This window comes from Aquarana catesbeiana, linkage group LG05 (genome assembly GCF_042186555.1).
Source record: "Aquarana catesbeiana isolate 2022-GZ linkage group LG05, ASM4218655v1, whole genome shotgun sequence".
Lineage (NCBI taxonomy): Eukaryota > Metazoa > Chordata > Amphibia > Anura > Ranidae > Aquarana > Aquarana catesbeiana.
In genome coordinates, this window is record NC_133328.1 from 509,968,777 (window position 1) to 510,040,865 (window position 72,089).

Consider the following 72,089-nt stretch of genomic DNA (forward strand, 5'->3'; position numbering starts at 1 on the left):
GAATCACAAAAAACGACATTCCCACAATCCTCCATAGGCGACCTTTTAAAAGCCTTTACAGGTCATCAATTCAGTGTTATGCTGGCCATACACATTTAAAAAATTGTTAGAAAAAAATGATCAGATTTCTAAAAATCTGTTGAATGTGCATGTGATAACACCACCACCATTGTATCAATAGATGTCACCCAATTATCAGCATATTATCGATCGATAACAATATAAACTGTAGATTTTTCGTTGATTGATTACACAATCCGGGGTTACATTTATCACACACATGCGCTGTAGATTTGTTCAATTTGTGTTTGATCAATTCCACTACTAACGTTTCAAAAATCGTTAGTTTCGGCCCAAAAAAAAACAAAAACCAACATGTTGTTTCAATTTTTTTTGTCATAAAATTTGCATTTCAAGAATCAAAATTAGCCCACAAACATTTCAAAAGTCAAACAATCAAGCATATCGAATGCTTTTTCGTATATATATTGTATGGCCAGCATTAATCATGAATTATGGTCCTAGAATTATTGCTCCCACTCTGACATTTGTGACAATACCTCCTATGTAGGGGTGGCCCGTCCATTAAGGGCGCACGGGCACCCTCCCCCCCCTCCTCCCTGCCATACATCTGCCCCCCATGCAGGATGCATGAATTCCAATGGGGGAGGGTGTGATTTTAAAGCACGTGATTAGAACCACAGGCTCTAATAGGCTTCAAAAAAAGGATGGGCTCGGGACACAGAGCACTGCGCCCTGAGCCCACCCAGTTGTGTGACAATAGCCAATGAATATTCACTATTTTCACACTGATTCTCCTCACTGCCAATCAGGAAGCAGGGTGCTTTTAAGCAAAATTTTAATTATTTTTATATAGTTTATGCAGTTTTTTTTTTGTTTTTTTTTTTACACTTTTCAATATTTTTATTTTTACTTTATTGCTATCACAAGGGAGCTAACTCCTATGTGATAGCATGGGCAATTGAGAGGTACTCTTTATGGAGACATTGGGGTTCTCTTTGACCCCCAATGTCTTCTCTGCCCTCCAAAGAAGATATTAAACATAGATTGTGCTGGAATTGCTGCATCACCTGCATTAGCCAAGGAGTGACAGCTGTGACCCCGGAAGTGTAGTAATGCATGTTGCTTCTGGGAACATTAGTTGGTCATTCGGAGGGATAGAGCTCTAGAGCTGCCTAGATCACTTTAATCAGAAAGCTTTTCACTATCTCTAATGCCGTGTACACACGAGCGGAATGTCCGACAGAAAAAGTCAGACGGGAGCTTTTCATTGTATATTCCGATTGTGTGTATGCCCCATCGGACTTTTTACGTTGAAAATTCTAACGGACTTAGAAATAGAACATGTTCTATATTTTTCCGACGGGACCAGTTCCTATCGGGAAAACCGCTCATCTGTACGCTGTTCCGATATACCAAAAACGACGCATGCTCTGAAGCAAGTACGAGACGGAAACTATTGGCTACTGGCTATTGAACTCCCTTTTTCTAGTCCCGTCATACGTTTTGTAAATCACTGCGTTCTTGACGGTCAGAATTTGGTGTGATCGTGTGTACGCAAGACAGCTTCAGCGGAATTCCGTCAGAAAAACCTTCAAAGTTTATTCCGACGGGAAAACCGGTCGTGTGTACAGGGCATTAGGCTGGGTTCAGTGATGGAACTACCATGGTCGCAAAGGTTGCACTTGCGACCAGGCCCTTGCATTCGGCTACCATGGGGGGGGGGGGGGGGCCTGAGACTCAGTGTTGCCAAAGCAGGCACTTTTCTCCCATCAGTGCCCGTGACTCGCAACTCACGAGTGGCTGGCAGTGAAACACTTCAGAAAGGATAAAAACCTCTCTGCGACTTCGACTCTGAACTGGGTATGGGCAGTCCTAGAGCCAGCCGATTTGGGAACTACCAGGCTCAGCCTCGGATCAGGCAGTGGGGTGGGCAGTTTTCTAATTGGCTGGCTCTGGAACAGTCCATACGCAGTTCAAAGTCGCTGAGACAGATTTTTTTTTCTAAAGTGTTTTATTTTTACAGAGTGTCCCTTTACATCCTCCAGAATGCCCCCTTAGCACAGTATTACTAAGGGGCACTCTGGAGGATGTAGGGGCCACTCTGGAAGCACCAAGGGGGCACTCTGGAGGAGGATGTAAGCAGGCACTCTTTAATGGATGTAAGGGGGCACTCTGGAGGTAATGACAAATGCCTGCTTACATTCTCCAGAGAGCCTCCATACATCCTGCAAAGTGCCCCTTAGCAAAGTGGGTACAAGAACTGTGGTATATGTGTGCAGTGTATACTGCAGGCACAGATTCTGTTCAATCCCCCTTTAAGACCCTCCCACTGGCCATGCCCACTGTTTGCCATGGCAAACATATCCCAGAGTGCCCCAGGTCTTTCATAATCTTAGTCATGCTCACATTTTGTCATGCTGTCTTGACTGAAGGGGGGCCCTCCATGGTTTTTTGCTCCAGGGTCCTGAAGGTTCTAGTTCCGCCTCTGGCTAGGTTTTCACATATGCTGCTCTGCAAGCTGCGTTTTGCACAGGCAAGGCAGCCCATTCATTTGAATGGGCTTCCATGCCTGCTGAAATTCAGGGAAAAGGTCCGTGCAACATTTTAGAAATCGCAGCCCACGCGGGAACTGTAAGTGTATTGGGATTACGCATCCGGCATGTTTTTCTGAGCGGATGGTTGTGGCTGCGGGAACAGGTGCGGACCCGCATCGGGAACCACCCACAGATGCCAACCTAGCCTAAGGCTGTATTCAGATACAACAGACAGCTGGCAGAGCAGTCAACCACAAGGGTTTCCTCTCCAGCAGCTGTCCCTTCCGGCACGATGTGGTGCGCGATTGAGCACATCACACAGCATTTTTTTTTTTTTACCTCACTGAACTTTATTTGAAGTGTTCAAAAGTACATTTCAATCATATCACTGTACATCAGCGTGATGTGCAGTGACATGCAATCCTGTACAGTGCGCTGCGATAAAATGTAGCATGTCTGCATCTTAACGCAGCTTGCTGCAGCACAGCCCTGGGCTGCGACCTTGTGCGACCTTGCGATGACCAGTGTTTTACAATGCAGTAAAATGCCAGTTACTTCACATAATGTGAATACAGCCTTATGGTATGTTCACACTAGCTGTTGCATTACAATGCAGCAGCTAGTGTGCGGTGCGGCTCGGCCGGATCAGCGCAGTGTTGATCTACTGTTCCCAAAAGCATAGATGGGACCTTAAGGATTCTTTTCTTTTTAGAATTCATAGATATTAAAAAGCTGACAAATGAAAATCGTCAAAAATATGAAGCCTCAGCAGTTCTCGCTGTAGATTTTGGTACAAGAATAAAACCATATAAGGTTCATACCTGCAACCCATATAGGCTCTGATCATTGATTGGATTCATGTAATGGCAAACTTGATGTTTGAGGAGATAATCAGCAGATCACCGCAGCACTCTGGGGACAGCAGCGGATATGCCTGCTCATATCACCTGACCCCATCTGGGGGGGGGGGGCATTTACTGGAACTTGGCACTCTTCAACACTAATTCTCCATAGCTGCGTCACTGACACTCATTTATCCATTGAGGTCTTGGTCTTGATCTACCGGTTATCTCCTAAGCTTACAATGATATTATAAGAACATAATCATTATGAGGTCAGACTGCACAGGCATTATATTCATTAACTAGTTATCAGCCATTTGTAGTTTTCTAGACTCTTGTAGATCATAAAATTTTACAATTTAATATGAGTTTATTTCCTCCCATGGCAGAGATGAATTTGAACACTTCTTTTTATTTAGATATGAATTGCAAATGAACTTTCACTATAGGTCAGTACTTTGGGACTTCAAGCTACAGTATGTCTGTTAAGGTGCATCCAAAACGCCCCTATTAGAGCCAAATGCAATCATTAAAAATACATATAAGCTTTAGCATAATAATGTATATTCTGTAAAGTTATTGTGAATATTTCTTAGAGGAGCTCCAGGCTCCCCCTCAAAAAATGTAAAATCAGCAGCTACAAATACTGTAGCTATTGACTTTTAATATAAGGACACTTACCTGTCCAGGCATCCAGCGATGTCCTCGCACAAGCCGATTCTTCAATCAGCTTCGGATGTAGGCACTGGCATCTCACGTAAGAGAAACATGAAGTCAAGCCTTGCAGCTTAACAGCTGAAATCTTTTTTTTCCCATTTTTTTTACACACTGTGACAAAAAAGTGCACTGTTACCATAGTGACACTGTACTTCTTTTTTTTAATTACAGTATGATTGTTTATAACCGTGATGATCACTGTTATGCTCCGTACACACGGTCGGACTTTGTTGGGACATTCCGACAACAAAATCCATGGATTTTTTCCTACGGATGTTGGCTCAAACTTGTCTTGCATACACACGGTCACACAAAGTTGTCGGAAAATCCGATCGTTCTAAACGCGGTGACGTAAAACACGTACGTCGGGACTATAAACGGGGCAGTGGCCAATAGCTTTCATCTCTTTATTTATTCTGAGCATGCATGGCACTTTGTGCATCGGATTTGTGTACACACGATCGGAATTTCCGACAACGGATTTTGTTGTCGGAAAATTTTATATCCTGCTCTCAAACTTTGTGTGTCAGAAAATCCGATGGAAAATGTGTGATGGAGCCCACACACGGTCGGAATTTCCGACAACAAGGTCCTATCACACATTCTCCATCGGAACATCCGACCGTGTGTATGGGGCATTAGAAGAAATCATTTTTATGAAAGGCATCCATTTTTTTCAAAGTCTGTGATTGGTCATGGCTATCACATGGTAAAGATGCGCTGTGATTGGCCCTGTTTGTACCATGTGATCACTGTGACCAATCACAGAGATCATCACAACAGTACATGGCTATGAATGAAAGCCATTAATTGTGTAAAACTGTCATGTGATCTCTGTGAGTGGTCACAGCGATCACATGATACCGGGGCCTGGTATGATGACCAGTCATTCGTTCTGTCCAGTGGACACGACGGGTGAAATATGATGTCATATGTCATATGATGTCCACCCAGAACTGTAGTGCTCCCTCTTAGCCATCATTTGTCCATAGGTCAGGCAGGAAGCAGTTAAATTTATTTTTTCAAATGCAAGCATTGTAAATACCTTAATGTGATTTCGTATCAGTCTCTTGCAGTCCACTCAGTGTACAGAAGAGCTGAATGGGAAAGGAAGAAGGAGCTAGTTAGTTCATGTGCTGGCAAGGAGCATGCAGACAGGAGAAGAAGTGTGCAGTGACGTGCCTGGTGTAGTTGACATCCAGGGTGGATTATTTTTTAGCCCCCCCCACACACACTTCTATACATCAAATTTATTTTTAGTGGTAACAATTGTTCATGTAGTTAATACAGAGCTCCACCCAATAGGTGCCCATGATGCTATTAAGACGGATATATATGTATATGTATATATATATATATATATATATATATTTTTTTTTTTTTTTTTTTTTTAATGGAAACTCACAAATTACTTCTACATGCTTTTTCTCCTCTCTGCATGCTCCTTACAGAAGGCTCCTTTCCCTTTACTTCCATTTTTTGAGTATGGGCAGTGCACAAATTTGTGGTCATTTGCACTACTCTCCTTAAACTACTGTTCCCAGCAATCACTACTAATTGTAATGAGCATGCTTGGGTGTCAGCACATACTTGTGTAGTTCATTGGGAGCGCACAAGGGAGGATGGCTAGTGGCTACAGTAGTTTTCTATTGTGCATGCTGCAATAAGCTGGTACTTCTCTTCATACCTTATGTACATATCTTCAGAAAAGTGATACTATCTCTCAATGTGGGTATCATCTAATAAAAGTAAAAATGTCAATGTGGACACATCCAGAAAACCTTGTGAACTCGGTATGTACAGCTATTGAATACTTTCATTATACATTGACCTTCACCGGTCATTCTACACACGGATGATTAAAGGAATTAGAAGGCTAAAAAAATACCTTGTCAGGTAAACAATTAAGCCTCTGGTTGTCTGTAAATGTCTCTTATAATCCACACTGCGTTTGTAAAGAAGGTAGATTTTGACACACTGCCTCCGTCTGCTTTACATTATGAATTCTGATCAACCAGGCAATTTCACCACTTGCCCACTGGGCACTCAAACCCCCATACTAACCAGACCTATTTTAAGCTTTCGGTGCTCTCACACTTTGAATGACGATTACTCAGTCATGCAACACTGTACCCATGTGAAAAGTTTGTCTTTTTTTCACACAAATAGAGCTTTCTTTTGGTGGTATTTAATCACCACAGTTTTTGTTAGTTTTTTTGCGCTATAAATGAAAGAAAGACCGAAAATTTTGTAAAAAAAAAAAAAATTAATTTTTCTTTGTTTCTGTTATAAAATTTTGCAAATTATTAATTTTTCTTCATAAATTTTGGCCAAAATTTACAATGCTACATCTTTGGTAAAAATAACCAAAATCAGTGAATATTATTGGGTCTGTGTGAAAGTTATAGAGTCTACAAGCTATGGTGCCAATCACTGAAAATTGATCACACTTGATCACACCTGTTGTACTGATGGCCTATCTCATTTCTTGAGACACTAAGGCCGGGTTCACACTGGTGCGACATGACAGCCGTCCTACTTTGGATCCGACTTTGTCCTGCGACTTGAAGCCGACATGCGTCCGACTTTCAGTGAACGGGGATCCGACTTGGATCCCCGCCAATACCAGGCACTGTGTTTGGTATGAATCTTGAGGGGGAACTCCACGCCAAATTTTAAATAAAAAACCGGCATGGGTTCCCCCTCCAAGAGCACACCAGGCCCTTCAGTCTGGTATAGATTTTAAGAGGCACCCCCTAGGCAAAGAAAACGGCATGGGGGTCCCCCCAAATCCATACCAGACCCTTTTCCGCGCATGCAGCCCGGCTGGTCAGGAAAGGGGGTGGGGACGACAGAGCGCCCCCCCTCCTGAACCGTACCAGGCCGCATGTCCTCAACATGGGGGGTGGGTGCTTTGGGGCAGGGGGGCGCCCTGCGGCCCCCCCACCCCAAAGCCCCTTGTCCCCATGTTGATAAGGACAAGGGCCTCTTCCCGACAGCCCTGGCCGTTGGTTGTTGGGGTCTGCGGGCGAGGGGCTTATCGGAATCTGGGAGCCCCCTTTAATAAGGGTGCCCCCAGATCCTGGCCCCCCACCCTATGTGAATGAGTATGGGGTACAGCATACCCCTACCCATTCACCTAGGAAAAAAAGTGTCAATAAAGAAAAAAACACACTAGACAGGTTTTAAAAGTAATTTATTAGGCAGCTCCGGGGGTCTTCTTCCAACTTCGGGGGTCTCTTCCTTCTTCTCCACGCTCTCCGGTCTCTTCTCTGCGCGCTCTCCGGTTCTTCCCCCGCTCTCCGGCCTCTTCTCCCGCTCTCCAGTTCTTCTCCCGCTCTCTGGTTCTTCTGCCGGGCTCCTCCGCTATCTTCTGCTCTTTTGCCCGCTCTTTTGCTAGCGGTGGCCCGGTCTTCTCCGCCGTCTTCTTCCCTCTTCTCTTCTTCCGATGTTGACACGACGCTCTTTCCCACTGTAATGCCGTGTGCGCAGTCCGTAACGACTTATATAGAGATGGGGCATGATCACCGGGTGATGTCACCCGGTGACCCCGCCCCCTTATGACGTCACAGTCCCGGGGCATGATGGGCCACCGCTAGCAAAAGAGTGGGCAAAAGAGCAGAAGATAGCGGTGGGGCCTGGCAGAAGATACCGGAGAGCGGGAGAAGAACCGGAGAGCACAGAGAAGAAGGAAGAGACCCCCGAAGTCAGAAGAAAACCCCTGGAGCTGTCTAATAAATTACTTGAAAAACCTGTCGTGTGTTTTTTTTAATTGACACTTTTTTGCCCTAGGTGAATGGGTAGGGGTATGATGTACCCCATACTCATTCACATAGGGTGGGGGGCCGGGATCTAGGGGCCCCTTTATTAAAGGGGGCTCCCGGATTCCGATAAGCCCCCCGCCCACAGACCCCGACAACCAATGGCCAGGGTTGTCGGGAGGAGGCCCTCTTCAACATGGGTATAAGGTGCTTTGGGGTGGGGAGGCCGCAGGGCGCCCCCCTGCCCCAAAGCACCAACCCCCCCATGTTGAGGGCATGCGGCCTGGTACGGTTCAGGATGGGGGGCGCTCGCTTGTCCCCACCCCTTTTCCTGACCGGCCGGGCTGCGTGCTCGGATAAGGGTCTGGTATGGATTTGGGGGGACCCCCACGCCGTTTTTTCGGCGTAAGGGGTTCTCCTTAGAATCCATACCAGACCGAAGGGCCTGGTATGCTTTTGGAGGGGGAACCCATGCCGTTTTTTTATTTAAACTTTGGCGCAGAGTTCCCCCTCAAGATCATATGAGAACAAGTCGCATGCCAAAGTCGGATCATGCGAGACGGCGATCCGACTTTGATCCGATTTCAATGATAGTCAATGGGCTGAAGTAGGATCAAAGTCGGACCAAAGTAGTACAGGTAGCATTTTCAAAGTCAGACCGACTTGTGTCGGACCAGTTAGGACGGCTCCCATAGGGAAACATTGATTTTCACACGTCATGCGACATGACCTCCCAATGTCGGAGAGTTTGTCGCACTAGTGTGAACCCGGCCTAAGGCACCTTTCACATGGGCGCGGTGATCAGGTCCGTCTGTCAGTTTTTCAGGCGGCTTTGATCGGACACTCCATGCACCTCTATGGAGCGGCAGATGCCAGCGGTGACATGTCTGCTGACATCTGGCGGTATCTGATCCTGTCTGTGAAATCCAGACAGATGGAAACCCTATTTTCCATTCATCTGGAGGATCAGATGGGATAGGATGAAAACGGACAGGCGGTCCGTTTTCATCTGATCTCTCAATAGGGGAGAGCAGGGCTCTGACAGGTCCGTCTCTGCACAGTGAGCGGAGACTGACCCATTATCCGCCTGCTCAGCAGGGATGAACGGATCGATTGCCAGCTGAGCAAAACAGTCCGTTGGGCGGAAAGCCCCTGTGAAAAGACCCCTAACAAGCCAGGCCAAATTACCCCTTGTTGGGAAAGTAGCCATTTCAAGGTATTTAGTAATAGGCATGGTGAGTTTTTTGAAGTTGTAATTTTTCCCCACATCTCTTTGCAACTCTTGGCAAAATTAAGATTTTTTTCACAAAATTGTCATATTAACAGGTTATTTCTCACACGCAGCATATGCATACTTACAACTACACCCCAAAATACATTTTGTCATTCCTTCTGAGTATGGTGATACCACAATGTGTGAGACTTTTACACAGCTTGGCCACATAGAGAGGCCCAACATGCAGGGAGCACCATCAGGTGTTCTAGGGACATAAATTACACATTACATTTCTTGACTACCTCTTACACTCTTGAAGGCCCTGGAGCACCATGACAATGGAAACGCCCCAAAAATGACCCAATTTTGGAAAGTAAACACCCCAACGTATAATCATTGAGGGATAATGAGTCTTTTGAACATGTCATTTTTTTCCACAAGTTTTCGGAAAATGTGGAAAGAAAATTAAAACTAATTTTTGTTTACACAAAGTTGTCCATATATAAGATATTTCTAAGACATAGCATGTACATAGCAAAAATTACACCCTAAAATATATTCTGCTACTCCTTATCACGTACCTGGTAGCAGAGCCTGATTGGATGAGGAAGGCCTCTCTTACACCTCTGAATCTGGGCCCCTGATAGTGTAGACAGAAGGTGCAGGAGTGCAGAGTCGCACGTGTGCCAGAAAGTCTCGCTAGCAGCAGGGCAGATGTCCTTGCTGGGCAGGTGAAGTCGTTAGATGGCTTCAGCAGGTAGGCAGGTAGGCAGGCAGCTGGTGTTGGTGACAGCAGACAGGGTAGCAGGGTCAGGCAGGCTGGGTCATACACAGACTTGAAGAATCAGGTACAGGTCACAGACAGGAACGTAGTCAGGAAGCAAGCCGGGACTGAAACGGATCAGTGGAACTGGAGCCAAAGGAGCGGAGAGAAGAATGGTCACTGGACAAGCCGAGGTCAATGCAGGTGGAGTTCAGGGAATGGTCAAGACAAGCCGGGTTGATAACTGGAAGCAGGATACAGGTTCACAGGATGCCAGATACACAGGAGGCTGAAGACAAGGCATCACTGAATCTGAGCACTGGCTGGGTTTAAATAGTCTGTTTTGCGCCAGCGCCTGTCACAGGTGCACTCAAGCATTGTTTGCCCATTGGCATGTCTATTAGCCAATGTCCAATTCTTACGAGTATAAAAGGGAATCAGTTTTAGCTTGTGCCCAAGACTTCTTCCAGAGGAATTATTCTGTTTGCTGTCATGTGCATCCTGACACTCCTCCTGTGTATGGCAATACCACATATGCAAGACTTTTCCACAGCCCGGCCACATAGAGAGGCCCAACATGCAGGGAGCACCATCAGGTGTTCTAAGGGCATACATTTCAAATCTAATTTGACTACCTATTACACATTTGTGAGGCACTGATGGGCACTGTTGTGGCATGGATGTGGCACGGATGAGCATTGATGTGGCATGGATGTGGCACAGATGAGCACTGATGTGGCATGGATGTGGCACGGATGAGAACTAATATATGACATGGTTGAGCACTGATGTGGCATGGATGTGGCACAGATGAGCACTGATGTGGCATGTATGTGGCACGGATGAGAACTGATTTGGCATGGATGAACAATGATGTGGCATGGATGAACACTGATGTGGCACGGATGAGCACTGGTGGGGCATGAATGAGCACTGATGTGGCATGGATGAGCACTGATGTGGCATTGATGAGCACTAATGTGGCATGAATGTGACACGGATGATCACGATGTGACACGTATGAGCACTGATGTGGCACGGATGAGCACTGATGTGGCACGGATGAGCACAGATGTGGCATTGATGAGCACTGATGTGGCACGGATGAGCACAGATGTGGCATTGATGAGCACTGATGTGGCATGGATGGGCACTGACATGGCATGGATGGGCACTGATGTAGCATGGATGGGCACGGATGAGCACTGAATGTGGCATGGATGTGTCATGGATGAGCACTGATGTGGCATTGATGAGCACTAATGTGACATGGATGTGGCACGGATGATCACTGATGTGACACGTATGAGCACTGATGTGGCACAGATGAGCAGAGATGTGGCATGGATGAGCACTGATGTGACATGGATGGGCACTGATGTAGCATGGATGGGCACTGATGTAGCATGGATGGGCACTGATGTAGCATGGATGGGTATGGATGAGCACTGATGTGGCATGGATGAGCAGGAATGAGGCATGGGTAGGGACGGATGAGGCATGGATGAGCATGAATGAGTAATGGATAAGCATGAATGAGCCATGGATGGGCATAAATGCGTCATGGATGGGCATGGATGGGCATGGATGAACCGACGGTCATGGACATTCCCGGGTGCGTGCCCCAGGGGGCGCACGGGAATTAGCCGACCGCGCTGTCGCCGTCATTCGACTATGACCCGGTCGGCAAGTGGTTAAAACAGAAGTATGGCAACTTTACACAGGTATATTAGTCCAGTTTGGACCAATGTCAGTATGTATGTGCCATAACTGTGGGATCCCTGTGGGAGCTGGATATCACTGTACTAGGCACCAAAGCTACAGTCCTTGCAGCTAGCTTCTGGGTCACATGCCAAAGTGTTCTCTGATTGGATGAGGTGTTAATCGTTATGTCACCACTCTGCTTCTCCACTCATCCAATCAGAGAACGCTTTGCGTTCTTTGAGAAAATGCAAAGTGTTCTCTGAATGGTGCCGGTGCCAATGGTTCCAATGGTGGGTGTCACTGGGTGGAGGGGAAGGAGACCAGCGAACGTCCATTCACTGATCTCACCTAACTGCAAAGAACCTGGAAGTAATGTATATAACGCCACTTCCGTTGAATAGTGTCACTTTTCCTGGTCACTGTGGCACCAATATGCACTCCATTCGCTTCAATTGAGGGCAGGTGAGACATCAGGGGTCTAATAGACTGCTGATGTTTCTTTGAAGAGAACCTGTCACAACAACGTTATATAACATTGGTGACTTTTGGAGTGCGGAGGAGTGTGGAGGGTATGATAGAAGACATTATGTGCAGAAGAGGAGCGTGGAGGGTATGACAGTGGACCCAACAGTACAAACAAATGGCAACCACCCAGCCTGTAACTGGCCCTTACAGCAAGGAACACATAAAAGGGTGACCCATGTCAAAAAACAACAAAGAAAATTCCAAGCTCACTTACCAGCCAGCATGCAAAATACAAATTATCCTGTGTAATGCCCCGTACACACGGTCGGACTTTGTTCGGACATTCCGACAACAAAATCCTAGGATTTTTTCCGACGGATGTTGGCTCAAACTTGTTTTGCCTACACACGGTCGCACAAAGTTGTCGGAATTTCCGATCGACAACCACGCAGTCACGTACACCACGTACGACGAGACTAGAAAAGGCCAGTTCAGAACCAAGCGCAGCACCCTTTGGGCTCCTTTTGCTAATCTCGTGTTAGTAAAAGTTTGGTGAGAGACGATTCACGCTTTTTCAGACTCGTGGCTTTCAGATCGTTTTCTGCCGTTCAGTTTGTGCTTGTGGGTTTGTATCTGCTCTTCAGTGCGTGCAGTCAGTTCGTATCAGAGTTTTCTGTGTGATCTTGCCTGCTCGTTGCTGTTTTTCAGGTCGCTCTTCACAGGCCTTGCTGTTCTTCAGTGCGTTCTGTTACTTCGTTCTGAGCAGCCGACCGTTTTCTAGCCATGTTTCGTATACGTACTCCTCGTACAGTTCGTGCTGTGCGGGGGCTTGGTGTTGGGGTCCTGACCTTGACACAAGTCCAGTCCATGAACAGGGTGGGGAGGAGTTCATGAACCAAGAATTGGTTGCTTCAGCGTGACCAGTTCTGTCATATGCCTTTGCTCCGTGAGATCCGTGAGAATAATCCTGATGATTTCAGGAACTTTCTCAGGATGACGGACCCCGTATTTCACCGTTTGTTGGCTTCGCTGACCCCCTATATCAGCAGGCAGGATACCTGCATGAGGCAAGCCATCACTCCGGAGCAGAGGTTGGTCGCTACCCTGCGGTATTTGGCCACAGGGAGAAGTCTGCAGGACCTCAAGTTCTCGACAGGCATCTCCCCCCAGGCTCTTCTTTGTGGACATTTCCTGCTTGTGTTTGTTTTAGCTGACCCTGACAGAAATGTGTGGAGTGCAGAAAATGTCGTGATTGTGTAACCTTATACAAAGCACTGTTGGCTGTTATTTACTAAATGCAAAGACACTTTTCACTACAAGTGCACTTGCAACTGCACTGAAACTGCACTTGTAGTGCAAAGTGGATTTGCCCTTAGGAAATTACCCCCATTTTCTCATAAAACAACAATTACATCACCCCAAAAGTGTTGTAGTGTTGAGACAATAATCCACACATTCTTGATGAGCAATCTTTTTAATACCTGCACAATCACATGTGCATTTACCAAAGGTTTTTCTGACAAACCAACATGTTTGTTGTATAACAATTTTTGTGGTGTCATTATCCAAAATCAAAATGTCCATTTTATAGAAAACAGGCATGTGTAAAACCCACAAGAAAGACACAAATCTTGATCTTACAAAGTTCACATTTGGTAGAACTTGAAGGCAATATCAGACATTAATATTTAGGAACTGTGTTTCATATTGCGTTCAGATGGGGGGAAATCACCCCTGGAAAAGCCAAATTTGGAAGATGCACACAAATTTCACAATGTCAACATGTGCGACCTGCCATCACGGGGGATCAAGGGACGTGTTTTGGGGGAGAAAGCCCTTCCTCAACGCGACTTTATAATTGAGGAAGGGGTTGCACCCCCAAAACGCGTCCACTGATCTCCCGTAATGGCAGATAGCACATGTTGACACATTGTGTGCATCCTCCAAATTTGGCTTTGGGAAAAATCACAAAAACATTTCGCACATTGTAGCAGACAAAAGAAGAAAGTGATTTGGAGGGGCTTTAAACTCGCCCCAAAACATCAATGATGTTTTTATATTTTGGAATAACATCATTGATGTTTTGCTTGATGTTTTCCAATTGTAAATTACACCCCATGATCTCCCCGATCACGATCTGGGCACTTTCTGATGTGAAAGGATCTTCATCCACAACCTCACGATCACCTAGAAAGAGAGGAAACCCAAAATAAATTAGGTCGAAAAAAAATGCCGCCATCCATCTCTTATCGGAGCCTGTGGTCGCAGACACTCACCTGTTGTGGTGACTACTTCCACCACGTCTTCTTCCTCCTGCTCATCTTGTGTTGGGTGGATTTCCCCTTCTTCCAGAGGGGGGGGGGGGGCTCTGGTCTCCTCGGATGAGGGGTGTCCTCTGAGTCTTTTCTCCCCTATGTAAAACAAAAATGGTATAATTAGCACACAGATATTTGATGGCAGAACTAGAAAGATGAAACATTGCTTGGAGGTGGGGTACAATGATCTATTTTAGCAGAGTTCCAAGATGTAGCTTTTTTAGTGTCCTTTGTCAACCTGCAATACTTTACCTGTTTGGTACAAGCTTCACAGATGTAGCCCCCCCCTATAGTATACACTGGAGCACCTGTGTGGCCCCCCCCAATAAAAATGGTGTTCTGGGGTCCCACACTAGTGCTCCAGTGTCCAGATGTGAAAACAGCTGCTGAGTGTCCTCTCCTTACACACAATCTAGTTTGCATTTCATTCTAGTAACAAAGCCATCTACACAACCCAATTCTTTGAAGACAAGTATAGGGCCTCAAAATGGTGGCCAAATGCATATGGCCTAAACAATGGTATTTTATAGTCCGAAATAAAAATGTGTGATCCGAACGAATAATGTGCCCATGAACATGAAAGTTGCCATTTTAAACTGTACAACAGTTCCTAAAAGCACATGGAGCAGCACGAACGTAATAAACACAAGAACAATAGGAACACAGCACAACTACTTACTTTTTTGCAGCACTCTCCGGATCTTTCTGTACTGCTCATGTTCTCGTAATTTCAGGTCCGACCACCGCTTCCTGAGCTGATCTTCGATCGTCGTACCCTGAATTTCCGGTGCAGACTCCTGACCACTTTCGCCATGATCTTGGCCTTTCGGACATTGTGGTTGGGGTAAGGCCCATACTTTCCATCATAGTCGGCCTTCTTCAGGATGTCCACCATTTCCAACATCTCCCCAAAGGACATATTTGAGTCCTTTAATCTCCTTCTGGATTGGGACGTTTCAGGCTCCGGCCTTTCCTCCTTCTCCTCGTTGCTCCAATTATCAGGATCCTGCTGTCTCTCCGCCATGTGCTCTTCCTCCACTGTGCCGAATGAAAAGGGGCGGGGAATAGAATAGAAAGAACGTCAGGGGCGGGCGGAGTTATACGCATGCGCAGTGTGTATAAATCGTAACGCGCGCGTCTTACGTACGATCTGTGAGCGGAGGAAGGAACATCGGAGACGCCGATCGTGCTAACGAAGGTAGGATCTAAACTTGGGCCTATACTGCTTCGAAATGGAAGCCTATATTGTAACAAGATTAGGGGAGTTTGGCCTGACATTAGGGTTTGTCTTGTGTTGTGTCTTGCAGAGAAAATGGATGGGTTCAACGACCACAATTTCCTGCCCCTGTTCATAGACAAGTACAGGGAGCTGCCCTGTCTGTGGCAGGTGAGACACCCCCACTATAATCACAAACAGAAGAGGCAGGCAGCGCTGGAGAAACTGCTGGAGTTGGTGAAGCCGGTGGTCCCCACAGCAACCATCCCTTATTTAAAAGCCAAAATTGGTGGCCTGAGGAGCACTTATCTTAGGGAGCGCAAGAAGGTCACAGATTCCCAGAGATCCGGAGCTGCAGCAGATGACGTTTATGTCCCCAGGCTGTGGTACTACGAGAGACTGCGATTTCTGTCAGACCACACTGAAGTCAGGGAATCCCTCTCTACTCTTCCTTCCACTCTTCCTTCCACCCCAGCTGAGGCTTCCGATGTCCAACCTGGTCCTTCCAGCCAGGAAGAAGTGGAGGAGCCCAGCTGGAGTCAGGTATAGCATTCTTCTACAGATTTCTGGTCAATAAATAAATGATGTTTATTAGATGTTATTATTGATCATTAATTGCTGATTAAAAATAGTGTTTTACATATCAATAGACAGTAGTGGGCACCAAAAATTGGGACAAGAATGCAAAATGCTGGGCTCAGAAGGGTAGTCTGTTATATTTGTTAACATTGAATTTGCAGCAGTCAGGAGGTGAAAATTGTGTGTGATTGATGTAAAAAAAACTAAAACTATGTCCCTTTTTCATACACAGGAAGACCTCAGCCAGGAGGAGGCTGTGGAATGTGGCAGTCAGGAGGAGGCGGGGATTATTAGTGTCAGCCAGGAGGAGGCGGGGATTAGTGGCAGCCAGGAGGAGGCGGGGCTAAGTGTCAGCCAAGAGAAGCCTGGGACAAGTCGCAGCCTGACTGAGTCTCAGGTTCCTCCCCTCCGCCTTCCATACAAAAGGGCCAGGAAGGCCATTCCCAGTCCTGTGCAGGATTCAGCATACAGGCTGATCCAGGAGGCTTCTGCGTCCTTCAGAGCCTTCCCCAGTCCTGAAGAGGCCTTTGGCTGCATGGCTGCCACCAAATTGCTGGGCATGCAGGAGGGCCAACGCAAGATCTCTGAGGACCTGATTTATAAAGTCCTACGTAAGGGGGAGAGTGGGGAACTGACACACAAGACGGATGTCATTGAGATCGACGATCCTCCTCCTCCTCCTGCTGCCACAACTCCACCACCACAGCCAAAGGCTGGAAGGAAGCGTGGAAGGAAGACCTGAGAGTGATTGCCCTCGGTTCAGTCTTGTCTGACAGAAGATGCAGTCTCTCGTATGACCACAGCCTGGGGACACAGATGTCATCTGCTGCTTTCCGGATCTCTGGGACTTCTGGACCACACTGCCCTCCCTTAGATAAGGACTCCTCAGGCCACCAATTTTGCTTTTAAATAATTGATGGCTGCCCTGGGGGTCCAAGGCTTCGCCCACTTCTGCAGTTTCTCCAGCATTGCCTCCCTCTTTGTTTATAGTTGTGAGCCCTTAATAACATTTTTTAGGTAAATTCTACTCTCCTGTGTGTGTTTTCATCCAAAAAGGACAGTTTGTTGGTGACGATTCAGGTACATTTCTAAAGTACAATGTGAAATTAACAAGGGACAACAACACCAAACAATTTTCTACAGATTAAATAGAACAACATATCAATGGTGTTGTGGGAACTTGTCACAAAAAACACACAAACATTTTCGGGAGTATTAATCAAAATCACCAAAAAAAAAAATTAAAAAAGAGAAACACAAAAAAAGATTCTACATTAAAGTAACAAAAAAAAAATAAAATTATGTTGTCAGATGTGAGAAATCAAAATATATTGAGGGAATCCTGATAAATAGTAACGAAAGAAGTTTGTGAGAAGTGTGTGTGAATATGAGCATCAAAACGACTTAATTCTTGTCACATTATAAAAAAGAAGAGAGTGCGCTGTATTAAACCATTTTGAACATTGCAGCGTGACGAAAGTGCTGTATCCATTGCGAACGCTAAGTTTACCAGAACGAGCTGTCCCGTGTCGGAATTTCTTCTGAGCATGCGTGGCACTTTGTGCCTCGGAACAGGCCACACACGGTCGGAATTGACGCGATCGGATTTTGTTGTCGGAAAATTTTATCTCCTGCTGTCCAACTTTGTATGTCGGAAAATCCGATGGAAAATGTCCAATGGAGCCCACACACGGTCGGAATTTCCGACAACACGCTCCGATCGGACAATGTCCATCAGAAAATCCGACCGTGTGTACGGGGCATAACAGTTCACTTTAAACCAGGGGCTGCGTTTGCACACATTTGCAAATACAGTATATGTGTAAGGTGCAGGGCCACTTCATGGAACCCCAAGGTAGTGCAATCCTAACTCTAAAAGAAAGGTTGAGAGTCTCCAAAGTTGGAGCACATATATAATAATGGTAAAATTTTTTTAAAAATAATAATAATAATGGACAGATTGAGGGCATGATAGGTGGTGGGGAGACAAGTCTATGACAGCATACTTAATGTACAGACAGGGTGTGTAAAACAAAGGGGAAAAGCAGTATATGGTGGTATGGGATTATTATAATACAGGATTTATATAGTGCCAACAGTTTCCGTAGCGCCAGAGGCGTAGCTTGAAGCTTGTGGGCCCCAATGCAAAAGTTGACATTGGCCCCCCCCCCACTACTTCCAACGCGCGTGCAGATACATGCACCGCACGCCAAGATACTTAAAGTGGCTTAAGAGTTTTGAGTTCCCAGAGTTCCTCTTTACATCAGAGGACAGGGATTACCGCTGGAGAATCAGAGGACAGGGATCACTGCTGGAGAATCAGAGGACAGGGATCACTGCTGGAGAATCAGAGGACAGGGATCACTGCTGGAGAATCAGAGGACAGGGATCACTGCTGGAGAATCAGAGGACAGGTACCCCTGGCTGGTCACTACACTGCTGTTCCGACCAGAGAATTTCACAGGCCCCCCCCCCCCCCCCCCCCCACACACACACACACACACACAGACACTACACAGGGCTGAAATCATTCCTTTACACACGTATCTGGCTTTTATGTTGCCCTTCTGACCTGTGAAATTCTCTGGTCGGAACAGCAGTGTAGTTGCAGTAGGCAGATACACCCTGTGCAGATCATGGCTAACTGGCTGTGTTGTAAATGTGATTTTAGCCCTGCGGAGGAGGAAAGGTATAGAGTGCTGTAATGGGAAAGAAGCTCAGCAGCCGGGTATAGCATCCAGGGTGGAGGTGGTCAGGGGGATTGGGGGGGGGGGGGGGCGCAACTTAGATCTGGGAGGGCAAAGTCATGTGGCAAAATCTGGAGCCTGCAGCCCTTCAGGGGCCCCCCGAGGAGGTGTTAAGGGATTTGTTTTAGCAACTTCTGAAGGTTTCTCTGTCAGTGTTGGCAGGTGTTGGGGGAAGGTCACCTCCCGGAGGTGCGTGTCTTTTTCCCTAGTTGTCAAGGAAGTGGGGTAAGTAGACATCTCCTGGTGGGGGGGGGGGGGGATACAGAGAATCCCAGCTGGTGACCAGGAGACACTGAGCAGTGTCATACCTCACCAGTGACATCAGTCCCATCGTGGCTACAGGACGGCACTCTCCTCCTCGCTGAGCTTGGTTACCATTCCATGTTGCCAACACACAGCACAGACACTTCCCCATCTTGGGCTGTTCTTACCTCGTGCTCCTCTCCATTCAGGAAATGGCTCACAGCTTCTCCCCAGCCAATGGGAACAAAGGGGTGTGGACTGTGGAAGGCAAAGTAGAAGTCCAGTACTAGAGCGTGGCTGTGGGGCCCTAGGGCAGATCGGAGCTGGATTTTGTGGAGGATATGATAATATGACAGAGAGGCTGCAGGGGCCCCCTGGAGCTAGGGGCGGGGTTGCGATTGTGACCCTTGTAGCCCCTTATGCTACGCCCATGTGTAGCGCTTTACAACTTGAGGGTAGACAGTGGGCCCTGCTCCTTAGAGCTTACAATCTAAGAGGGAAGGTCAAAAGATACAAGAGATAATAACTGTGGGCGACGTGCTGATTGAGAAGATAAATGTACAGTTGTTAGGTGGGGGCCAGATAGGCTTCTCCAAAGAGATGAGTTTTCAGGGATCGTCGGAAAGTGGAGAAAGTCGGACAGATTGGGGTAGAGCATTCCAGAGGATGGGAGAGGCTCTGGAGAAGTCCTGAAGGCGAGCATGGGATGAGGTGACAAGGGAGTTTGAGAGCAGGAGGTCTTGGGAGAAGCGAAGAGAACAATTAGGTTGATATTTTGAGACTAGGTTAGTGATGTAGCTGGGGGCCAGGTTGTGGATGGCTTTGTAAGTTATAGTTAATATCTTGAATTTAATTTGTTGGCTGAGTAGCAGCCAATGGAGAGACTGGAAGAGGAATACATGTTTTTATTGCTTGGTAAAGGTTTTACTTTAATGACATGTTCTCTTTATATAGACATCCGTGGTCCACAGATTTTCAAAATGAAATCCAGGGGCACCACCAATAAAAGTGGGATATATATGTAGGCATCAGCATGTGAGAGCATCCATAACCCTGAACACAGTCGGGAGCAGACACACTTCTTCTCGCATTCCTAATGGTCCAGGCCAATCACAGAAATTTTGCTAAAACAGATTAGAGTGCAGCTGCCTGGGCCAGAGACTACATTATTAAATCTGGAAAGGATTAATGACAAATCTTTTTAACTGGGGACACAATCAGGGATACTTGGTTTTTAATGTAGAGTGAACAGATGTCACCAGTTTCTGGTGACAGTCCTTGATCTTAGGAGAGTGTCCCTAAAAACCGGGGACATCTGGTCACCCTACATTAGGCCACTAATGCCTCCTGTGTGTTTATCCGATACGGGCCAGGGACAGAGAATGTCACTCTTCAGTGACTGTGTGTGAGCTCTGCCTGTGTGCTAGGGCTATGCGGTCTGTCTCCTATGAATGGTTGTATGTATTCTGTGTCTGGTGTGTAATGTGTGTGGTATGCGTACACGAAAAAAGCAACAATGGCAGCTGCTCTGATATGTTTGAAACTAACACACAGATAGTTTACAGCTACAGACCACACTAAACCGAGGTGCCCTGAAGTAGCAGTGTGGATTCCACATGTATTTGCAAATGTATGCAAAAAAAGTGTGCTAAAATATATGCTAAAATATATATATTTTTTTTTTTTGCTGGCTACCTTCAAAGTGTTGTAGGGACCTATTGTATTGTTTTATACATTGCCTTGAATATCCCCCTGACCATTTTTTAAACAGATCTAGCAGCTGCTATCATTACTTTCTTTGGTTTGGCGCAGACACACATTTCAAGTCTTCAGCTGCTTTGTTAAGGCGATATCTGGGCTTCTAATGTGTTGCTGTAGCATTCAGAAGGAAAGGGCCTGCTCTCTGTGAACTGCAATATGGTGGGGAACTCAGATAGTTTAGAGTTAGCGCTCCTTCACACAGGGGCTATGGGGTTTTACTGTTCCCCAACCACCCACCTTAAGAAGGGCATTCAGCTGCTCATGGCTTACACTTCCTGTGGCTATAGTAAAAATGAAATCTCACGTTAGATTCGGCAGGCAGTACAGCCACTGAATGTGACCCATTTGAGTGTATGCGGTCACAGCATGGTGGTTCAGACTTTTAGGGCTAAAACAGGTGGTGAGTTTGGGGCATACTGTCTCCTCGCTGCCTGCGCAGAAAAGTGATGCACAACGGATCTTTTTTCGGAGGGATGACGAGGGTTGCCGCTTGTCTGAACAAGCCCATAGGGACCACACGTGTCTTGACGCAGCAGTGAGGCTTCCTTGTGTATTTGCAAATGTTGTAAGGCAAGCCATAGACAAATCAATTTTCTTTCCTTCCACCAAGGGTGGAATACCTCCCGCAGTGATATTGTGTTCTGCCAATGGGGGATATTGTGTTCTGCTGGCAGAATACAATGGTTACTGCTAGCAGCTATAGCCGCTGGCAGTAATTGCATGTAGAGAAATCCCACAGGCTGGTTGTACCCAAGTCGATAGATGGATCAACTTGGGTACAATCAGCCTGCCCATACATGGATCGAAATTCCTCCCTGCTGAACTGACTGAATTTGAATCCATGTATGGCCAGCTTAACAAAAACCTGTAACCTGATGAAACAGTTCAGTTAGGTTTTTGTTTGGTAGCATAAGGCTGGGTTCACACTGCCGCACAGAGCAGCTCACAGCAGGGGTCCGGTGCGTCACTGTTTACCGTTAATAAAATTGATAACTGAGCGTATTTAGACCTTCTGTTTAGAGGTCTCACAGATTTCAATGAATGCAGTGTTTGACTATACTGCGGTGGAAGAAAACACATGGACACTATGATTTGGAGATTTTTATTTGAGTTTTTGTAATACATTTGTTTTAATAGACTTGAAATTGATATATGTTTTGTTTTAATGTAACACTTTGATCATTTGATTGGTGACATTTCTTAAAAGAAGAAGGAGGGATCAAAGTGCTACTTTATAACTGCACACATGAGGTATTTATGTGAGATTTTGGTTCTTGGATCTTCACCAAAATACACTATACATTTTATGATTAAAGTAACACTTTGATCACTGGAATGGTGATGGAATTGTTACACACACCTCTCCTGGACCAGGTTTCCTCTACAGCACATGGCACTGCTCTCCTGATAGGTGCTGTGGCCAATCATCTCACTGGCATTGGCTTAATTGACAAGGCGAAGCTCAGTCTGCCTAACTTGAGTCCCTCTGCTGCAGTAATCCTACTGGTGTTCTCCATGCCTTCCACCTCTGTGTTGTCCATGCCTGCTTTCAGACCTCCATGTCTTCAGTGGCCCTCTTGTGCCTCAGTGTCTCTGTACCAAGTACCCCCAGTGTCTCCAGTGTGTTCCTGTGCGTCCCCATGTCTCCACGTGTGCCCTATGAACCCCTGTGTCCCCAGTGCATCTCTGTATCTCAAAGATTGTCCTTGTGTCTCCAAGAGTTCCCTGTACACTACTATATCTCAAAGTTTACTCTTGTGTCTCCAAGTAAGCCATGTGTGTGCTTGTGTCTCCAATGTTCCTCTGTGTTTCCAAGTGAGCTCTAAAAGCTCCTGTATCTTGATGTGTCCCCTGTGCCCCTGTGTCTGCAAGTGTGCCCCTGTACCTACAGTGCACCCCTGATTGCCTCCATGACACCTGTGTCTCCTCACAACTCTTGGTGTGCTCCTGTAATCTCTTAGACCAAGGGTCTCAAATTGGCGGCCCTCCAGCTGTTGTAAAACTACAAGTCCCATCATGCCTCTGCCTGTGGGAGTCATGCTTGTAACTGTCAGCCTTGCAATGCCTCATGGAACTTGTAGTTTCGCAACAGCTGGAGGGCTGCCAGTTTGAGACCCCTGTCTTAGACTGTCCATCCCTCAGTGGATACTCATGAACGCCAGCTGCATATCGATCCAAACTAGGGACTCTCTTTAGAGTCAATGCCCAGGAAGCTTGTGGGTGGGTGCAACATGGTGCAGCCGCAATAACACACACTCAGTCTGGATGCATTTGAAAGAGCTTGTATTGAAGTATTGTATTAAAGGAAAGCAGTTCACAACAAGCCCGGTAGATGGAAGTCAACTGGGAGCACTCACAAATGATAGCAGCATATAGCGGAGCAGGTCTCAGCCAAGCCTCTATCTTGAGGGGTGGAATGCAGCCTGGGGAATTTCCACAAAGAGTGGTGAGTCCTTATACTTTCTCTCCTTGTCCGGAACCTTTCCCTACCATAAGCACGGTCCCTGACAGATGGGTGACCTGTCCCTACACTATCCGCACACTAAATGTACACCAAACCCAGGAGCCAGGGTCTTAAATAAACTCTGCCTGACCCAAAATGTCCACCAGAGTCACATGGGCTGTCAGCATTCAACCAGATCGCTGCTCCAGTGACCCAGGAAACCATAGAGGAACCATGTTCCTCCTGACTTCCTTTGCCTCTGCACTGCTGTTGCGGTTGAGCACCACCTGCAGTGGAGAAATAGACCTAGCACCTACCTACAAGTTGTTCAAGTCCAGGTGATCAGACATCTCTATGCCCTCTAAACTCGTTTGGATCAACTGCAGGCCCCTGTCATTCCACCCCCAAACTTCTGGCCCCATCGCAATCCCTTCTAGCTCAGCCATCTGCTATGTCTGTGGCCTTCTTACGTCACTCACTGCCTCCTCCATGCTTCTCCAGGGATCCAAAGGGTTGCAGCAGATTTGTCAATCAGTGTAATATACACTTTTTGGACAGTGCTAAGTGGCCTATGTAATCTCTTTATTTTCTGGGGAAACTTTAGTCTTGGGGTCCCCGCTCTGGCGAAAAAGGCAACCCTGTGTCCGGGGTGGTACGTATGGCACAAGCACTTTCTGACTTGGCTGTAGGGAGGACAGCCGTGGAAGCACTGACATGTAAAAGGCTGTAATAGCAGTGATTATTAGCATGTACAGTGCCTTGATATAGTATTCATACCCCTTGAAATTTTTCACATTTTGCCATGTTACAACCAAAAATGTAAATGGATTTTATTGGGATTTTATGTGATAGACCAACACAACATGGCACATAATTGTGAAGTGGAAGGAAAATTATAAATGGTTTTCAAAATTTTTACAAATAAATATGTGAAAAGTGGGTGGCTGGCTGACACCCTGCTGTGGGTGGCTGGCTGGCACCCTGCTGTGGGTAGCTGGCACCCTGCTGTGGGTGGGTGGCTGGCTGGTACCCTGCTGTGGGTGGCTGGCTGGCATGCTGGCACCCTGCTGTGGGTGGGTGGCTGGCACCCTGCTGTGGGTAGCCGGCTGGCTGGCACCCTGCTGTGGGTGGCTGGCTGACACCCTGCTGTGTGTGGCTGGCACCCTGCTGTGGGTGGATGGCTGGCTGGCACCCTGCTGTTTGGTGGGTGGCAGCTGGCTGGCATGTCCTCTCTGGTCCAGCCTTTCCGTGGCGTGCACTGTCCGAGGCAAAAGAGGTTGAGGCCCAGTGTGCGGAGGTGCAACATATGTAATGATGTCACGTGCGTGTCCTGCGCGCCTTCATTGCATTGGGCATGCAGTGCAAAACCTTGCCTTGTCCTGGCTTCTTCTACTTGGGCTGATGACATAGTGGGTTCCCAAAAGATGGCCACCGTGGCAGGGGGAGACCTATATTGGTACGTTTGTGACTGATACGGATTCTTTAAAAAAGTGAATATGGGCCCCCAATAATCGGTCGAACCCTACTACCCAGAGATGAACGGAACACCTTTACATCCCCTCACACAGGTGTATGCTGTGGTATGTAATTGAGGCCTTAGACCGCTATAGGAGGAGAAAGACAGGGCACTACACCCCTGGGGAACAGGGCTAATTAAAAAAAATTGAAGAGTTTAACTGCTTGCGGACAGTATACTGTATATATACGGCGACAAAGTGGCTCTCCTGCGCAGGATCATGTACCTAGTATGTGATCCTGCACTTCCGGGTCATGCGCGCCATTGGCGACCCACTCCCACTGTGATTAGACACAGCGGGAGATGATCCGCAGGTACCCGATGATCATTCATTATAGAGCCAGAACAGCGATCTTTCTATGTAAACAAGGCAGATTGCCATTCTATCAGTAGGTAAGACATGGATCCTGTGTTCCTGCAAGGCAGGAACATGGATCCATGCCTTCTCACAGTTCAAGCCCCTCCCTAGCACTGGCTAGGCACACAGTTAACCCTTTGAAAAGCTTTGTTAACCCTTTTCATTAGTACAGTGACTGTGCATATTTTTAGCACTGATCACTACTAGTGTCACTGGTCCCCAAAAAGTGTCAGTTAGTGTCTGATTTGTCCACTGCAATATCGCAGTCCCACTATAAGTCGTGATCACTGCCATTACTAGTAGAAAATAAATAAAGATTCCATAAATATATACCGTAATTTGTAGATGCTAAAACTTTTGTGCAAACCAATCAATATACGCTTATTGGGATTTTTTTACCAAAAATATGTAGCAGAATACATATCGCCCTAAATTTATAAAGAATTTTTTTTTTTTTGGATGTGTTTTATACAGTTGTGCTGATAAGTTTACATACCCTGGCAGAATTTATGATCTTGGCCATTTTTCAGAGAATATGAATGATAACACAAAAACTTTTCTTTCACTCATGGTTAGTGTTTGGCTGAAGCCATTTATTATCAATCAACTGTGTTTACTCTTTTTAAATCACAACAGCAACAGAAACTACCAAATGACCCTGATCAAAAGTATACATACCCTGGTGATTTTGGCCTGATAACATGCATACAAGTTGACACAAAGGGGTTTGAATGGCTATTAAAGGTAACCATCGTCACCTGTGATCTGTTTGCTTGTAATTAGTGTGTGTGTATAAAAGGTCAATGAGTTTCTGGACTCCTGACAGACCCTTGCATCTTTCATCCAGTGCTGCACTGATGTTTTGGGATTCTGCGTCACGGGGAAAGCAAAAGAATTGTCAAAGTATCTGCAGGAAAAGGTAGTTGAACTGTATAAAACAGGAAAGGGATATAAAAAGATATCCAAGGAATTGAGAATGCCAATCAGCAGTGTTCAAACTCTAATCAAGAAGTGGAAAATGAGGGGTTCTGTTGAAACCAAACCACGGTCAGGTAGACCAACTAAAATTTCAGCCACAACTGAAAATTGTTCAGGATGCAAAGAAAAACCCACAAATAACTTCAGGTGAAATACAGGACTCTCTGAAAACGTGTGGTGTGGCTGTTTCAAGATGCACAATAAGGAGACACTTGAAGAAAGATGGGCTGCATGGTCGAGTCGCCAGAAGAAAGCCATTACTACGCAAATGCCACAAAGTATCCCGCTTACAATACGCCAAACAGCACAGAGACAAGCCTCAAACCTTCTGGCACAAAGTCATTTGGAGTGATGAGACCAAAATTGAGCTTTTTGGACACAACCAAAAACGTTACATTTGGAGAGGAGTCAACAAGGCCTATGATGAAAGGTACACCATTCCTACTATGAAACACGGAGGTGGATCACTGATGTTTTGGGGATGTGAGAACGACAAAGGCACAGGAAATTTGGTCAAAATTGATGGCAAGATGAATGCATTATGTTATCAAAAAATACTGGAGGAACATTTGCATTCAACAGCCAGGAAGCTGCGCATGGGACTTACTTGGACATTCCAACATGACAATAATCCAATACACAAGGCCAAGTTGACCTGTCATTGGCTACAGCAGAATAAAGTGAAGGTTCTGGAGTGGCCATCTCAGTTTCCTGACCTCAATATCATTGAGCCAATATGGGGAGATCTCAAATGTGCAGTTCATGCAAGACAGCCCATTATTTACAGGAACTGGAGGCTTTTTGCCAAGAGGAATGGGCAGATTTACAGTTGATTGATAAACGGCTTCAGCCAAACACTAACCATGAGTGAAAGAAAAGTTTTTGTTTTATCATTCATATTCTCTGAGAAATGTTTTTATTTGGGTATGATGTCGCACAACCACGCAATTGTCAGTTGAAGTCACGCAAAAAATGGATTGGTCGTGAAGGGGGGAGAGGTTTAATTTTCCAGAGCTGAAGTGCTTAGCACTTTTATTATACATATATATAATATAATATATATACACTTTTATAGTATTATACTTTTGTTATATATTATATGACATACTTTACAATAAAAAGGGGGGCAACTGGAGGAAGGACAGAGGGATTATTCCTAATAAAGGACGGTTGGTTGGGAGTCCCGATACTTCTTTGAATCTCAGTCCAGGGATGACCGAATATCTGATAATCACTCCTCTTTCTAGAATACAGAGAATGGGAAAGACTTGGCGCTACTCACACGTCTTCTATCTGTCCTCCACTAGCCTCTGCCCGAAACCAACATGGCGGAAGCTCTGAGGTTAGCGCCGTAAAGCAAAACGTTGGAGGCGGGGCTTAGTAGTAAATGGTGGTCACATGGTCTTTGCTGTCATTCTGCCCTTCAGAATGCGAACATGGCGGCCTCCGGGAGCAGCGGGAAGAAAGCCGGGGAGCTTCTGAAGACTTTGCCCCGGGTGTCCCTGGCCAACCTGAGACCCAACCCCGGAGCCAGGCATAGAGTAAGAACCGATCTGTGTCCGCACACCGCCATAGAAGGGGCTTGGCGAGTGTCACGTGGTCTCTGCCAGGACCCGATCACATTCACTATGACTGGCCAGCTCTAGTAGAACTACAAGTACCAGCAAGGCCGGGATCTGTAGGGGCCCCTCCTCCGGAGAGCACACGTGTGCTGTGACCGGAAAGCTGTTCTTTACCACTTCTACACTACAGAAAGCTTTTCATTATTTGCACACATGTAAAATCTGGATTGTTCGCTTTATAATCATCTAAACCCCCTAGAACACAATATATTTTCTGCAAGCAGAGGCCCTGGGGAATAAAAAAGATAGTAGTTTACATTTTTATGTTGCATGGTATATGTGCAACTGTCTCATACATATTTTCAGGAACAAATATAATAAAATACATTTCTCGTGCGTAAAACCACAATGTAATTCAACATTTTTGGTAAAATATAAAAGATGAGGTTGTGCCAAGTAAATAGATACCCAACATGCCAAGTGTTAGATTTAAAGTGGTTGTAAACCCCCCAATCCGGAAGTTGTACCTATAATAAGGCTTACCTATAGGTACAGTCAATATCTCCTAAATGTGCGCCAGTTAGGAGAGATTTACCTTGTAATGCGCCGATGATGTCATCTGTGCATGCGCAGTGAAGATATGAGGATTTTTAAGTACTGAAGTTTGGCACCATTCCACGAGCGTGTGCAATTTTGAAGTGTGACATGTTGCGTAACTTCATCTTTCACATAATGCAAAAAAATTGGGCTGACTTTACTTTTTTTTTTTTTTTTTTTTTTTTTAGCACAAAACATTTTTTTTTCCAAAAAAAAAACACATTCGAAAAATTGCTGATTGCTGCTCGAATACCGTGCGAGATAAAAAGTTGCAACGACTGCCATTGTATTCTCTACGGTCTTTGCTAAAAAATCCGTATATAATGTTTGGGGGTTCTATGTAATTTTCGAGCAAAAAAAAAAAAGGAATTTTAAATGTAAGAGAGAAATGTCATAATTGGCCTGGGTGGCAAGTGGTTAAAGTAACGCAGTGCTGTATCACAAAAAATGGCCTGGTCATTAAGGGGGTAAAACCTTATGGGGCCAAAGTGGTTAACTTAAACACTTCCCAATCAGGCCATAGTAAAATGATATCCTCAGTTGAAAGTGGCATACCGGGGGTTATGGATGCAGCAATATGCCATAACCCCGGTATTGGGTTTTTTCAGCTGGCGATTCTTTAATTGCTAAAAGTGATCCGAGAGGCTGATTAGCCACTGGATGACTTTTAGAAGCGGTGGGAGAGGTTGCAACCCCACCGGCCACTTTCCAGTGCATACCTGGATGATCAATGGCCTCGGGAACTGCTCTGGCAGTTGCGGCAGAAGGAAAGATGGCCTCGGCTAAACTCTATGGTTTAGGAGGACCAGAGTGACATCACTTGTTCTGGTCCAAAGTAAACGATGCCTTTTTTTTTTTTTTTTTTTTTTAAAGCATTAGATCATTTAAAAAAAAAAAAATTTTCCATCTAAATCTAATGCTTTCCATTGTAGAGGAGAAATGTAGGATCTTTCCATAAAGCAGACCTGTCATACTGTATTGTTATCACAAGGGATGTCTACAATTCTTGCGATAGCAATAATGGTGAAAAAAAAGGGACAGTGTAAAATGTTTTATAAAATCAAAAAACATTTTTAAAGCGCCCCCATGCTCACGCGCAATGGCGAATGCACACGTAGGTCATGCCTGCCTATGTAAACAGTGTTCACACCACACATGTGATATTGCCGCAAACGTTAGAGCAAGACCAATAATTCTAGCACTAGACGCCCTCTGTAACTCTAAACTGGTAACCTGTAAAAGTTTTTCAAGTACCCTAGTTTGGCACCATTCCACAAGCATGCGCAAACACAACACAACACAAGTTTTTATTAACAAATCCAAAAATGGAAAAAAATGTCCCTGATGTAGATCCATCATCAATCATGACATCCACCGCCGGCCTCAAAATAAAAAAAACAACTCCCGGTCCTGCGGTCTGACAGCTCTTAAATAACTAAGCCCTGCTTAGAACCACTTTAAGTGAACCTGTTGGTTTGTCCTGCACTGTCAAAGCACAGGTTCATTTGAATTTCAACTTTGAGAGAAATGAAGGCTCTGCACACAGCTGGTGTACTTCTTTTCATATATAGGGGCCTGTTGGGCCGCCTTGAGGACTGGAGGGAAACCCTGCCTTAGACTGACACCTAGCACTTTGTGTCACAGAGGTGCTGGACGTACTCATATGTCCGTGCTTGTAGCTGCTTGCACGCTTGACTGTCTCTCAAGGTGTCCACATACAGCATATATGTCAATACTGATTTATCTTAATGCTGTGGGCAAGGGGTGGGCCATGCGAAGATACTACAGCTTATCTTGGCATTCGCAGCAGTGACTTGATATTCTGATCTCTGAGAAAAGCTGCTTGGGTACTTTTCCCTTATCATGGTCCTCGATCGCAGTCCTGATTTACTGTATTAAACTATCAGATGTTTATTTTTAATACATTTCTGTATATGTTAGTCATTCCTGTTTAAATTATTTTTCATTTGTTTGAAGGAAAAACGACGAGGTCGTGGCAGACATGGTGGCAATAGAAGTGGTAGAGGTCACAAAGGAGAAACACAGAGAGGAACCAAACCTCGTCTGGGGTTTGAAGGCGGGCAGACTCCTTTCTACTTGATTATCCCAAAGTATGGTTTCAACGAGGGACACAGGCATGTATTATTTATCTTAAAAAAAATAAAATAAAGAAATTCTCCCTAAAATATTGACACAGGTAAATTTTTAGAGGCATTACAGTGATTGTGTGTATATATAATAATAATAATAATTATTATTATTATTCAGTGTTTATATAGCGCCAACAGTTTGCACAGCGCTTTACAACATGAGGACAGACAGTACACTTACAATACAAATCAATACAGGAGGGATCAGAGGGCCCTGCTCGTTAGAGGTTACAATCTAGAAGGGAGAGTCAACTGGAAACAAAAGGTAATAACTGGGGATGAGCTGATGGAGAAAATGAAAAAACAGTTGTTAGGTGTGGGTAGGATAGGCTTCTCTGAAGAGAACGGTTTTCAGGGATCGTCTAAAAGCTAATAGAGTAGGAGATAAGCGGACAGATTGGGGTAAGGCATTCCATCGGATTGGAGAGGCTTTGGAAAAGTCCTGGAGGCGAGCATGGGAGGAGGTGATGAGGGAGCTAAAGAGCAGAAGGTCTTGAGAGGAACGAAGAGAATGAGTAGGTTGGTATTTAGAGACTAAGCTAGTGATGTAGCTGGGGGCTAAATTGTGGATGGCTTTGTACGTAGTTGTTAGTATTTTGAATCAAATTCTTTGGCTGAGCGGGAGCCAGTTTTTTTTTTTTTTACTGCCTGTAAATGCCCCTCCATGTTAGCCTGTGTCTCCATGCACGCCCATAAGCGATATTCACAGTGCATTTTTAATGTTGCTTTTTCCTGGCAGCTCTGGTGTTTTTTTAAATGTCCTGTGTGCATGAGGCCTTAGAGTGCCTCCGGGTTTTCATGTAATTCTTACTCCCAGCTAAGGGATGACTTGGTGTACAGAGCATAGAAAGAAAAACAGGCAAACAGCCCCAATACATATTCCTATTCAGGACAATCGGGGACTTCAGATAAAATGTTTATAACCTGTAATAAAGCGCACAGGATCTGATTTTTAACCTCTGTTTACCTCCTCGCAATGAAAATGTTCTCATTTATCAAAGAAACTGAAATAAGGACTGTCTGTGTAACGTCTGACAACTCAGCTTGAGACATAAAATTGAAAATGGCAAAGGCAGACAAGTAAATGTTCAGCCAGAGGAAGAAAAAACAAAGGATAAAATATTACCATTATTTAATGGCTTGTGTATTCTGAATTGTTTTTTGTTTAGCAACCGACGCCAGTATCAGCCGCTAAGCCTAAAGAAGCTCCAGTACCTCATTGACCTTGGCAGGGTCGATCCATCACAACCAATTGACCTAACCCAGCTGGTCAATGCTAGAGGAGTGACCATCCAGCCACTGAAAAGGGATTATGGTGTACAGTTGGTGGAAGAGGTATGGCAACAACTGAAGCTTATAATTACTGAATGGTTGACCTGCAACTTATCTGTTCGGTGGGATAATTCATTCTTTATTGCTTTTAAAGTGCATCAAAACAGACATCTTCAACCGTGTTTCATTAAAATTGCATCATATTTATAACCCTGCACTCTGTAAAAGAAAATAGTCTTCTTTGCAGTTATTGCTCATCGTAGTTGGGGCTTTGCCCCAATTAGATTGACTATAGCTGAGCTGCAGGAGTGGCCCCATGTCTCTGGCTGTAGTAATGCAGTCCTTTTATTTTGCAAGAAGGAGCTGTTCTGTATACAAGAGAATGCACCACGGCCATTGGCCCCCACTCCCCTCATTTTTGGTTATTGTGATAAAGAATACAATAAATATACTTGGTTTTCCTGTGCTTGACATGCCTTTCTAAGCTGCATATTGGCTACAGATTAATACATTATTTTCATAATCGAATGTTTAAAGTGATTCTAAAGGTTCACTTTTTTTAAACAACAAACGTGTCATACTTGCCTGCTCTGTGCAGTGGTTTTGCACAGAGCGGCCCTAATCCTCCACTTCTCAGGTCACCCGCCGGCACTCCTGGCTCCTCCCCCTTGACCAGTGCCCCCAATAGCAAGCCACTTGCTATGGGGGCACTGGTGCGTTCTCGCTCCTGAGCCCAATCTGTCAATTAGACACACAGAGCCGTGGCTCGGCCCTGACCCCCAATCTCTCATTGACTGGCTGTGATTGATAGCAGTAGCTACCGCTGCTGTGCCCCAGCTAATGGGGGGAGAGAGACCCGGGACAGCCGAGGCTCCTGTACCCATTGTTGGATCAAGAGGGGGCTCAGGTGAGTATAAGGGAGTGGCTGTAGGGGGAGCAGCACACAGAAGGTTTTTTATCTTCATGCATTCGTAAAAAAAAAAAAACCCTCAGCCTTTACAACCACTTTAAAGTCTGTGTTACGGTGAAACTTAAAGCCAAAGTCTAGGTTTCCTGGCACATTAAATGGTGAAAATTTCCGTCTGCTGCCAGGATCGAGTCGGACTGAGTTTTCCTCAATCACTCAGAGGAAGCCTTTTTTTTTAATTGGTAATAGAAATAGTTAATTTGATCATTTGTTCTTTTAATCCAGCTTGGCCCAAAGAAATTTAATATGTCAAGAAATCTGGACTCTAACTTTAAAGTGTAACTAGAGTCCACAATAATTGCCTCTGATCCAATGGTCTGATGTCCGTGTGGTCTAACGCTGCCATCTTTTCCCCATCTTCTTCTGAGTCCCGACCTTTGACTTAATTGGCCAGCACTAGATGACTTAACTCTGTGCATGCACAGGAGTTCAAGTGTCCCGCCACACAGGTACTGTGCTGGGAATGCAAACAGACCTGCGCATGCACAGCTCTGTGTATGTTTTAAAGAAGTCTGCAAGTAGGCACATACTTTTTTTTTTTTTTTTTTTTTTTTATAGCAGAAGAGAAATTTCATGTCTCTTCTGCAATTAAGAGACTACCTGCTTGCTTGGATACAACAGTAGATTCACCTCTTAGTTTACCCTCCTTCAAAATTAACTTCCTCGGGTTCTTCTGCATATGACTATTGGGCAGCCACTCATTTCTGGAAGTTACATCCCCTCGCTCCATACTATGTCAGTATACACACACAAATAAAAAATTTCTAGTAATAAGTGTGAGGAGCTTTTTTGTTTTGTTTTTATTTGTCTGCTTTAATCTGCAAAACTAGAGACATTAGTCACCACTAGGTGGAGACATCAGCCAAGTGAACTGCTTTAAAAAGTATTTTTTTATTGCCATTTTATTATTATCATTTTTTTTTATTGCTCTTTAAAGCATACCTAGTATTGAAAGGCACCCACTCCCACTTCTACTCAGATTGCTTAGGTGGTCTGAGTGGAAGTTTGGTCCGCGGCCTTCTAGGACATGTCCTCCAGAAGGCTTGTGGGATTATTGACAAAGGGCAGCGTGGCTTTTACATGTGAAGTGTGAAGCTGCAATGAGTCAGAAGCGGGCGGCTTCCCACAGTAAATATGCTGGGAGCCCAAAGACCAGCAAAAAACTGGCCCAGGTGAGTGCTGGATCTCTGGACGGGTGCGTGTCCTTTTGGTAAAAGTCAGCAGCTACAGTATTTGTAACTGCCAACTTTTTACACTTTTATTTATTTTTTTTTCTCTTTCTAGGTTGAAGATCCTCTTTTAATGCTTTTTTTTTTTTTTTTTTGTGACGTACTTCGTTTTGGATGTTTTAAATGCTTTTCGAAATAAATGCTAAATAGACAAGATTGTGTAGGCTAATTGCAGCCTTTCTGGATTTGCTAGATAAAAACATCAATAATATTTGAGTCTGAAAGTATGTATTTAAAGTGATATTAAAAGCTGGGATGTTTTGACTTAAAATATAAAGAGAGGTTTATACTTAACCGCTCTGTGCAAGGTTAATGCACACAGTGGCCCCTGGGGTCCCCTACTGGTGCTGTGCGCTCCTTCTCTTGTGAGTGTTGCCCCCATGGCAAGCTGTGTGCTATGGGAGCACACATGCAGGTGCTTCCAAGCCATGCTGTGCGATTCACCCATGCTTCCTGATCCTTCCTCCACTGGTTTTGCTTCACAACAGCAGGAACCAATGGATCCCACTGTTATTGGTCTGTCTCCTGAGAGCAGGTAGAAAAACCAGAGCTGCTGCAGATGTGGGCACAGTGCTAGATCAAGAGAGGACTAGGGTAAGTATTTAGGGAGGGGAGCAAACAGCAGGGTGACGTTTGGTTTTTTTGTTTTGTTTTTTTTTTTTTTACCTTAATTCAGATAATGCATTAAAGCGGAGTTCCACACATTTTTTAGTTTATTAAAAGTCAGCCGCTACAAAAAGTGTAGCTGCTGACTTTGAATAAACAGACACCTGTCCCATGGTCCAGTGATGCGGCAGCCTGAAGCCTCACTCCTCTCCCCCTCCTCCCTGTCGGCGCCGTCATAGCCACTGTGGGCACCAGGCCGTGACAGCTTTCAGCTTCACGGCCGGGTGCACACTGCGCATGCGCGAGTCGCGATACGCGACCCCCCCCTCCCAAAAAAAATGACATGCCAAATGATGTGGCATGTCAGGGGGTGAGGAGTGCTTAAAGCGGACGTTCCACATTTGGATGGAACTCTGCTTTAAGGTAAAAACCCTTTGACTTTTAGAACCACTTTAATGCATAAAAAAAAGTATTGGCAGTAGCTGTGCAAGATATTCACATCGGTTTTGTCCAGAGCTACAGGCTGTGCAGTAGTGCAATGTATGCACCTACATTTACCCATACACGACTTTTTCGTGTTGGTGGTGCTAAGAAATTTCAGTTCAAAATCTGAACAATGGACTTCTTCTCTGTCCCCCCATGTTCTGTTGGGCTACCAAAATATAGTTGGTGGCCTTAAAGTTGAAATCTGCTTAAATACAAAAAACACAATTTTATGCACCTCTGTATTGATGGTTAATAATAAAAAGAATGTAATTTCTTAAATGCAAGCAATATTTGTACCTACGCTATATGTGACTTGACATCAGCCTCTTGCAATTCTTTACTTTTTAGATTTTACATTAACATAAGAAAAAAAAGAAGTTAGGAGCACACTTTATTTCTGGCATATCAACAGTAATTTTTCTGTTTTTAAAGGTAAAACATGGGGAAATTTGCATGTAGTCTAGAGACGTACAAAAGTATGTGTTTATTTTACATTTTGTCTTGACATGTACTTTTAACAGACTGAAGGTAGCAAAGGAGAGTTGGGGTATACATATACATTAAAGTCTTAGGTTTAATCAGACAACTTTGTCAATATTTGCCTGTTTTCAGGGGGCTGATTTGTTTTGTGCAAGAGTTAACATTGAAGTCCAGTGGGCATCAGAGTTGGTGGTTGCAGCCATAGAGAGAAATGGTGGCGTTATAACAACTGGTTTTTATGATCCACGAAGCCTTGGTGAGTTGCCTTGTATGTCGTGTTGAAAGTTGCCTGCTGTTGAGATCTCACTGCCATGACAGATAATGACATTTTGATTGCTGTATTTGTAATTATATACAGTTCTAGATAAAGGACTAACCCCCCTGAAATTTTCATGCTATATTGTAATATACCATTAAACCACTGTACCACATACCAATAATGTCAAAGTAAAACAGATCTTTGCAGTGATCTTTAAAGCCCATCCACAATTTAAAATTAATTTTTCAAAAATTCTTACCCCCTCCATATAAAAGGAAAAAAAAAAAATGGTTCCAAACCCTTTTTTTAACCCTTTCGCTGCCAGGCCCTGTGCTCCATTTTTACACTCGGGTGGCCAGGCCATTTTTGCAATTTTTTTCATTGCTTTTTTATTTTTCCCTTACAGCTTTCAGAGTTTGTTAAAGACACCCCCCCCCCCCCCCCCCCAACCATATATTTTCTGAAAGCACATGACCAGTAGAATACAAATAAGGTGCTACTGATTTTTAGGGCTGAATGATATTTGCGCAGATGATTATCAAAATAATATTTTGGTAAATCATTATTAGCACATATAAAAACAGTACATTTGACAAAATTCCTACAAAATATAAAAGCATAACTTGTATTGAGTTAATAAATAACAAATATTTGTAATTTTTAAATTGCGCCTTCTTGCAAAATGGTGAAATCTGAACCTACGCAAAAATGTAAATAAACCAAATTTTTCAAAAAATCTGAAAGTTTTCATTCATATTTCCTGAAAGGATATAGGACCAGTGGAATAAAAAGAAGGTGCTACTGATTTTTAAGGCCCCACGATATTTGCGCAAATCTTTATCAAACAATATATTAGCAAATAAAAATGAATAAAAACCAAGCGCTGATGTGGATAGATATGTGTGATATAAATAAATTGTGCTTAAAAATATATATATACCAATATAGTTAGTGCATTGTGCAGTGAACTTACTAGATAGTACACAAGCAAAACAGGGACAAGAGATACACTCACAAACTCCCGGTCTATTAGAAGCATTCAAATATGCAGATTGCAGTCAGCCGCTGTGGACGAGGTTTCCCATAGAGAAACAGCTGCTGTTAACCTTCAGGTGTATTGCAGCACTGAACGTCCTAAGCTCCTCCCACGCGTTGCATCACTGACACGTCCACAGCGGCTGACTGCAATCTGCATATTTGAATGATTCTAATAGACCGGGAGTTTGTGAGTGTATCTCTTGTCCCTGTTTTGCTTGTGTACTATCTAGTAAGTTCACTGCACAATGATCTATTTTTTCTTTGCTTTGCATAAAACCTTTATCCTGAGAGCCGAATCACCAGCAGTATTATGGCTAAAGTGGTATGCAAGAAAAACTTAATATCCTGATACAAACGATCTAACCCAGTGAGTCAATCAATCTGGATTAAGGGAAGGAACTGTTTAATTATTTTTACTTTCCCCCCACTATTTATCTCTGCCTGGACATTGTACTCAGAGTGTCATTATTATTTTATTTATATTCACCGTCACATCACCAATTTGAAGATTTATTTTAATTTTAACACATGTATTAGCACCATAATTATTTATCTATTTTATTCACATGTATGCATTTTTTATTCCTGGATTTAAGCTTAGTCGCAGCAGCATATTGTGCACTATTTATTTAAAGCGCATCAATTTTATACTTAGCAATATATTAGCAAACATTTTTTCTAAAAAAAAAAAAAAAAAATTTAGCAGATATAAACACAGCAAATTTGACAAATTCCTGCTATATTCCTACTAAATCTAAAAGCTCAACCACTTCAGCCCCGGAAGGTTTTACCCCCTTAATGACCAGGCCATTCTTTTGTGATACGCCACTGCGTCGCTTTTGAAACGTTGTACCCAAACAAAATTGATGCCTTTTTTTTTTTTTTTCCCACAAGCCAAGTTTTCTTTTGGTGGTATTTATTCACCTCTGTAGTTTTTTATTTTTTTTATTTTTTGCGCTATAAACAAATAAATACAGACAATTTTGATTAAAAAAACCCCTATTTTTTTTCTTTCTGCTATAATACATATCCAAAAAAAACAACTAATTTATTCATCAGTTTAGGCCAATATATAATCTACATGGTTTTTGGTAAGTAAATTGCAATAAGTGTATATTGATTGCGCAAAAGTTATCGCGTATACAAACTATTTTTTTATTTTTTTTATTTTGAAAGTTCGCAAAAATGTAAATAACCACGTTTTCTCTAAAAATCTGAAGGTTTTCATTCTTCCCTTTACAGCTTTCAGAGTTTGTTAAAGACCCCCTAAACCATATATTTTCCAGTAGGGCCAGTAGAATAAAAAGGTGCTACTGATTTTTAAGGCCCCCACGATATTTGCACAAATGTTTATCAAACAATATAATTGCTAAAAAGTCTCAAATCATTTTTAGCAGATATAAACACAGCAGATTTTACTAAATTCCTACTAAATATAAAAGCTTAACCTGTATTGAGTTGATAAAAAAACAAATATTTGTAAATTTAAAATAACGCCTTTTTGACAAATAGTGAAAATTGGACGTGCGCAAAAATTTCTTTAAAAATCTGGAGGTTTTCCTTTTTCACTTACAGCTTTCAGAATTTGTAAAAAAAAAAAAAACCCAAACCATACATTTTCTGAAAGCACATGGCCAGTAGAATAAAAAGAAGGTGCTAATGAGTAAGGTACCATGATATTTGCACTAATGTTTATCAAAACGATATTTTTGCTAAAAATACAATCTTTAATAGTGAATTCATACATGGCAAAATGTACAAAATTCCTACTAAATTCCTAGTAAATATAAAAGTTTAAACAGTATTGAGTTAATACATAACAAATATTTGTACATTTTTGAATTGCACCTTTTTTGTGAAATGGTGAAATCTGAAGGTATGCAAAACTGTAAATAAAAACAATTTACTCTAAAAATCCGGAGGTTACTATTTTTCACTTACAGCTTTCAGAATTTGAAAGGACCCCCTCAAACTAGATATTTTCTGAAAGCACATGACCTGTAGAATAAAAAGTGCTACAGATTTTTTGGGCCCCGCAATAATTGCGCAAATATTCATCATATTGCTATTTTCACTAAAAATACATTAAAATCATAAATAGAGCACATAAACACAACAAAATTCCTGCTAAATTGACATGTGGCATACTAAAGTATACACCCATGGAGGGCCGTGTTTATCCGCACAGGTGTTCCATGCATCCCCGTACAGGCAGTCCTGTTTATGTCAATTGGGCTGCAACGGCTGCACAGACATAGCTGCTGTTCCCAATCTGACATCCGTATGGGTACATGACCCCGAACGCTGACAGTGTGAACTCAGGGACATACATGCGGACCTACATCGGTGTAAAACTGGGAGCAACGGCTCTGTTTGTGCAGTTGCTACATCCCAAATGACATCAATAGGACTGCCTGCACAGAAATGAACGGAACACCTGTTCATCCCTGTAAAGCTATGTTGTGTATGCCCTGTGTGAACAAGGCCTTAGGCCCCTTTCACACAAGCAAACCGATTGGGTCTGCCTGTCCGTTTTTCACAGGCCCAATCAGACTACCCATTGTTCTCTATGGAGAGGCTAATGTAAATGGACATGTGTCCATTTACACCTGCCTGCATCCGATACGATCCGGTTCGCTAAAGACAGATGGATGGGGATCCCATTCCCCATCCATCTAGCAGATCGGATTGGATGGTATCCAATTCCGCTGAGCAGGCCCATCTGCTTGACAGAGTCCGCTCCCTGTGAAAGGGGTCTTACCAGGATCGGTCGGTCCATTAGGGTCGCCGCCCCCCCTGCAGGGCGCTGGACTCGTACGTTTGTATGCGTTTTTCCAAGTCCTCTTCCAGAACGGCTTACAGGGAGATAGGCTTCTCCCACCTAGCACAGGAAACACATGATCCACATTATAAAAGCACAACACAAGCAATAGCCCCTCCAGTATTTGTTTCCTCTGGCCAGACAGGAGCTCCAAACAATGTTTGTTATTTTTTTGTCTGGCCTTCATGCTAGGTGGCAGGGGCAGTACTCCTGGGGTATGAGTTGGCGTGGGGCCACCCATAGACCTGAAAAAGCGGTCTGGGGTGAAGGTAAGGGACCCCCTCTCCTGCTTGGTGATTGTACCTGTTAGGAGTGGAGGAGGTGGTCCAGTTGGGTCCATCTGGAATGGCACAGCAGGGTGTTCTCCTGGTGGAGGCTCGGGCAACCGCGTGGTCCAGGTACTCTTATCTGCTGTTCATTTACAGAGATCCCCATGTTGCAGGGCTTCTCTATCCTTAGCTTGTGGACCGCACTGTGGGCGCGGAGTGATGTCACTTCCGGCAGTCCGGCCGTGGCCATCTTGGTACACCCAGGCACTGGGAAATAAAGCCCTAGCAAGGGTAACTGAAAGATAACAGGCGTGCTGTGTTGGAGGGCGGCTGTCGGATCCACAGCGCCACCCTGGATTCTCCACACATCCTCAAATAGGGGCCTGGAGAAGAAGATGGCGCCGAAGCCTTCAAGGAGCAGCATGGAGATGCCAGGATCTATGGAAGCAGGTCTGGAGGTGCCACCGCTTGAATCAGGCCCTAAGGTAAGAAAATAGGGGGCAGGCTGCTCCTTTCCTTTTCTTATCCTCCTGTGGTGGGGGCACAGGGGGCGTTTGTTTTTTCCTGTTTTTTGTTTATGCTTTTGGTGGACAGGTGTCGCACATACTAGCATAGGCTCAGGTGGTGGGTACTTAAGATGCTTATATTAGACTTTGTGTTATCCATTGGGTGTTTTGTTAATTGGTATTTACTTCAGTTGAAGTAATGTGCTGGTGTTTGTCATCTGATTCATTGCAGGACAAAGCCCATGAGCCCAAAGATAACAAAACAGACACCCAGAATAAGGTGCCCAATGTGCACCAAGAAAATGCCTTATGGTTGGAAGAAAAGTGCATGTCATGACTGTATAGATAAACTCATCAAGGGAGAGACAGGACCTGTCCTCAAGGGTTTTATGGACTCAATGAAGGAAATTGAACAGACTTTACAGTCCTTTATACCCAGAGAGCAGGAAGCTCTTGCTGAACCTATCCCCTGTACTTCCGGTACCAATACTGGTGCTAGGCCAATAGCCCACCAGTAGGAAGTACTGGAGTAGAGTTCACATTCTGAGGAAGGGGAGCTTAATGAGGAAAAACCCAGCAAGGTCCAAAGATTTATTTTTCCTTCACAGGAAACAGGAGTTGTTAAAGGCTATATACAACGCCCTGGAGCTGGAAGAACCAGAAAACCAGGAGTTCTCTGTACATGACCTTTTTTTTTTATGTGCAGGCCTTCAGCCTAAGCAGACCAGAACCTTTCCGGTGCATACGTCCCTAAAAGCAACAGTACTTCAGGAATGGAAAAATCCGGAAAAGAGTCTTCTTCCCTAAGAACCAGAAGAGAAGTTTTCCCTTCAAGGAGGAGGATACAAAGTTGTGGGAAATGTGTCCCAGACTAGACACTTCCCTATCTAAAGTTTTTCAAAAGGTTCAGAGCTCTCCTTTGAGGACACAGGCACCCTAAAGGAGCCAATGGATAGAAAGGCGGACGAGTATTTTTAAAGAAAGCGTGGAAAGCCTGCTCAGCTAACTTTAAATCAGCCCTAGCCACTACATGCGTGACTCATATGATTTGTGGCTAAAACAGCTCTGCACTCTTCTGGAGTTAGACACTCCCAGGGAAGAGATTTTCGATGCTTTGCCAACTTTAAGTAAGGCAGTAGCCTATATAGCAGATGCATCCACGGAGTCTGTGTAAAGTTCTCGGCCAGGTCTACAGCATTGATTAATGTAGCCAGGAGTGCTATCTGGCTGAAGTCCTGGGGGGGTGACAGTGTCAAACACCAAGCTCTGTTCCCTCCCCTTTTCTAGAGATTTACTCTTTGGCAAAGAGCTAGAATATGTTCTAGAGAGGTCGGCTGATAAAAAGAAGGGGTTTCCTTTTTCCCAAAAAACAACAAAAAATGAATTTTCATCCCTTCCAGAGGTCAGGAGAAAGGAACCTGCAGGGGGACAGATGGCAGCATAACAAGGGTTTTGCAGCTCCGCAAGACCAGTAAAGAGGGTGGCAGTACAGGAGGGGAAGGGGCAGAGGTGGTTTTCTTTTCAAACCATCCTAGCCTAAAGACCCTTCCCAGTGACTCAGTCGGCCATGTGGGGGGAAGGTTGGGGTAATTCCTCCCACCGTGGAAGGCCATTTCCAGCAACAGCTTTATCCTGAATCTGGTCAAGTCAGGGTACAGGATAGAGCTAGTGGGCTGCCCCCCTCAAAAATTTCACCCAACAATTCTTCCGAAAGACGTGGAGAAATCAACAGCTATGTCTTACCTGCTACAGAGTATGCTGGAGGAGAAGGTGATGAGCTTCATCCACCAACTCTAAGAAAAGGGAGGTTTTATTCCCACGTTTTTCTGATAAAGAAGCCATCAGGAAAATTCCGACCCATTTTGAACCTCAAGCAAGTGAACATGTTCGTAAAGTACAAACGATTCAAAATTGAGTCAATATACACCAACAGAGATTTGTTAACCCCTGGGGTCCTCATGGTGTCATTAGACCTAAGAGGCATCTTCATGTCCCCATTTGAAAGGAGTCCAAGAAATATCTCAGGTTTGCAGTGAAAAATGGGTTGAAGACCCTCTATTTTCAGTTCAATGCTCTGCCCTTCGGATTGGGGTCGGCACCATGCATTTTCACAAAGATCCTGGCAGAAGCTCTGTGGACCCTGAGATCAGAGGGGATTCACATAATTCCCTATCTGGACAAACTGCTGATCTTTGCAGACTCAGCAGTCGAAGTGAAACAGAACCTGAGCAGAACAATCGGACACCTTCAGCAGCTGGGTTGGCTGGTAAATCAGAAGTCACAGTTAGTACCTACTTAAAGTAAAGTATTTCTAGGATACATAATACAATCTACTACATCCAAATTTTTTCTGACAAAAGAAAAAGTGACAATAATATTTGCAGAGGTGAGCAGCCTCTGCGCATGTACAGAGACCTTAATTCAAGGTATAGTAAGGGTCCTTGGGTTGATGACAGCAGCCATCCCAGGAGTCCAGTGGCCCAATTCCATACTCGAGCACTTCAGACGTTCATGCTTTCTCTCTGGGATGGAAGGAAGGAATCTCTTCAGAGAAAAACAGATTCCGCAGAAAGTAAAGCTCTCAATCAAGTGGTGGTTGATCCCAGTAAATCTCTCTGCAGGTCGACTGGTCCCAATACAACCCTCTGACGGTTACCACGGAAGCCAGAGGCCAGGGGTGGGGAGCCCACTCAGGCACACAGATGGCCCAAGGGCTCTGGAACCGGCAGGAAGCCACCCTTTCCTCCAATGCAAGGGAGCTGAGAGCAGTTCTAAAGGCTCTAGTAGCCTTTGGTCTGACTCGGAGGGGAAGACACGTGCAGGTCCTTTCGGACAATATTACCACCGTAAGCTACATCAGCAAGCAGGGAGGTATGAGAGTGACAGGCCTTATGAGGATAGCAGAAGAAATCCTTCAATGGGTGGAGGCAAATCTTCTATCCCTTTCTTCAATTCACTTAAAAGGGGAATTAAATACTCTGGCGGATGTCCTAAGCAGGGAGGTTCTGTCTCAGACAGAACGGTGCTTGAATCGAACAGTGTTCAAACAGTGCAGAAGTGAGGAGTCCCACAGATAGACTTTTTTGCTACAAGACAGAACAGGCAGAGAGACCATCTCAGTCTGGGCCTAGATGCCCTATCCCAGTCCTGGGAAGCAAGCCTGGTGTATGCATTTCCACCTTTTTGCCTTCATTCCAAGGATCATCCGGAAGATAAGAGTGTTGAGTGCGAAAATTATCCTGATCGCACCATTCTGGCCAAGGAGGTCTTGGTTCTCGGGACTATTAAGACTCAACATCACAGAGCATTGGAGACTGCCTTGCAGGACAGACCTCCTTATTTCAAGGGGAGGCGAATCCTCCAGAAGTGAGCTCTCTCTGACGGGCTGGCTACTGAGAGGGAGCTGTTAGAGTGGGAGGGTTATCAGCAAAAGTAATCGATACCATCCTTAGCAGCCAGAAGCCGTCCACTAACGCAATTTACAATAAAATCTGGAAGAAATTTGGGGCCTGGCGCATGCTCAATAACAGTGTCGGGAGCCATGATCCCGGCGGTCCTAGATTTTCTCCAAGCGGGAGCAGAACTAAATCTTGCAGTCAGTACCCTCAAGGTGCAGGTATCGGCTCTGTCAAGCTTTTTAAATCAAAGGCTGGCAGAAAAGCCCTTGGTCAAGAGATTTCTTACATCCAGCAGCCGTAAGTGGGTCCCCAAGTCAAGGAGGTTCCCTTCCTGGGACTTATCCACAAAGCCTTTGTAAAACACCATTTGAGCAACTAGAGGAACTGACCATAAAATTCTTAACTTTGTAAACTGTTATTTTAGTGGCCCTAGTCTCCACTAGGAGGGTTAGTGAGATACAGGTGCTCTCTGTGGCTGAGCCCTTCTGCATCATTTTGCAAGACAAAATTATCCTCTCTCTGGACCTGGTATTTCTCCCCAAAGTACCGTCTAACTTCAATAGATCAGAAAAGATTGTGATACCTTCATATTGCGGAGATCCTAAAAATGACAAAGAGGTTGCATTTAATAAAATGGATATCAGGAGATGCTTGATTGCTTATGTAGAGCGCACCAAGGAATGGCGATGTTCCACCAGCTTGTTTGTGGGTTCAAATAAGGGTAAAGGGGGATCTAAAAATACCATCGCAAGGTGGATGAAGTCAGCCATCGCAGAGGCATACAAAGCAGCATCCTTGACACCACCATTAGGAATAAATGCCCATTCCACGAGAGCGGTTTCCACTTCTTGGGCTGAAAGGCCACAACCTCGTCCAGGTTCCAGACTTTCGTAAAGCATTACAGACTGGACCTGCTTGCCAGCGAAGACCAGTCTTTCGGCAGGAAAGTGCTGCAGGCTGTGGTCCCGCCCTGATCAGGTAGTCCTATTTTGTCCTCTCTGTAAGCCGTCCTGGAAGATGACTTGGAAAAACAGAGTTTTTACCTGTTAACTACTTTTTCCAGGAATCTTCCAGGATGGCATCAGTTCCCTTCTTTGTTGGTGGATTAGCAATGTAAAGCATAAAATAAAATAAAGATTCGCTAATGAGAGGGTTTAATGATTGCTTATTCTGAAGCCTTCAGTTATTTGTTAATACTGAGGGGCTATTGCTTGTGTTGTGTTTTTATAATGTGGATCATGTGTTTCCTGTGCTAGGTGGGAGGAGCCTATCTCTCGGTAAGCCGTTCTGGAAGATTCCTGGAAAAAGTACTTAACAGGTAATTATTTTTCTTCTTTCTTCCTTCCTTCTTTCTTCTTCTTCCTCCTCCTCCTGCCACATGAGGCTCTAATTGGCTTGAAAACGGTTGGGCCCTTGGCGCGCAGAGCATTGCACCCAGAACCCACCCACTTGTGACAATGGCAAATTAATATTCGCTATTGTCTTTCGTCTTTTTCCTCCTAGCCAATCAGGACTCATCGGGTTGGCCGGGGGAAGAAACAGTGGATATGTCTGTCAGTCAAATTTTGTGATATTATTGTCACATACACACAATGACCACTGTCATAAATTCCTGCAACTCCTTCAGAGTTGTTGTAGGCCTCTTGGTAGCCTCTCTGAGTAGTTTCCACCTGGCTCTTTCATCTAGTTTGAAGCGACGTCCTAATCCAGGGAGGGTCTGTGTTGTACCAAATACCTTCCACGTCTTGTATATAAGCTGGTGTAGATGGAAAGAGGAAACCCTGCATTAGAGTAAATTCTGCTGTTGAGTAATATCCTTTTGACAGGGTAAAATCGTGTTTACTGGGGTTTTGTTGTTTGTCCATATCATTTATTTCTCTAGTTTTGCCAAACTTGTTTTATCTCCCTTGCAGAGATTCTGTGTAAACCAGTCCCATTTTTCATGCGTGGTAAACCTATTCCCAAACGAATGCTTCCACCAGAGGACTTGGTGAAATATTATACTGATGCTGAAAAACGTGGCTACTTAGCAGATCCCATAAAAGTTGATGAAGCAAGGAAGCAACTCGCTCTGAAATATGGCTATATCCTTCCTGACATTACCAAAGATGAACTGTATGAAATGTTGTGCCAGCGCAAGGATCCCCGACAGATGTTCTTTGGCCTTGCTCCAGGTTGGGTGATCAACATGACTGAAAAGAAGATCTTGAAGCCTACAGATGAGCGATTACTGGCATATTACAGTTCTTAAGTGACTGGAACAGCCACACAGTCCAGTGTGTATAATAAATCTTTTTTTTTTTTTCTATGGCTTTTCGTAGAGTTTTCACTATAAAATATATTAGTTATTATAAAGACATTTAAAAAAAAAAATAGGTTTATATTTACTTGCTCTGTGCCATGGAATGGCACAGAATGGCTCTAAACCTCCTTTTCTTGGGTCCCCCTCCGACACTCCTAGATCCTTTTCTGTGAGTGACCCCATAGCAAGCCACTTGCTATTAGGGCACTTGTGCGGGAGTGATCCTGAGCCGCACTGTGTGCATCTATTGACACAAGGCTGCTCAGCTCAGCTCGGCCCCGCCCCGCTGCTCTCTCCTAGCTGAATTTGACTGACAGAAGCAGGAGCCAATGTGTTAACAATTCACCATAAGTGTTTTTAAATCAAAAAATACTTTCTCATTGTACATCACGGGACACAGAGCCACAGTAGTTACTATGTGGGTTATAGGCCATGGGACACTGGCACACCCTAAGACAAGATTAGGTTATCCCTATATAACCCCTCCCACTATTGGGATTACCTCAGTTTTTTTGCCAGTGTCTAAGGTGTTGGTTATGAGTAAAGATGTGCTGTGCTGAACTCCACTGGAGCAATCCTTGCTGGGGCTAGCTATGCAGCCGGATCCATTCAAAGTTTCTTTTAGGCCGAATTGAATGGTACCCCGGCCTGGTGTCTGAAGAAACGAGGTTTTGCCTGTAAACGCTTCTCTTTTTAGAGAGCTGGACCCCGGGATCCAGTACTTTTGGTATTAAGGCCATAAACTTTTACTGGCAGAGGTGCTATTACAGGCCCACGAATGTGGGTTCTCCGAGGGTCCCCAGCTCCTGAAAGTTTATTTACGGAACCCACCGTGAAGGGTGAAGATTGGGTCTGTTGGTTTTACCACAGAAAACCCTGCGGTGGGAAAGGTAAGTGGAGTTTTCTAAGACATTTTTGAATTTTCTTATGAATGTCTCCTTTTAAATTAGTAAATGTCATGCCTATGTGTCACCACTGGGGGCTGTATGGAGCACATACCTTCTCATGCTTTGCTCAAAACATCACGATGTGTCCGGAGAAGCAGGCTTCCTTCTCTCCAGTCAGCAGCAGACCTCCGGTAAGTCTGGGGGGGTGTTTCGTCCTCACCAGACACCCCCCACCTGTGCTGTATTCTCCCCCTCTTCTGGAGGAAGAGCGTTAGGAGAAAAACGGAAAGAAAAAAAAAAAAAAACATCGGCATGCCGTCCTACTCGACGGCTTCCAGGCTCTCTCCTCGTCATTTTTTTCCCCCTCTCATGATCCCATAGGATCAGAAGCCCGCGCTCGGGAAAGCTCTTTTTAAAAAAAAAAAAAAAAAAAAGGGGGGGGGGGGGGGGCGCGAAGCTTAGCGCGGCGTTGGCGTCTTCCAGCGTCCAGCGCAGGAATATGTGTTTTAAAAGCACAATTTTTACTGCTGCAAGCTGATGGAGGGACACGAGGAAGAGGGGCATGAAAGAGGTTTGGTGACACAGGCATTCCTTTTGACACACATACTATTGCATCAGGCTAAGCATTAATAGCAGCGGCAGGGCTGGACTATTGCTGAAGCAGTGGATGCATTCCTTCTAGTAGTACCTCTGCTTTGTGCAGTGGCTATGGTCAAAAGGAGGGTAAAAACACCTCAAAAAGGACTCTAGAAAGACTTCTACAGCCACTAGGAAGCCTAGAACCATCTCAAAAAAGGTAGATGATAAACCAGTATTACAAGTGTATGTAATGTGTGTGTGTGTGTGTTTACAATAATGTAAAATATATATATATATATATATATATATATATATATATATATATATATATATATATATATATATATATATATATATATATATATATATATATATAATTGATCATGATCAGATAAAAAAACATCCAGTGAAAAATTGTCCATACGTGATTATTGTGTTAGAGAAAATACGTGCATATTAAAACACAAAATGTGACAACAAAAAGTTCATAAGTGAAGGTGTCCCAACGAAAAAATTTTCAGTACAGGACCCTGGGTCTGTGTTCTCCACCACTTGTGCTGCCCATCACCTTTCAATAAACAATGGAGGCTTACCAGAAAGCCTGCGACTTCCCTTCTCAGGGGGGTCAAATCAGGCTTAGTAGAAACGGCAGGGACACTGTTAACCAAGGGGACAGGAGCTTCAGCATTCAGGGTCTTCAAACTCCATGAGAGGCTGAACCTGGAAGCTCCTGTCCCCTTGGTTATTCACCGGTGTGCAGCACTTGTCTCCCGTGAGTGTGCTATGGAAGGTACTCCTTACTGATGCCAGCCGGTCACCCGTGAGGAAAGTGACTCCTTAACAGTGTCCCTGCCGTTTCTACTAAGCCTGATTTGACCCCCCTTAGAAGGGCGGTCGCAGGCTTTCTGGTAAGCCCCCATTGTTTATTGAAAGGTGACGGGCAGCACAAGTGGTGGAGAACACAGACCCAGAGTCCTGTACTGGAAATTTTTTCGTTGGGACACCTTCACTTATGAACTTTTTCTTGTCACATTTTGTGTTTTAATATGCACGTATTTTTCCTAACACAATAATCACGTATGGACTATTTTTCACTGGATGTTTATCTGATCATGATCAATTATATATATATATTTTACATTATTGTAAACATACACATTACATACACTTGTAATACTGGTTTATCATCTGGTGCTGCACTCTTCTTTATACATTTATCTCTTTGTGCCCTATATCGGGGTTATAGTGCCTAGCTGCAGGATATTCTTCGCAATTTATTTCAATAATTTATTTACATTTTTTTTTATTTATCACGCACCCAGCGCAATTCTTCCTTTTATAATCTGTTACATCTCAAAAAAGATGGCATCCTCCCATGAGAGTGCTTTGGCTGGTCAGAGTGAGCCATGGGGACGTCGGGTGTTGCAGCTGCTTTTAGCACTGCAACCCCTGTATATATTACTGAAGAGGTCTTTTCCTCAACCATTTTAGGCTTGGAACAAAAAACTGATGCCTTAATCACATCCCAGAGTGGGACTAAGCGTTATAGGACCCCGTCCATTGCCCAGGACCCTCAAACTGAGGAACGGGGTGAGGGATGATGCTTTTCTCTCAGGGGACCAGGAAGAGGCTGATGACTCCTCTTCTGAAGAGTCTAATACGGATGGACCGGGTTCACAGGAAAGGTTGTTGGTACAATCTCACTGAATTGGTCCGCTCCACATTTATGCTGCCAGTAGCGGAGTCAGTCAATGAGCCCACTTCTTGTTTGGGTTCGCTAAAGCTTCCCCAAGCTATTCATACTTTTCCTATTCATTCATTACTAAAAAAGCTTATGTATTCTGAGTGGGGGCACCCAGATAAACAGTTTTTTCCTCCAAAAAAGTTTTCAACACTTTATCCTATGGAGGAAGAGCTTAATAAGAAATGGGGGATTCCAGTAATTGATGCTGCTATATCCTCTGTGAATAAAAACTTAACTTGTCCTGTAGACAATGCTCAAATGCTGAATGATCCAACAGATAAGAAGCTGGAATTCCTATTTAAAAACAATATTTCTCTGGCAGGTTCAGTGGTTCAGCCTGCGTTGGCAGCGATCGGGGTATGTCAGTCCTTAAAAGACAAGTTTTAAAGAGGTGCTCAAGATTATTTTTGATCAGCAGGCCCAAGATTTGGCAGGGATATCAGAGGCGTTGTTTTACAGTAGATGCTATGAAAGATTCTATTCTCCAAGCCTCACGGCTTATGCTCTGGCTGGTACATATGCGTAGAGTTCTATGGTTGAAAAATTGGTCAGCCGAAGTGACATTCAAAAAGCTTTTGGCTAGTTTTCCATTTCATGGTGAACGGTTGTTTGGAGACGATCTGGATAAATACATCCAAAGAATTTCTAATTGAAAAAGTTCCCTTTTACCAGTTAAGAAGAAGTTTAAGCGTTTTTCTTTTAAACAGGTTTTTCTCCAGTGCCAGGTGCATCTGCCTCCAGGCAGTCTCGATGGCTTCCACTGTCAAATTCAAGAGGTAAACATCAGGGTCAACCCCAGGGTCAAAAGAGGCCCTGGGGGAGGAACCCCACTAAACAAAATACTAAAACCTCTCTATGAAGGGGCGCCCTCCGCCTGCTCGAGTAGGGGGAAGACTTCTGCAGTTCTCAAGGGTCTGGCAGGAACAGTGTCGAGACAAATGGGTGGCTTCCTCGATACCTCTAGGGTACAGACTAGCGTTCCAAGAGTTTCCGTCTCCTCGTTTTCTCAGATCAAACATTCACAGAGACCCAGAAAAAAAGTCTCTTTTTGGCTTTGGATCATCTCTTGTCTCAAAAAGTGATATCGTTGGTCCCCATGGAAGAGCGGGGGTTAGGGTTTTATACAAACCTTTAAACCTTTTTACGGTACCAAATCCAAACAGGGATGTCAGACCTATTTTAGATCTCAAAGATCTAAACTGTTTTTTGAATATCTGCTCTTTTTGCATGGAATCAATCTGATCAGTGTTCTCCATTCTACAAGGTGGAGAACTGCTAGCATCAATCGACATCAAGGTTGCTTATCCACATGTACCTATTTTCCCCGCTCACCAAAAATGTCTACGCTTCGAGATAGAAAATCTTCATTTTCAGTTTGTAGCTCTGCCTTTCGGTCTAGCTACTGCACCTCGAGTGTTTATAAAGGTTCTGACTCCCCCTTTAGCCAGATTAAGGGCACAGGGTATAACGGTTCTAGCTTATTTAGACGATCTACTCTTGATAGATCAGTCAGTAGCCCGCTTATACCAGAGTTTGATCACCCCAGTCAGCTACCTGGAATACCTAGGTTGGATTCTCAACCTAGAGAAATCCTACTTAAAACCATCAAGGAGATTGCAGTACTTAGGCCTGATACAGCTCAGAAGAGGGTGTTTTTGCCCCAGGCAAAGATCAGTTCCATAAGGGAACTGATTCAGCTGGTCAAAGCAAAGAAGAATCCTTCTATTCGACTTTGCATGAGATTGTTGGGAAAGATGGTAGATTCATTCGAGGCCGTTCCTTATGCGCAGTTTCATTAAAGACTGCTGAAAAACAGTATCCTGTCAACTTGGAACAAGAAGGTCCAAGGTCTAGACTTCCCAATGCGTTTATCCCCCAAAGTGCGTCAAAGCCTCGGTTGATATCCAAGAATCTTCAAAAAGGAAAGTCCTTCCTACCAGTTACCTGGAAGGTGGTGACAACAGATGCCAGCCGTCTGGGCTGGGGAGCAGTCCTGGAAGAAGCATCTGTCCAAGCAAAATTGGTCCAGAACAGAAATGACCTTGCCCATCAATATTCTAGAGAGTCGGGCAGCACGCCTGGATGCTCAGATTACGGAATTGTCCTGTCAGGATCCAATCCGAAAATGCCGCAACAGTGGCCTATATCAATCGCCAAGGGGGCACGAGAAGTCGTGCGGCTCAGAGAGAGGTAAATCATATCCTATCCTGGGCAGAAAACAACATTCCTTGCCTTGGCAGTCTTCATTCCGGGAATAGAGAACTGGCAGGCAGACTACTTGAGTCGCCAACAGTTGTTCCCAGGAGAATGGTCTCTTCACCCCGACATCTTTCTGTCAAAATGTCAAAGATGGGGAATTCCAGACATGGATCAGTTTGCGTCCAGGTTCAACAAAAGATCGACAACTTTGTGTCAAGGACAAAGGATCCTCTGGCATGCGGAACAGATGCCTTGGTTTTTCCGTGGGATTAGTTTTCACTGATCTATGTGTTCCCTCCCTGTTCTGCTGCTTCCGCATCTTCTTTGCAGGATCAAGCAGGAAGGGAAGGAGGTGATTCTTGTGGCCCAGGAGATCTTGGTATGCAGAGATCGTGAAGATGGCAGTAGGGGATCCATGGATCCTTCCACTGCGACCAGACCTTCTCTCGCAAGGTCCGGTATTCCATCCTACCTTTACAAACGCTAAATTTAACGGTTTGGCTATGGAGACCCACATTCTGAAAGACCGTGTGCTGTCAGGTTCAGTAGTTTCTACTTTGTTAATGCTAGGAAGTTGGCCTCCAGGGTCATATATTATAGAGTCTGGAAGGCATAAGTCTCCTGGTGTGAATCCAGGGGTTGGCACCCCAGGAAGTATGTTATAGGTAGGATCCTTGAATTTCTACAGATGGGATTAGAAATGAAGCTGGCCTTGAGTACTATCAAAGGCCAGGTGTCGGCCTTATCAGTGTTTTTTCAACGACCACTTGCTTCACACTGTCTGGTTTGTAGTTTTATTCAGGGGTGAACGTGGATTAATCCTCCGGTTAGGTTACCCCTGAACCCTTGGGACTTGAATTTAGTCCTATCGGCATTACAGAAGCAGCCTTTTGAGCCGATATGAGATATTCCCTTGGTCCTTTTGACGAGGACATTTTTTTTTTTTTTGGTTGTCATATCTTCTGCAAGAAGAGTTGGCTGCTCTTTCTTGTAAAGAGCCATATTTGATTATTCATAAGGATAAGGTTGTATTGCGTCCTCATCCTAATTTCCTACCGAAGGTAGTGTCAGGTTTTCATTTAAACCAGGATATTGTTCTGCCTTCATTTTTTCCAGAACCTCGTTCTGCTGAAGAAAGGTCACTACATTCTCTTGCCGTGGTGAGAGCAGTCAAGGTCTATTTCAAGGTGACCTTTCAAATTCGAAAAACAGATGTTTTGTTTGTGTTGCCAGAAGGTCCTAAGAAAGGACAGGCAGCGTCGAAATCTACTATTTCTAAATGTATTTGTCAAGGGATTGTTCAAGCTTATAGTTTAAAGAGGAAAATTCCACCTTTTCATATTAAAGCGCATTCCACCAGGGCTGTTAGTACTTCCTGGGCAGTGCTTCACCAAGCCTCCATGGCTCAAATCTGCAAGGCTGCAACTTGGTCTTCAGTCCATACATTTACCAGGTTCTATCAAATAGATGTAAAAGGTCATGAGGATATCGCCTTTGGGCGCAGTGTACTGCAGGCTGCAGTGTAAGTCCTCTAGTCTCTTGGTGCCCTACTTTTGTTGTGTCTCCCTCCCTTCAGTTGGCATTGCTATGGGACATCCCACATAGTAACTACTATGGCTCTGTGTCCCGTGATGTGCGATAAGAAAAACAGCTTACCTGTAAAATCCTTTTATTTGAAGTACATCATGGGACACAGAGTTCCCTCCCTTCTTTTTTGGTATACACGTGTATTGCTTTGCTACAAACCTGAGGTGCTCCCAGTAGTGGGAGGGGTTATATAGGGAGTGGCCTTCTTGTCTTAGGGTGTGCCAGTGTCCATCACCTAATGGTGGCCTATAACCCACATAGTAACTACTATGGCTCTGTGTCCCGTGATGTACTCCAAAGAAAAGGATTTTTACAGGTAAGCTGTTTTAAAAAGCCTATTTTTAAACTGTAAACAAAATCAGTGGGGAGCTCTTCAAATAGCCTCTGCTGACTGGCAAAGACCCCCCCCCCCCAGCCTCCTGCTTAAATATGGGTCCTGGGAATTTCTAGAATGTTCTAGGCGGTCAGGTGGCCTATCCTAGAGGACCCCCCAGAACTTCCAGAATAGTACATCAGTTGACCTTTTTTGACTTATCACACACTTCCCCTCTGAAATCAATCAAGAGTGGTATCAGATTTCAGAGTGTGTTATCCCCCATCCAATACTTGTCAATTCCCATGAGAATTTTGAAGGTGGTCCAACACCATATTGGGTAACGATTTCATTCTTTTACCTGGTGTTTCCATATTTTTGACCAACCCCTTTATATACACACTCATTTTCTGCATACCCTGATTGTCTGTCTCCCCCTTTTTTTTTTTTTTTAAATGTACAACTTCAACCCTGGTTGTTATTTACAACAAAGGACACATTTCTGCTACTTAATATACAAATAAATAGTATTCTTTTATAAAGTGATATTACGTACGATAGTCATCAGAGGCCCTTGGAATACTCTGAGGCCCAACATAAGATCAGGGATTAGTATTGTATGATAATTTTTTTTTTTTTTTTTTTAGGTATTCGTAACATTTCAGATAATTTTGAAACTGTCTTCCAAAATTCGCATTTCCAGTTCTTCACAGATGCTGGATAGTTAGAAATAGCCAGAGGATATAAATATGGGAGCTGCCATTGCTGACTTGTGCAAGTTAAAAGGCTATTATCCTGCTGTTGACTTTAGTGGAAACCACTCTGCCATAAAGCCCCGACTGGTGGAGGGCTGCAGTGATGGTTGACTTTCTACAACTTTCTCCCATCACCCGACTGCATCTCTAGAGCTCAGCCACAGCGATCTTTGGGTTCTTCTTTACTTCTCTCACCAAGGCTCTTCTTCCCCGATAGCTCAGTTTGGCCGGACGGCCAGCTCTAGGAAGGGTTCTGGTCGTCCCAAATGCCTTCCATTTAAGGATTATAGAGGCTACTGTGCTCTTAGGAACCTTAAGTGCAGCAGAAATTTTTTTTCTAACCTTGGCCAGATCTGTGCCTTGCCACAATTCTGTCTCTGAGCTCTTCAGGCAGTTCCTTTTGACCTCATGATTCTCATTTGCTTTGACATGCACTGTGAACTGTAAGGTCTTATATAGACAGTTGTGTGGCTTTCCTAATCAAGTCCAATCAGTATAATCAAACACAGCTGGATTCAAATGAAGGTGTAGAACCATCTCAAGGATGATCAGAAGAAATGGACAGCACCTGAGTTAAATATATGAGTGTCACAGCAAAGGGTCTGAATACTTAGGACCATGTGATATTTCAGTTTTTCTTTTTTAATAAATCTGCAAAAATGTCAACAATTCTGTGTTTTTCTATCAATATGGGGTGCTGTGTGTACATTGAGGAAAAAAAATGAACTTAAATGATTTTAGCAAATGGCTGCAATATAACAGAGTGAAAAATTTAAGGGGGCCTGAATACTTTCCGTCCCCACTGTATGCTTTGGGTCGTTGTCATGCTGAAAAATGAAGCTCCTCTTCATGTTCAGCTTTCTAGCAGAAGCCTAAACGTTTTGTGCCAATATTAACTGGTATTTGGATCTGTTCATAATTCCCTCTACCTTGACTAAGGGCTCTTTCTCACGGGGCGGATCAGTGATGATTCGCCCAGTGAATATCCGCTTGCTCAGCGGGGATCACTCTGCCGATCCCCGCTGAGCAGGAAGATGACAGGTCCATCGCTGCTCACTGTGCAGTGACGGACCTGTCAGAGCGCTGCTCTCCCCTATGGGGGGATTGGATGATGACGGACCGTAGTATCCGTCGTCACCCGATCCGAAAACGGATTGAAAAGTTAGGTTTTTCCTCCGTTACACGTATCGGAGCGGGTCGGATGTCAGCGGACATGTCACCGCTGACATCCGACGCTCCATAGAGATACATGTATGTCCGTTTTTCATCCGAAAACGGAAGGATGAAAAACGGACATACGGATCGTTAGTGTGAAAGAGGCCTTAGGTCTCTGTTCCAGCTGAAGAAAAACAGCCCCAAAGCATGATGCTGCCACCACCATGCTTTGCTGTGGGTATTTGTGTTCTTTTGGTGATGTGCAGTGTTGTTTTTGCGCCAAACATAGCTTTTGGAATTATGGCCAAAAAGTTCAACCTTGGTTTTATCAGACCATAACGCATTTTTCCACGTGCTTTTGGGAGACTTCAGATATGTTTTTGCAAAACCCTGGCCGGGCTTGAATGTTTTTCTTCGTAAGAAAAGACTTCCATCTTGCCACTCTACCCAATAGCCCAGATATATGAAGAGTACAGAAGATTGTTGTTACATGTATCACACAGCCAGTACTTGCCAGATATTCCTGCAGCTCCTTTAATGTTGCTGTAGGCCTCTTGGCAGCCTCCCTGACCATTTTTCTTCTTATCTTATACGCTGCCGCCTATGGAGGGATCGGATGAAAACGGACATCATGTCCGTTTTCATCAGATCTCACCTGATCCGATCTGCCAGCGACTGACCTGGACGTAGGGCCATCCGTCTGCTTTTAGCGGATCGGACGGGGTCGGATGCCAGCGGACATGTCTCCGCTGACATCCGACGCTCCATAGACTAACATGGAGCGCCCGTTCAGGTCCGCCATCAAAACTGACAGGCGGACCTGAACGGTCCAATCGTGTGAAAGGGGCCTTATGCAACCACATTATTTTATTTTTACTTCTTTGTCTTATTTTTTTTTTACATCACAGAAACCTGACATTTTAACAACAGGGGGTGTAGACTTTTTATATCCATTGTATGGGCCAAGCTCAAATTTCATGACTCGGGTTTACATCCACTTTAACCACTTGCTTACTGGGCACCTAAACCCCCCTCCTGCCCAGACTAATTTTCAGCTTTTAGCGCTGTCACTCTTTGAATGATAATTGCGCGGTCATACAACACTGTACCCAAATGAAATTTTTATAATTTTTTTCCCACAATTAGAGCTTTCTTTTGGTGGTATTTGATCACCTCTGGGTTTTTTATTTTTTGTAAGAAAATTATTTAAAAAAATACAAAACCGTTTTATATTTTGTTAATTTTGCAAACAGGTAATCTTTCTCCTTCATTGATGTACGCTGATGAAGCTACACTGATGGGCAATGATAGGCTGCACTGGTGGGCCCTGATGAGGTGGCACTGATGGGTGGTACTGAAGGGCATTGATAGGTAGCACTGAAGGGCACTGGTAGGTGACACTGGCACCACTGATTGCTGGCACTTATGCACTGGTGGGCGGCACTGGTGGGCTTCACCTCTTCCTCTTCGGGACCGATGTCCCTTCAACAGAAGTCGTTTATTTTTCTCCTCACGCTGTCAGCCTCAGAAGAAGAAAAAAATGATTACCGATCTTCTGTTTACATCATGTGATCACCTGCAATTGGCTGACAGCTGAGCACGTGGTAAGGGATCGGGATCGACCCCTTACTCCGATTACCCGAGTCTCGTTGACTCGAATGATCACAGCGCACGCCCTTCAGGGGGGTGTGGCAGGCATGCAAAGGGGAGAACGTCTATTGAGGGCTTCCCGGCAAAGCAGATCCACACTGTAGCCGTCATTTGGCTATGGCGCGGATCTGCAGGGGTTAAAGGATAAATACACTTTTGGGAATATGTTACATGTTCCACATAGTTTTAGGGTGGAACATGTAACATGCTCCTGCAGCCTCCCTCCAATCCCCCTTTTAATTGTCCCCGTACCCCCTGTCACAATTTGAAAAGAAAGCGGCTCCACCCACATGGCCGCATCATTCTTTCACAGAGTTCTGTGAATGGGAGAACTACAAGTACCGACAGCCTTTGCGGCTTCCAAGTCATACAGTGGAAACAATTGCTTTCAGAAGTCACCAAATTTAGTAAATAGAGTCCACCTGTGTGTAATTTAATCTCAGTATTAATGCAGCTGTTCTTTGAAGCCCTCAGAGGTTTGTTAGAGAACCTTAGTGAACAAAAAACATCATAAAGGCCAAGGAACACACCAGACAGCTCAGGGATAAAGTGATGGAGAAGTTTTAAAGCAGGGTTCGGTTATAAAAATTTTTTTCCAAACTTTGAACCATTTATGGGGGAATTCATCATCCAAAAATGGAAAGAGTATGACACAACTACAAACCTACCAAGACATGGCCGTCCTAAACTGACAAGCTGGGCAAGGATAACATTCATCAGAGAAGCAGCCAAGAGGCCCATGGTAACTCTGGAGGAGCTGCAGCGAGCCGCAGCTCAGGTGGTGGAATCTGTCCACGGGACAACTATTAGTCATGCACTTCTCAAGTCTAGCCTTTATAGAAGAGTGGCAAGCAGAAAGTCATTGTTGAAAGAAAGCCATAAGAAGTCCCGTTTGCAAGAAGCCATTTGGGGGATACAGCAAACATGTGGAAGAAGGTGCTCTGGTCAGATGAGACCAAAATTTTACTTTTTGGCTTAAAAGCAAAACCTGTGTGTGGCAGAAAGCTAACACTGCACATAACCCTGAACCCACCATCCCCACTGTGAAACATGGTGGTGGCAGCATCATGTTGTGGGGATGCTTTTCTTCAGCAGGGACAGGGACGTTGGTTAGAGTTGATGGGAAGATGGATGGAGCTAAATACAGGGCGATCTTAGAAGAAAACCTGTTAGAGTCTGCAAAAGACTTGAGAATGGGGCAGAGGTTCACCTTCTAGCAGGAAAACGACCCTAAACATACAGCCAAAGCTACAATGGAATGGTTTAGATCAAAGCATATTCATTTGCTAGAATGGCCCAGTCAAAGTCCAGACCTAAATACAATTGAGAATCTGTGGTAAGACTTGAAAATCGCTCTTCACAGATGCTCTCCATCCAATCTGACAGAGCTTGAGCTATTTTGCAAAGAAGAATGGGCAAAAATGTCACTCTCTAGATGTGCAAAGCTGGTAGAGACATCCCCAAAAAGACTTGCAGCTGTAATTGCAGCGAAAGGTGGTTCTACAAAGTATTGACTCGGGGGGCTGAATACAAATGCACGCCACACTTTTCACATATTTATTTGTAAAAAAATTGAAAACCATTTATCATTTTCCTTCAACTTCACAATTATGTGCCACTTTGTGTTGGTTTATTACATAACATTCCATTAAAGTACATTTACGTTTTTGGTTGTAACTGACAAAATGTAGAAAATTTAAAGGGGTATGAATACTTTTTCAAGGCAGTGTAGTTCTCAGTGAATCATAGGGCACTGTTGAGTGCTCTAGTAGTTCATTGATTCTTCCAGTCATTCCACAACTGCCTGCCCATACAAGGTACAAGCAAACAGCTACACAGACAGTCTGTAGGAGCCAGAGATTGCACTTGTGATTTTGTTGATTGTGGGTGCAACTGGCTGGACGCCAAAATTTACAAACAGCACCAATTTTTTACTGGCCAAAAAAAATTATAAAAAACCACGGGCTTTACTGACAGAGCTGCATTTTTTACTGCCACACTGCAAAAAAGTTCCTAAAATGCCAGTTTTCAGTGCTAAACAGTGCAAATATCAATATTTCAACTATAAACATGTAGATGGTGCTATTAGCAATGTGTTTAAGCTAAACAAAAGCCAAAAACCGTATTTCTCCATTTACATGAAGGTCAGGTTACTATAACCCAGCCAGCACAGAGTTCCCCCTTACATCAGAGTCTGCAGGATTCCCCCTTACAGCGAAAGAGAACTCTTATGTAAAGGGAAATGCTGCAGATCATGATTTAAAAGGGGGGGCGCTGATGTAAAGGGGGGGGGGGGTTCTGTTGCCCAGAGACCACCTTATATCAGAGTCCCCACTTGCATCAGCTTCTGCAGCATTGCCCTTGCATTTAAAGGGGAGAATCCTGCAGACTCTGATATGAAGGGGAATGGCAGGAACTCTGATGGGCGGGGCACTCTGGTGACTAGAGACCACCTTCCGCAGAGTGAATACACTAAGGTAAGGGGGGAGGGGTTTACTAATATAGGGGGGAACCTTTGTATCACTCCCCCCTTACATCAGCAACCCGCTCTCCCCTCAGACTGGCCTTGTGGCGCTGTGCATCATGCAGGACTCAGACGGTTCCAGGTTGGCGGCTCTAGGTTTTATCCTATAGTCTCCTCTCCACAAACGTCTGACTCCTCCCATGACCCCCATCCCCGCGGTGTTCCCACTCATGATTCCTCCTCCAGACTGATACAGAAGGTGGACAGAGGCTGCGAACATGACACAGGAGGTGGACAGAGGCTGCGAACATGACACAGGATGTGCACAGAGGCTGCAGGCATGACACAGGAGGTGGACAGAGGCTGTAGGCATGGTAGTTTCCTCCTCCTTATCCCTTCATATCACTCTCCACATCAGTATCCTACCATCCTTCTGTGCCCCTTTCACCCCTCCAGTCCACAGGCACATCAGTGTGACAGTGTTCTGTACCCCTTTCACCTCTCCACAGGGCAAGGCACATCAGTGTCCTCTGCCATCTTTTTATCATCCTCAGTCAGGCTCTCACTGACTCACTCACATGTGTGAGTGACTGGCCTGCCCTCTCCTCCTCCTTGGCTGTGGCCATGTGTGTGATGACTGGCACTGGTCATAATGTTATGGCTCCCCATAAGAAGGTACAACTTAGTGCTGTCCATCCTGTACTCATCACGCCAATCCTCTGCAGCAGGCATGTCCTGTGATAAATAAATGAAGTTCCATTAGCAGGAGCTCATAATCCATGGTATCATGACATCCCTATGGAGATTGCAGGTGGCATGGAAGTCCAGCAGCAATGTGTACATCATAAGCCGCCTGCCCCGTCCTGAAGCCCTACACACTCGGAGGCAGTGAGGCACCCCGCGCCGAGAACAAATGCCGCCCGCAGCCGCTACTTTCCATTTAAAAATGGCGCCAGGCGGCATCATTGTGTTACTGCGCATGCGCTGCCTGGCCGAGCATGTACGAGTTAGCCCGGCCAGCTTCGGAATGGCGCATGCGCAGTTGATTGGTCGGTTTGCGGCCATCTTTTTTACGGGCACCGTTGCCCGTAACGGACATTTATGGGCAGCCTGAAAATGGGCTTTAATGTACAGACTGCCCGTAAATCTACAGGCGGTTGGCAACACTGACTAGACATCCCTCCAACATTGATGAAAAGATGAGAAGAAAACTGGTCAGGGAGGCTGCCAAGAGGCCTACAGCAACATTAAAGGAGCTGCAGGAATATCTGGCAAATACTGGCTGTGTGGTACATGTGACAACGTATTCTTCATATGTCTGGGTTATGGGGTAAAGTGGCAAGATAGAAGCCTTTTCTTATGAAGAGAAACATCCAAGCCCATGTAAATTTTGCAAAAAACACATCTGAAGTCTCCCGAAAAGCGTGGGAAAATGTGTTATGGTCTGATGAAACGAAGGTTGAACTTTTTGGCCATAATTCCAAAAGATATGTTTGGTGCAAAAACAACGCTGCACCTCGCCAAAAGAACACCATACCCACAGTGAAACATAGTGGTGGCAGCATCATGCTTTGGGGCTGGTTTTCTTCAGCTGGAACAGGGGCCTTAGACAAGGTAGAGGGAATTATGAACAATTCCAAATACCAGTCAATACTGGCACAAAACCTTCAGGCTTTTGCTAGAAAGCTGATCACGAAGAGGAACTTAATCTTTCAGCATGACAACAACCCAAAGCATACATCCAGATCCACAAAGGAATTGTTTCACCAGAAGAAGATTAAAGTTTTGGAATGGCCCAGCCAGAGCCCAGACCTGAATCCGATTGAAAATCTGTGGGGTGATCTGCAAAAGGCTGTGCACATGAGCCCTCGCAAACTTACAGATTTTGAATGTTTTTGCAAAGAAGAGTGATGCACCATGCTGATAGACTCATTCCCAAAAAAGAGTGCTGTAATAAAATCAAAAGGTGCTTTGACAAAGTATTAGTTTGAGGGTGTGCACACTTTTGCAACCATATTATTTAATTTTTTTATTTTTGCTTCCCTCCACCTAAAAGATTTCAGTTTGTTGTTCAACTGAGTTATACAGTTTATAGGTCACATTAAAGGTGGAAAGGGTTCTGAAATTATTTATCTTTGTCTCATTTTTTTACATCACAAAAAACTGACATTTTAACAGGGTTGTGTAGACTTTTTATATCCATATATATATATATATATATATATATATATAGTTAGTAAGGTTGAATAAAGACACCAGTCCAACCTGAGTGGGTGGGGGTGCATGTCTACAATTGTCCCTATCCCTGTACATTGTGTCTCATTAACATGCTCATCTATTATATTATTATTTATTTAAGGTATCCATATAGCACCATCAATTTACACAGCACTCCACACATACATCAGTCCCTACCCTCAAGGAGCCCACAATCCAAGGTCCCCAACTCACATTCATATACTGGGACCAATTTTGGACAGAAGCCAATCAACCTACCAGCATGTCTTTGGAGTGTGGGAGGAAACCAGAGTACCCGGAGGAAACCCACGCAGGCACAGGGAGAACATGCAAACTCCAGGCAGGTAGTGTCGTGGTTTGAACCAGCGACCCTTTTTACTGCTAGGCAAGAGTGCTACCCACTACACCACGATAGATAGATAGACTAATCCTTTAAGTAATTTCTATGAAATTGAGTTCACCTTGAAAATACCAACTTCACGTTTGATTTGATAAAATGACATTATAAAAAACTCCAACGTATAGCACTGAAATATCAAATAAACCAAAACTCAGTTTTGCTGCTCTGGAATTGGGAGTTGGAAAACTCCAAAGTACTCATTTGCACTGGGTCAGTGACTCCATAAGTCCAGAAAGTCATCCAGCCATTTGGGTGACTAGCAGTTTCAGAAAGAGAAGTAGCAATGGCTCTGTGGCAGCATTTTTCATAAACTTTACTAGTTCTATAGGCTTTGCATACACAAATGATAAAAAATAAAAAGTTTACAGAGCATAGCAAGAGTGTATTCACCCAAATGGTTTAATTCACAGAATCATGTGCTGAAGCATTGGCTTTGCATGACTGATCCACATAATTATGAATGCTGACCATAGCAACTGCATGCATTTAATGCTGCTGTCCAAATCTTTAGAAACATTCTTCGTGTCTTCGGCTTTAGGCTCCATTCACATGAGAGCGTAGCGCAGTAAGGTTTTTTATTATAGCTTTTTTAAATTTGTTAGTTGAGCGGCACCTTTTGTTTGAATGGGCCTCCCTCCACTCCAAAAACGCTCCAAAGAAGCTCATATACCAAATCTTGGCACAGAGTTTTGCAGTTGCGATTTTTGCTACGATTGTAGCGCAGTTTGTTTGTCAACAGTTGCAACAAAATCGCACCGCGTTTGGTGTGCCATTAAGAAAGATTGGCATCCCAAACGTGTTCCGTGTCTTGCCGTGATTCTGGAATAGTGGGCAGAATCGCAGCGATTTCGCCTGCGATCCAAAACGCTTAGGTGTGAATGGAGCCTAAGGGTACTTTCACACTGAGGCGTGCGGGCGCTGGCGGTACAGCGGCGCTAAATATAGCGCTGCTTTAACGTCATTTTAGCGACGCTATGTGGCCCCTAGCGGGGCGGTTTTAACCCCCGCTATCGGCCGAAAAAGGGTTAAAACCGCCCGCAAAGCGCCACTGCAGCGGTGCTTTGCCGGTGGGTTTGCAGCGCTGCCCCATTGTTTTCAATGGGAAGGGGCGCTTTAGGAGCTTTTGGATCGCTGTAGGAGCAGTGTAAAGATGCGGCTTGCAGGACTTTTTTGACCACCCTTCAAGCGCACCGCTCCAGTGTGAAAGCCCTCGGGGCTTTCACATTGGAGTGCATTGAGCGGCTCTTTCAGGGAGCTTTGCAGGCGCTATTTTTAGCACTTTAGCGCCTGCAAAGCGCCTCAGTGTGAAAGCAGCCTAAGGGCTCTTTCACACGGAGGATCCGTATGTCCGTTTTTCATCCTTCCATTTTCAGATGAAAAACGGACATACATGTATCCCTATGGAATAGCGGATGTCAGCGGATGAACGTCCGCTGACATCCGACCCGCTCCGATCCGAAAAGTGTAACGGAGGAAAACCCTACATTTCCATCCATTTTTGGATCGGATTGGGTGACGACGGACTCTACGGTCCGTCATCATCCGATCCCCCATAGGGGAGAGCGGCGCTCTGACAGGTAGCGACGGACCTGTCATTTTCCTGCTCGGCGGAGCGATCCCCGCTGAGCAAGCGGGTGTTCACGGGGCGGATCATCACTGATCCGCCCCGTGTGAAAGAGCCCTAAATGTTTCAAATGGAAACTTTCAAGTGTGGGACTGAAACCACAGCAGTGGTATGGGCATCTGTACGGAGTACTGTAGCTGTGGACTTTCAATGGCATATTTAAATTGAATAATTGAGCTTATAAAAATGGGAAAATTAAAGTAAAAATCTGAAATTCCAACGCAAAGAAATCACTTTGCTATAATGTGCATCGTGGTTGTGTGTGTGTTTTTTTTTTTACTTTATTTGCCAATGAAAGCTTCACTTTCCAGTATGAATGGTGCATGTCATAGCAGTGAATGGGATAGATTCCAAAGACAAAAGGCTGGTTATGGACTAGTCACCCTAGGGCCAGAAGTCTCTCTGACAGGAGTAAAATGGAAGTAATAAATGCTTGCAGAGAAAACAACTCCGTCAACACAATAAACAAAAGGTAATTAACCAAGATTTTTCCAGGTCTGCATACACTTTACCTAAAGAAAATAGCTGTGTTAAATGGACTTTATGAAAAAACATTGGCAACTAGTAGTCCCTTGGAAGCCTCTTTCCTTGAAAGAAATAATGCACTCTTAAAATGCCTTCCTTGATTTCAATACCAAAACTATCCCGTATCCTGGCTGAGCAACATACGCACTTGACAAGCTGCTTTCTCCTCACTATCACAATGCTTCAGAAGCAGTTTTGGATTATGAATTGGCTTCCCTTATTTGTAAGGATTTTGTTTTATGAACATATTCACTATTGTACTCTGTTCTGCAGAAGTTTCAAATGAACAAGCAGGAAAAAGTAGTGCTAATGTTGGCTATAGAGGAAGTCTACCCTGCAACAAAAGCGTTATTTTTGATGACTTTTTTTTTTTTTATGCCTTTATAAATGAATCAACCATACAGTGTGCGTATGTTATGTCTTTATGTATCGTTTCTATCATAATTTATGATCACCACATTCAGTAAAGTTGCAGACAAACACTATAGGGTTGATTGAATAAAGGAATTAAAGTGGTATTAACCCTTTCATGACTAAGCCTATTTTTGAAATTTGGTGTTTACAAGTTAAAATCCGTATTTTTTGCTAGAAAATTACTTAGAGTTCCCAAACATTATATATATTTTTTTAGCAGAGAATCTAGAGAATAAAATGGAGATTGTTGCAATATTTTATATCACACGGTATTGTCACCCTTTATAATTGCACACACTCGTGGAATGGCGACAAACTACGGTACCTATGAATTTCCATAGGCGATGCTTTAAATTTTTTTTACGGTTACCAGGTTTGAGTTACAAAAGGAGGTCTAGGGCTAGAATTATTGCTCTCGCTCTGACAATCGCAGCGATATCTCACATGTGTGATTTGAACACCGTTTACATATGCGGGCGCGACTTCCGTATGCGTTTTCTTCGCTGCGCGAGCTCGCGGGGACGGGTGCGCTTTAAAAATTTTTTTTTTAATTTATTTTATTTATTTTTATACTTATAAATTGTGTTTAAAATTTTTTTTTTTTTTTTTTTACTTTTATTGCTGTCACAAGGAATGTAAACATCCCTTGTGACAGTAATAGGTGGTGACAGGTACTCTTTATGGAGGGATCGGGGGTCTAAAAGACCCCCGATCCCTCCTTTGCGCTTCAAAGTATTCAGATCGCTGAAAACGGCGATTCTGAACACTGTATATTTTTTTAAAACCGGCACCATTGGCAGCCGAGTAAACGGGAAGTGACGTCATGACGTCGCTTCCGCGTTTACATTGAAAAGGCTGGAACGAAGCCGCCCACAGCTTCGTTCCAGCCAGCCTCCAGCTGCCGAAGGCAGCCCATTTGACACCGGGCCTCCCGATCGCACGGGAGGCCCGGTAAGAGCGGTGGGAGGCGGTGGGAGCTGGGGATGTCCCCTCCCGCTCCTCCGGTATAACAGCCTCGGATAGCCGATCGCCCGCTGTAAACAACGGTACCGGGATGATGCCTGCAGCTGCAGGCATCATCCCGGTATAACCCCGGAAAGCTGAGTACGCAGATCTGCGTACGGTCGGCGGGAAGGGGTTAAACCCAAAACCAAAAATGCATTATATATGGCAGTTTACCAATCATTAGATGTGGTGACTGAATTTGTTTTCTTTTTTTAGCCTTTTTTCCCCCTCTGTTTTTACCTGGTGATCTGGCCAGTAACACACCTTCTGTATTAGAGTGCCTACACTCTGGATGAGGCACAGGTACCTTTTGGACAACAGCATTGTCAGTCTGGGTGAAGGGGAGTGTTAGATATGCTAGCTGATTTAAATACACTAACAAATTGAAGCAAAACTCTAGCTAATACTTTTATAAGCAATGTCAAAGGAAAAGATCCATAAGCCGCACATCATAAAGCAGACCCATGTGCATGAAGTCAGATGAATGGCAGCCTCAGCCACGGACTCCAGCCAGGCCATGCCCCGCAATGTGTTTCGCTCTGCTCCTTGGAGCTTATTCATGGGGATGCATGCACATCCCCATGATTAAAGGGGTTGTAAAGGTAATTTTTTTTTTTTTAAATAACAAACATGTTATACTTACCTCCACTGTGCAGATCATTTTGCACAGAGTGGCCCTGAACCTGCTCTTCTGTTGTCCCTCAGCGGCTGTCTCAGCTCCTCCCCGCAAGAACTAAACACCTTCATGCGGGGCTCTCTTGCATGGTGTTTAGTTCTTGCGGGCGCGCTCCCGTGAAACAGCCGGCGGCTATGGCCGCTGACTGTATCACTTGGGCCCCGCCCCCCCGGTGCCCGCGTCATTGAATGTGATTGACAGCAGCAAGAGCCAATGGCTGCACTGCTTTCAATCCATCCACTCTAGCCAATAAAAGGCCAGGCTGAGCGGCGAAGAGGAAATCAGGGGCGAGCGCAGCAGGTGAACGGGCTCAGGTAAGTAAAATGGGGGGGCTGGTATTGTCGGATGTTTTTTCACCTTAATGCATAGGATGCATTAAGGTGAAAAAATGTGAACCTTTACAACCCCTTTAAGCTCCAGGGGGCGGAGCGAAATGCATTGGGGGCATGGCTGGAGTCTGGGCTGAAGCTGCCATTCATCTTACTTTGTACACAGGGTCTGCTTCGTGATGTGCAGCTTATGGATCTTTTCCTTTGACATTGCTGCAGCTTGGCGCTACGACAAGCTCTCTGTCCCTGTCTGCACTCACGGTCTGGTTGGACATTACCTCTCTACCTGAGTGGCACCTAAATTTAGTCTTTTCGAGTCACTTTTATAAGCTGTTACAACAAGTAAAGGTTTTACATAAATAAAAGCTGAGCATTATAAGCACCCCTGCTAGTTTTAAATGGTTTGTCTCATCACTGTATCTGATACATTCTGCTGGAGAGCTTGTTCTTTTGAAAAATAACAGACTTACTGTCTGGATGACCCAGATGAATATGGAAGAGAAATCCTAAAAAAGAAAATGAATGCAGCCTTCACATCAAAGAAATGGTAAGCTGCAACATGTTTGCTTTTGGGTTTAATACTGCTTTAACGCACTATTCCCAGCGCACATGTTCCTGTAGAAATGGCTGTGTATATAAGTGGGTGCTGAAGCGACCACCAGCTGGAACCATAAATAGAGCAAGAACATGTTACCAGCACACCATGTATCTCCAGAATGGGTCCAAAGCTTTATTCAGCGATCACATCATTACAGCGAATAGCAACATTTCAGAGCCTCGCAGGACCCCTTCATCAGGCAGGGGGGAAAAGTACATTTGGTATCATTCCGTCTGTGACAGGGGCTGGCGCTATACAGGAAGCATCAGCTCTGCTTCCTCTAGCGCCAACTCCGTTCTTCACATTTTGCTGATGCTTTGGGATGGCAGGAACCCACGGTCTGGGCTTGTAGACCCGCCATCCCAGAGCAGGAGGTGGCGGGCCACATCAGAGGGCGCCACGGGCCACATGTGGGGTTGGGCAACCCTAGTTTAGATTTATTTAAAAGAGGACCACCAAAGGATCTGGTATTGAACTTTACTGCTTTGGTGTATGTCCCCCAGGCCAGTACCCAACCACCTATGCCCTTTGACAGTCACTTGCCTATTAGCCTAAAAAAAAGCCCATTAGTTTTTCATTGACCAATGTGCCTGAATGTTTTTGTTACGGTATGGTTGTAGCAGTATAAACCAAAAAATAACAAATCTATTGCTGAAAAAAATGGCCGTTACTGATTTCTAAGGTTTGCATTTGGCATCCAAACATCAATAAAGTTTGCTACCCCGAACCAAACCTAGGTGCAACATCACTAGCTTGTGACTGGATAGTGAAAGGAGAAGCTGCAGACTGAACTCAACTGATTGGCTCCCAGTACTTCTTCTCACTCTCGCAGTCTGTGACAATCATTAATGGTGAATAAAACTTTTTAAAAACAACCTGTGATTACTTATATTGTGTGACACATAATAGCCAAAAATAAAATCTTTACAGGAAAGTGCTGAAGTGCATTGCCAAAGTTCAGTAACTCAGTCCACAAATCCACTGTGTGCAAAATGCCACTCTTCAATCTGTGTCAGTGCCATTGTGCCTTAGTGCAGACACTCCTTATCCCCCTAAAGTTAATGCACTCACCAAGTGTAAAAACTCCTTATCGTACTAAATGGGTTTAATAACGCTTTTTTTGGATACTCCTCTTCTCTGGACTTCCTGCCCCCCTTTTGGTAATAGACCAATTGCCACTGTCATCCCAGCATCCCTTCTTACCAGATTTCTCTTAAAGAGATACATGTTACGCTACAAGCACCAGTTCATTCCAGCATGGCTGTCCATTCATGTCTGTCTGGATTGTTTTTATAAGTTGCTGACTGGGTCTGTAGGCAGGTGCAGTCTTCTTTCTCCACTGCAGGTGACGCTTAACCGCAACTGCATTGCAGAGGCGGAGGAAATCGAGAGGAACTTGGTTCCTCTATGCTTTCCAGGGTCATAAGAGCCAGCTATCCAATTGGATGCTGGAGGCCCATGTGACTCTGGTGGCCATCTTGGGTGAGGCAGAGTCTATTTAAGACCGTGGCTCCCAAGCTTGGTGCGCATTTTGCGTGTGGCTAGAGTAGGGACAGGTCACCTGTCTGGCAGGGAAAGTGCTTAGCATCAGGGAGAGTGGAGTGTGTAGAGACATGCTATCCTATCTGAAAGCCTTCCCACTTGGGTATGGATCCGCTAGGCTGCATGCCACCACTTGATACAGATGCTGTTGGCACATCTGAGGCCTACTTCTACTGACACATCACTGTTGCATGCTGTGAGTGCTCGCAGTCAGGTTGTCTTCCCGGGGGCCTGTTCTGTATTGCCGAACTTCAGTTACAACATATTACTGTTTCTCTGCACTGGGACTGAGTGTTTTCTGCTGCCACACCATGCTTCACCTACCCACAGATTAGGGAGTCTCTTTAAAGATTAGGGAGAAATCTGTAGAAATGTAGCTGAATCTCGCACGAGGCGCAGGGGGATATTCTGGTTGCAGTAGCTGAATATTGTAGTGGGATTTCAAAAGAGCACAGGAGTGAAATAAATAATTTGTGACCACATCCCATCAGATGGGTATTCAGACAGCTGCATATACCAGATGATAGCCATCAGGGGAGACTCCTTCATCCACAATGTTTGGTGAAATGCTGGAATCTATTAGAAGGCAGCTGCCTTAACCACTTGCTTACTGGGCACTTAAACCCCCCTCCTATCCAGACTAATTTTCAGCTTTCAGTGCTCTCACACTTTGAATAACAATTACTCAGTCATGCAAGACTGTACCCAAATGATTTTTTTGGCCTTTTTTTCATACAAATAGAGCTTTCTTTTGGTGGTATTTGATCACCTCTGGGTTTTTTATTTTTTGCGCTATAAATGAAAAAAGACCGAAAATTTTGAGCAAAAACAAATTTTTCTTAATTTCTGTGATAAAATTTTGCAAATTAGTAATTTTTCTTCATAAATTTTGGCCACAATTTATACTGCTCCTGTGTGAAAGTTTTAGAGTCTACAAGCTATGGTGCAAATCATGAAAAAATTATCACATCTGATGTACTGGTGGCCTATCTAATTTCCTGAGACCCTAACAAGCCAGGAAAGTACAAATGCCCCCCAAATAACCCCTTTTTGGGAAGTAGACATTTCAAGGTATTTAGTTAGAGGCATGGTGAGTTATTTGAAGTTGTAGTTTTTTCCCACAATTCTTTGCAAAATTGAGATTTTTTTTCCCCCACAAAATTGTCATTGTAATAGCTTATTTCTCTCACATGGCATGTGTATACCACAAATGACACCCCAAAATACATTCTGCTACTTCTCCTGAGTATTACAATACCACATGTGTGTGACTTTTTCACTGCCTGGCCACATACAGAGGCCCAACATGCAGGGAGCACCATCAGGTGTTCTAGGAGCATAAATTACACATCACATTTCTCAACCACCTATTACAATTTTGAAGGCCCTGGAGCACCAGGACAATGGAAACACCCACAAAATGACCCCATTTTGGAAAGCTAACACCCCAACGTATAATCTATGAGGCATAATGAGTCTTTTGAACGGTTCATTTTTTTTCAGGAAAGTTTTTGGAAAATGTGGAAAAAAAATGAAAGCACAAGTTGTCGGTTTATAAGATATCTCCAACACATAGCATTTAGATGTAAAAAACATAAAAATGACACCCCAAAATACATTCTGCTACTCCTCCTGAGTATGGCGATACCACATGTGTGAGACTTCTACACAGCCTGGCCACATACAGAGATCCAACATGCAAGGAACACCGTTAGGTGTTCCAGGGACACATAGTATGCACATACCAAGAATTACACCCCAAAATATATTATGCTGAGCAAAGCGTAAACAAAAGATTACCTGTGGTTGTAGTAGCGCAGTTGTACACAGGAGGATAGCACTGGTCCAGGCAGCAGGCAGGGACTTGGTCAGCAACGGCGAACACAATTGTCCAGGCAGCAGGCAGGGTTACTGTCCATATAAAGTCCAGGGTCAGTGCAGGCAGAGATATTGTCAGCAGTGCCAAAATATTGGTCCTGGTAGTAGGCAGGTCCATGTGGTGTGGTCAGTGCGACAGGCAGAGGCATGACGGCATTAAGTCCTACAGGCAGAAGTAGGGCCTTGTTCAGGACAGAATGGGGACAGGGGTAGAGACTTCTCCCACCCAAATCTCTTTGAAGCCTCCAAGTCTCCAGACCCTAATCTAGGATTGAGAAAACAAAAAAAATTGTTTTCTTCATCCAGAAAAACAATTCTGGAGCCCCTCACATATGTGAGACCCCTGTGTTGAATCCCACTAGTCCAGTAGCAGGGTACAAGATTAGTCCATGAGGCAAGCAAAAAACATGGTCAAACAGTCCAAGGTCAGTTCCAGATCAGGCAGATGTATGTACAGAATCGTTAGGCAGAAGCATGGTCGAATAACAGTCCAGGGTCAGTTCCAGATCAGGCAGAGGTATGTACAGAATCATTAGGCAGAAGCATGGTCAAATAACAGTCCAGGGTCAGTTCCAGATCAGGCAGAGGTATGTACAGAATCGGCAGACAGAAGCGTGGTCAAATAACAAGCCAGGGTCAGTTACAGAGCAGGCAGTGGCATAAGGGGTGTGAGGGTAAATTGCAGGAACTGAGGCTTATGTTTACCATACTTCACTAATAATTTACTGAAGTATGGTAATGGAGAAAACATTCACCTACGCAGAGTCATGGTTTGGAAGGACATTGTGCACAATAAAAAAATGTGTCTCTTCTGAATCCTGCTCTGGTACACACCTTACTTTTTTTTTTACGTCATTGGCCTGTTGGTTTGGGAGGGATTTTATCAGGAAAGTGGCATTCAGAGAGTCGACTAAGAACATCTGATCGGATATTTTCCGGTGGGCTGTTCGGGAATATAAGGGCAGTGAAAACTTCCTCCTGGTAGCTAAGGAAGCGTTTGGGGTTTTGGGTGGAGTTGCGGTAAATTACATATGAATTGTATATGGCCAATTGAAAAAAATAAATTGCAACTTTTTTATACCAATGGTATGTCCGTCAAGCAAAAAACATGGTCAAACAGTCCAAGGTCAGTTCCAGATCAGGCAGATGTATGTACAGAATCGTTAGGCAGAAGCATGGTCGAATAACAGTCCAGGGTCAGTTCCAGATCAGGCAGAGGTATGTACAGAATCGTTAGGCAGAAGCATGGTCAAATAACAGTCCAGGGTCAGTTCCAGATCAGGCAGAGGTATATACAGAATCGGCAGACAGAAGCATGGTCAAATAACAAACCAGGGTCAGTTACAGAGCAGGCAGTGGCATAAGGAGTGTGAGGGTAAATTGCAGGAACTGAGGCTTACGTT

The 72,089-nt window shown here is 44.4% G+C and overlaps 1 protein-coding gene across 2 annotated transcripts; it reads left to right on the forward strand.

Moving 5' to 3' along the window:
* The first annotated feature begins 27,546 nt into the window (after positions 1-27,546).
* MRPL15 (mitochondrial ribosomal protein L15) lies at positions 27,547-54,808 on the forward strand. Of its 2 annotated transcripts, XM_073631608.1 has the most exons (6): positions 27,547-27,723; positions 30,319-30,476; positions 31,661-31,826; positions 35,664-35,787; positions 45,736-46,073; positions 54,081-54,808. In XM_073631608.1, the coding sequence occupies exons 1-5, from the start codon at positions 27,619-27,621 to the stop codon at positions 46,071-46,073; spliced, it is 891 nt and encodes a 296-aa protein (XP_073487709.1). In that variant the 5' UTR covers positions 27,547-27,618; the 3' UTR covers positions 54,081-54,808. The 2 variants fall into 2 exon arrangements, with proteins under 2 accessions (XP_073487709.1, XP_073487708.1); XM_073631607.1 differs by lacking the exon at positions 54,081-54,808 and having other exon boundaries at positions 45,736-46,127.
* The last annotated feature ends 17,281 nt before the right edge of the window (positions 54,809-72,089 follow it).

Bases quoted from the DNA above. Each gene is read 5' to 3' on its own strand.
- MRPL15 (XM_073631608.1), top strand. From the start codon at position 27,619: ATGGCGGCCTCCGGGAGCAGCGGGAAGAAAGCCGGGGAGCTTCTGAAG. The intron at 27,724-30,318 runs GTAAGAACCGAT...ATTTGTTTGAAG, and splicing joins ACCCCGGAGCCAGGCATAGA to GAAAAACGACGAGGTCGTGG. The intron at 31,827-35,663 runs GTATGGCAACAA...GCCTGTTTTCAG, and splicing joins GTGTACAGTTGGTGGAAGAG to GGGGCTGATTTGTTTTGTGC.